This window comes from Gossypium hirsutum, chromosome D03 (assembly GCF_007990345.1).
Source record: "Gossypium hirsutum isolate 1008001.06 chromosome D03, Gossypium_hirsutum_v2.1, whole genome shotgun sequence".
Lineage (NCBI taxonomy): Eukaryota > Viridiplantae > Streptophyta > Magnoliopsida > Malvales > Malvaceae > Gossypium > Gossypium hirsutum.
Window position 1 is genome coordinate 53155191 of NC_053439.1, and position 72089 is coordinate 53227279.

General features: G+C 33.5%; 5 protein-coding genes and 1 pseudogene across 6 annotated transcripts; 2 read left to right on the plus strand and 4 right to left on the minus strand.

Annotated features, from left to right (window-relative positions):
- The first annotated feature begins 7739 nt into the window (after positions 1–7739).
- On the plus strand, positions 7740–12552 carry LOC107932312 (VAN3-binding protein). Its single transcript, XM_041090565.1, has 6 exons — positions 7740–8350; positions 8908–9295; positions 10182–10346; positions 11048–11097; positions 11533–11590; positions 12197–12552. Exons 1-6 carry the CDS (start codon positions 8099–8101, stop codon positions 12439–12441), a joined length of 1158 nt encoding a protein of 385 aa, XP_040946499.1. The 5' UTR covers positions 7740–8098; the 3' UTR covers positions 12442–12552.
- Positions 12553–13148: 596 nt separating this feature from the next.
- Positions 13149–16068, minus strand: LOC107932372 (formyltetrahydrofolate deformylase 2, mitochondrial). Its single transcript, XM_016864341.2, has 8 exons — positions 15860–16068; positions 15622–15734; positions 14647–14797; positions 14504–14577; positions 14251–14410; positions 13979–14077; positions 13811–13897; positions 13149–13431 (listed from the first exon to the last, which is right to left on the minus strand). Exons 1-8 carry the CDS (start codon positions 15998–16000, stop codon positions 13285–13287), a joined length of 972 nt encoding a protein of 323 aa, XP_016719830.1. The 5' UTR covers positions 16001–16068; the 3' UTR covers positions 13149–13284.
- A 528-nt stretch (positions 16069–16596) lies between these two features.
- LOC107932289 (phosphatidylserine decarboxylase proenzyme 1, mitochondrial) lies at positions 16597–26501 on the minus strand. Of its 2 annotated transcripts, none has more exons than XM_016864258.2 (12): positions 26315–26501; positions 19943–20031; positions 19775–19828; positions 19604–19669; positions 19297–19357; positions 19058–19167; positions 18714–18973; positions 18376–18482; positions 18212–18279; positions 17831–17908; positions 17573–17695; positions 16597–17045 (listed from the first exon to the last, which is right to left on the minus strand). In XM_016864258.2, the coding sequence occupies exons 1-12, from the start codon at positions 26484–26486 to the stop codon at positions 16890–16892; spliced, it is 1344 nt and encodes a 447-aa protein (XP_016719747.1). In that variant the 5' UTR covers positions 26487–26501; the 3' UTR covers positions 16597–16889. The 2 variants fall into 2 exon arrangements, with proteins under 2 accessions (XP_016719747.1, XP_016719746.1); XM_016864257.2 differs by lacking the exon at positions 26315–26501 and adding an exon at positions 20363–20665.
- A 5065-nt stretch (positions 26502–31566) lies between these two features.
- On the plus strand, positions 31567–37848 carry LOC107932311 (disease resistance protein RPV1). Its single transcript, XM_041090566.1, has 7 exons — positions 31567–32088; positions 33390–34533; positions 34639–34989; positions 35071–35949; positions 36033–36480; positions 37014–37144; positions 37225–37848. Exons 1-7 carry the CDS (start codon positions 31613–31615, stop codon positions 37768–37770), a joined length of 3975 nt encoding a protein of 1324 aa, XP_040946500.1. The 5' UTR covers positions 31567–31612; the 3' UTR covers positions 37771–37848.
- Positions 37849–45256: 7408 nt separating this feature from the next.
- LOC107932314 (uncharacterized) lies at positions 45257–45682 on the minus strand. Its single transcript, XM_016864286.1, has one exon. It carries the CDS (start codon positions 45680–45682, stop codon positions 45257–45259), a length of 426 nt encoding a protein of 141 aa, XP_016719775.1.
- An 8101-nt stretch (positions 45683–53783) lies between these two features.
- Positions 53784–58318, minus strand: LOC107932365 (disease resistance protein RPV1-like; annotated as a pseudogene).
- Positions 58319–72089: the final 13771 nt, after the last annotated feature.

Here is a 72089-nt window from a genome sequence, read left to right on the forward strand (position 1 = left end):
AACCGACTAACTGTACCAACGGCATAAGCCAAGTCTAGTCTCGTGCAAACCATTGCGTACATCAAACTACCCACGGCTGAAGAGTAAGGAATTTTCTGCATCTCTTCCTTCTCCTTTTCTGTGGAAGGACTATGCTTAACACTCAATCTAAAGTGCATAGCAAAGGGAGTATTCACCGCTTTAGCTTTGTCCATACTAAACCTTTGAAGTACTTTCTCAATGTACCTCTCTTGTGATAACCATAATTTCTTGGCCTTTCTATCACGTGTCAGTCTTATGCCAAGAATTTGCTTTGCTGGCCCCAAATCCTTCATTGCAAAGGATTTACTCAACTCTTGTTTCAACTTCTCAATTCTAGAAGCATTCTGACCAACAATAAGCATATCATCAACATAGAGCAAAAGAATAATAAAATCATCACCAGAGAATCTTTTAACAAACACACAATGATCAGAAGTAGTCTTCTTGTAGCCTTGCTCCCCCATAACAGACTCAAACTTCTTGTACCATTGCCTTGGAGCTTGCTTCAAACCATACAAGCTCTTCTTCAATCTGCACACATAGTCCTCTTTCCCTTGTGCAACAAAACCCTCTGGCTGCTCCATGTAAAGCTCTTCTTCCAAGTCACCATGAAGAAAAGCAGTTTTCACATCCATTTGTTCAACCTCTAGGTCATAACAAGCTGCCAAACTCAGTATAGTTCTGATAGAGGACATCTTCACAACCGGAGAAAATATTTCTTCAAAATCAACCCCCTTTTTCTGAGTATAACCCTTGACGACCAATCTAGCTTTGTATCGTGGAGATGAAGACTTCTCTTCTTGCTTCAACCTGTAAACCCACCGATTCTTCAAAGCTCTTTTGCCCTTAGGCAGTTTCACCAATTCAAAAGTATGGTTCTCATGCAATGATTGAAGTTCGCCTTTCATCGCTTCAACCCACTGATCTTTGCATTCACTCTCCATAGCCTCTTCATAACATTCAGGTTCTCCCCCGTCAGTCAAAAGAACATATTCATCAGGAGAATACCTGACAGAAGATCGTCGATCTCTAGAAGACCTTCGAAGTGGAACTGCTGGTGGAGCTATAGGTGCTTGTTGTTGATCATTCACAACATCATCCATGGGAGTATCAAAGTCACCTATAGTCTGATGGTCACCACTAACATCACCATGCACATCATCCTGGATAGGATCTGGTGAAGAGTCTAGGGGAACCGGATTCACATCGATCAAGTCACTACCTTGTGAATCCACTTTCTTCGTCTTATCAACGTCATCAATGGTCTGATCCTCAATGAAGACAACATCTCTGCTTCTCACGAGTTTCTTCTGAACTGGATCATAGAGTCTATAACCAAACTCACCATCTAGACCATAACCAATAAAAATGCATTGTCGAGCCTTGGCATCCAACTTGGATCTTTCATCCTTTGGAACATGAACAAATGCTTTACAACCGAACACACGTAGGTGATCATATGACACGTCTTTACCAAACCAAACTCTATCTGGCACATCACCTTTCAAAGGAACACTAGGAGACAGATTTATCACATGTGTCACTGTATTCAAAGCTTCAGCCCAAAACGATCTTGGTAACTTTGCATCTGACAACAAACATCTGACTCTCTCAATCAATGTTCGGTTCATTCTTTCAGCTAACCCATTTAACTGTGGAGTCTTTGGTGGTGTTCTCTGATGTCTGATTCCCTGTCGCAGACAATACTCATGAAACGACCCTATGTACTCGCCACCATTATCAGTACGAATGCACTTCAACTTTTTCCCAGTTTCCCTTTCAACTGATGCTTGAAACTGTTTAAACACCTCAAAGACTTGATTTTTAGACTTCAAAGTGTAAACCCATAGCTTTCTTGAACAATCATCAATGAAAGTCACAAAGTAAAGTGCACCACCATGTGATCTTACTTTTATCGGACCACAAACATCTGAATGGACCAACTCTAGCAACTCTGATTTCCTATGAGGAGGATGGCTTCTAAATGAAACTCTTTTCTGCTTTCCTGCTAGACAATGAGCACAATTCTTCAGTGTAGCATTCTTTAAACCCGAAAGTTGATTCTTCTTCGCTAAACAGCTAAGCCCCTTCTCACTCATGTGACTGAGTCGTTTATGCCACAACTCAGTTGAGTTGTCATTCAGTGTCACATTCACCGTCTCTCGAGAAGTCAAAGCTTGCATCAAGTACAAATTTGAGCTCTTCTTTCCTCGAGCCACAACCAAGGAGCCTTTAGTCAGCTTCCACTGCCCTTCACTGAAAGTGTTACAGAATCCCTCATCATCAAGTTTTCCTACAGAAATCAAATTCAAACGGACATCCGGTGCATGTCTGACATCCTTGAGAGTTAACTTTGTTCCATTGTTACTTACCAAGCTAACATCTCCCATACCAATAACCGAAACCAAACCATCATTACCCATCTTCAATACCCCAAAATCACCAGGAGTATAAGATGTGAAGAATTCCTTCCTCGACGTGACATGAAGTGATGCACCAGTATCAATCACCCAACTAGTCTCGTCGCATGCTAGGTTGACCAAATTCTGATCACAAATAACTAACAAATCTTCACGAGTAACAGTAGTAACACGCTCGGATTTTTCATCGTCATTCCGGTCGTGTTTATCACCACCACCTTTGTTCTCTTTCTTCCACTTGAAGCAATATTTCTTGATATGGCCTTTCTTACCACAATGATGACACTCAAGATTCTTGTATCTCGATCTTGACTTGCTTCGGCTTTTATCTCTACCCTTTCCATCTTTGTCTCTGTTTCTCCCCCTGTTCTCGATAACCAACACCTCGGACTGTGATGTAGAACCCTGAGATCTTCTTCTAACCTCTTCATTCAACACACCACTCTTAGCCAAATCCAAAGTAATAATACCCTGTGGGGCAGAATTAATGAGTGAGACTCGAAAGGTCTCCCAAGAGTCTGGTAGAGTAGCAAGCAACCAAAGTCCTAAAATCTCGTCATCAAATTTGACACCCATACCAAGCAACTGATTCATCATACTCTGAAATTCACTAACATGGTCAGCTATAGACATTCCTTCTTTATATTTCAGCGCCATCATTTTCTTCAGCAAAAATAACTTGTTATTGCCCGACCTCGAAGCATACAAGCTTTCAAGCTTCTCCCACAATGTTCGAGCATGTGTCTCCTGATCAATGTGATTGTAAACATTTTCTTCAACAAATTGCCGAATAAAGCCACACACTTGTTGATGCTCAAATTCCCATTCTTCATCACTTTTCGAATCGGGTTTTTGAGTAGTAAAGACCGGAAGATGCAAAGCCTTCACAAACAACAAGTCCTTCATTTTATTCCGCCAAAGTTGATAATTTGTGCCATTCAACATAATCATCTTGCTCGTATTAATTTCCATAATTATCTGACACAATAACCAAGCTCTGGTACCAGTTTGTTGGGAAGAAACCGAACAACCGAAACAAAGCGAAAGCACAACCGGTGTTCTTTCTCTCCTTATAACTCCTGTAAAAATTATGGCAAGCACAATAGCACAAGATATGTTCTCTAGCAACCTTAATCAACCACAAATCAACTAATGCAACCACAACAAAAATAAATAGAGACACCGATATTTTTACGTGGAAAACCCCTCTAAATTAAGGGTAAAAACCACGGGACTTTAGAGTCCGATAAAGAGCTCCACTATCATCAAATGTTCAACTACAAGATCACAATATCAAGCCTACAACAAGCATTCAACTCCGACAAGGCTAACAACATGTAATCTTTAGCAAAAGAGAGAAAAATGAGAGAACATCACCAAAAATGTAGCTGCTGAAAATGGGTATTTCCGACGCTACAAGACTCGGATGAAAAATCCGACCGTACAAAGTCAAGAACACCTTATCGCCTAGCTGCTGTCCAAAAATCAGCTCAATCGAACCACGGATGAACCTTCGATCGAAGAGTTGATCACTGCTGCACCAAACTTGAAAAACTGAAATTTTCTTCTCTCTTTCTCTCTGTTTTAATTTGAGATTTTTTTTTTTTTGCTCTCTTTAGCTCTCTGCAGAAAAATTTCTGTCCACTCTCACGTTAATAAGCCAAAAAATTGGCTTTTGACAAAAAACAAAAGAAAAAAGGAAGGCAAAACATTTGTGCCAGAAAATATGGGTTTCCCACATAGTGGGACCCATACCCAACAAATAAGTAACAAATGTGATTTCGTTATCATTAATTTGGTTAAAGGTAGCTTTCAAGTGGTCAAAAACCACCTAAGAAATTCCCTCCTCTCAGTCATATTGATACATCCGTATCTTAGGGCTCTCGAAGTGAAAGGATATATGATAACAACGGGCCATATCCAACTATGTTCATTGAAATCTAATCACATGACCTTTGCTATGGATTAATTGACCCACCTTTTTTTCAAATAAAAAATTGGGGTCCCTAAAAATCCTTATAATAATACACATATTTCTTATACTAGTAGGTATTTCTCACCATAATGTGAGCTATACATAGAAGGCCGAAATCTATCCCAAAACATTGTTAAAAATTTCAGAAATAACCCAAAATCCAATTTTATTACCTCTTTCGCTTCTCGTTTTCTAATTTTTTTACCAATTTAGTTAGTTTTTTCTAATCCAATTATATAATTAAACCGTCAGACCAATACTTTTTTAATTCAACAGGATGGATTGATGGATCCAATTTCACGACATATGATACATACAACAGGAGGCACTTGTTTCATGCAACCACACATATATATATTCTATGAATTATCCAAAGGACTTAATTTTAATGATAATTTAAAGAGGGAAAACGAGTACAGCTATGCATGTATATGGACTACAATTAATATGGAGCTTCAAAAAAAGTTGCTGAATTTGACTTTATTTAATTTGTTAGGTAGCCTTACGAAGTTGATTGATGATTTTGGGTCATCATCGGAAATAGCTTCGAAATTGACATTACACCGACGTTTAACTTATTAGTCTCTAAATCAATCATCATGTCACATTCCATATTAGCCAAATAAAAACGTAAGATTTTTAAGCATAGTAGTGTATCTTTTGTGTATGTTTTAAAGTTCATAAAATTTAATCCGTTTAAAGTTGTAATATCGTTTTCAGAATTTGAATTCGAGTATTTTTTTTAGGGGTGAGAGCTTGACCCTCAAAAATGATATATTTGCCATTTAGTCTCTTAATATTTTATGAAATTACATGTTAGTATAATGATAAAGTTCCATTTTGACTCCTCAAAAAATTTATAATTCATTCTTAATTCTCTTAAAATAATTTTCTGACTTTGTCTCTACTTCGCTTAAAAATATAATATACATTATTAATATACCAAATACTTGGTAGGAGGCTACTAATAATCATTGTATTTGTTTGTTAAATTCAACTTAATTTAACACAGCTTATCAAAAGGCAGAAGAGTCAACTACAAAGACAAAAGTTTGAGACCCGACCCGACCGACCAGACCAGAGCAGAGCCTTAAGGTTTTAAATAATTGGGAGGCGGTTTTAGAAAGAGAAACAGACGTGAACCTAACCATGCAAAAACCACGTGAACATCGTTTACTTGTCTGGCCAAGAACACTACCAGATAAGGCTCTTGGGGGATGGCAATTATCAACTTCACACGCTATTCATTTTAATTTGATGAATCAACTTCCATAATTCCAAAACCCCAGTTTACAGTAGTTTTGTTTTGTCAAATTATGGTTTTCGTCTTGTACTAAACTTAGTGATCCATTTAGCTTTTATACCTGTCGAGGTTTAATAGATTTTTTCTGAAGAAATTCTCGATTTGATGTTTTTTGGGAAGTCGACCAAACCCCCAATAATGTTGAAGTATTGTCTTCGTATCAGTATTTTTCTTCCTTCTTTATTTAAAGTCCTGTAAAGTTTATGAAAGAGGAGTACCTTAGTTAATGAAGATACGAAGATAATAACTATCATTGTTGGGTGTACATCAGTTTAAAGACTTTCTCGAAAATAATTACTTTGTTAGGTGTAAGCTAACTGTGGGATAATTCTGACAAAAAAAATGCTAGCGTTCATTATGAGATTTTGTGAAGAGTGTTATGGCTTCAACCACACATATAGAGCTAATGGAGATAACCATATACATTAAAGTCTCATAATGACAATATATTGAGAAATAATTATACAAATAAAGTGTTATTTCTCATTCAATGAGAGGCTGACAAGCTTAATATTGACTTCACTCTAGCCAAACTATTTTCAAGCACATAATTATAAGCAACTTTTTGTTGCAATGTATAAAATTCCAATTCCAATTAGATTGAATTTATTACATCCATTTAATTGATTGATTAATTATAATCCGAATAAATATAAATTTAAAGGAAAATTCATATATTTAAGATTCGATTTAAAATTTTAAAATTCTCAAAATTTTTTAATATTGTTTTTAAATATTGAGTCAAGACTTCATTGGTAGCGAATTAATTAAACTGACTTTTGTTTTGTTTTTTTTAATGTTATTATTCGTATCGGGTTAAACTTATCAATTTTGACATTAAATGAAAAATTCACCTCGATTAATCCGAATCTAAGGTTGACCCAGTCTGAGTTTATCATAAAAAGTTAGTAATTCAAACCCATCCAAACCTGCATAAAAAATTATTTGAATTGAGAATTACTTAAACTCTGAATAATTAATTTGGACATGAACTGATCAAATCCAAATGATCTAATTGGAAAATTTGAATGATTTGAACTCAAAGCTTAAGCTCAAATTGATCAGATAATCTAGATTAAACCCAAAATAATCTGAATTTAAGATGATCATGAACTAATCCAAATCCAAGATGATGTGATTGAAAAACTTGAATAACCTAAATCCAAAATGAATAGATATCCTAGATAAGTTAGCTTGCATTAATAGCCGACAGTATGGACTCCTAGATAAGCAAAAGGACAGTAGATTCAATCCATAGGATTTAACTATTACAATGAAAATGAAAATGAGAATGAAAATGTAGATTTGTGGTTATTAGAAGATTGCAACTATATATCTTGACCATTAGATTAACCCCAAAAAGACCCAATGTGGCAAACATCCATTATTGGGAACACATTTCAAAGGAACCCACCGTCCATTCAAAGCTTCATGCATGGCCATTGCCATTGGTTGGTACAATTTCTGCTCACATACATTATCAAACAATCCAACAACCGAAAGCGAAATGGCTCTAAACCCACCAAAAAAATAAATAATTAAATCTTTATTGTTTTTATTAGTTCTAAAGCAAGATTTAGAGATACTCTTAATTACAACATTTATGTTTATGGATATAGGAGCTTAATTGCATGTATATTGAGAAACAATCACCCCTTTTTTCAAGGGCAAATGCTTCCTCTTTATAATGTATATTTAATTTTGCTTTTGGTACTTGTATTCTTCACATATTTGAAATTTAATCTATTTACTTTTAATTTAATCTATTTTAGTAATTGAAGTACAATTGATAATACCATAACCCTGTCAAGTCGAGTCAGAACTTTATCTCCCAACTTTGTAAAAGATCTGAGCTTGAGGTTGGGTTCACGAAGATGGAGCGCCTCAACATTGTTGGACTTAAAAGGGGCTAAATTCCTATATTAAAAATAGAAGGATCAAATTTCAAATATACAAAAAAACAGGGACTGATAGCAGATTTAAACCTATATAAACATACAACAAAATTTTGGGTTTTCGTGGACTACGACTCACCGAGTCCACATCAGTAAAAACAATACCTGAATTCGTGAACGGTTCAAAGCACTAGATCTTAATATCTGTTCCCATGTTTAATTATATTTTTGTGTTACTCACTCACTCACTGAGTCACTGTTCCAACATATATTTCTTTACAACACCATCTCTATACTCTATATAATTACCAACTTCTCTTCCAACAAGACAATAACTTTTGTTCTTCCATAACCCAATAATTTTCTCTCTTTTTTTCCTCCAAAAACTTGGGTTTTCTTTCATTTACATCCAAGTCCTAAAATACCCCAAAAATTTCATAAAAAAAGTGTTCCTAAAAGCTCAAAAGAATTCATAAAAATAGAAATGGAAACTGGGTTTTATTCAGCATGGGAGAATGGTTCTTTATTAGAAGAAGATGGTGATGATGAACTGATCCCTCAGCCATTAACACCAACGGAGCCAATGGAGTTTTTATCAAGATCATGGAGTTTATCTACATCAGAAATCTCTAAAGCTCTTGCCCAGAAACACAATCACTTTGAATTTGATCATCATAATAATGATAATAAGAATCAAAGTTCATTGTTTTCAGAATCCTTTGATGCACCACAAATTGTAAGTAAATTTTCAATCTTTATTTGTTAAAACATCATTAACTAATTAATTAATTACCCCTTTTTTTATATACAATTTGTTTCATCTTTTGTGCTTCCATGGATCAAAAACTAAAATTTTGATCCTTTCTTGATAGATATCATTGCAAATCCTGGTTTTCTGGTTCTAGTATTTTTTGGTCTAATTTAGGTTTTAGTCCTTCTACTATGTTAAAATTATTTTTAAAGAAAAGTTTTTAAATTTTTTAGATTGATTAAACTTTGACGTGAATGGTAACAATTAACAATGTTATCTGTTTTTAGTCCGAATTAGTCGGTTTTGTATAGATTTTTTTATTTCTTTATCTACTTGTGTCATAATAATTTGATTTTACTTTTTCGATTCTACCGGTTCGAGATTTGTATTTATATTTATACTTTAATTTATCGTTATTGTAAACTTAAAAGGAAATAAACATTATAAAAGTAGATAGTTTAAATTATGCCAAATTGAAAATAGGACTAGATATAAAATTTTATCATAGTACAAGGACTAAAAATTAATTAAACCTTTTTTAGGCAGGGAAAGTGATGAACTCCATTAATGGTCGAAGAACAGGCACAATCAGCAAATGGTTTAATCATCACAAAGAAATAGGAACCAACACAGTGAAGAAGAAAGACAAAATACGTGCAGAAAACGCTCGGCTTCACTCCGCCGCTTCCATCGCCGGATTAGCTGCAGGTTTGGCCGCAGTAGCCGCCGCAGGGAACTCCAACGGCGGCGGCGCAGGCTCGAAAATGAGCATGGCATTGGCATCCGCTACTGAACTTCTAGCATCCCATTGCATCGAGTTAGCTGAGCTAGCTGGGGCTGATCACGACCGAGTTGCCTCAGTTGTGAAATCAGCAGTGGATATTCAAAGTGCAGGTGATTTGATTACACTCACTGCAGCAGCTGCAACAGGTGATTTAGCTTATCTCTAACTGTATATTTTATCTGTTTACGGTTCAAGTTAATCGTTTAAGCCTGAAGATCCATTTGAAATATGAGTTGAATCCGAGTTCAAATATTTAAAATTTAATTTTTTTTCGGTCGATTTTTGAGTTTATAATATATTATAGATTAAAATATATCATTAGTCTTCGTATTTTTTATAAATTTTAAATTTAATCTTTATGTTTTTATTTTTAAGAATTTAGTCCTTTCAGATTTTAAAATTTAGATCTATTATTACTGTTAAAATTATTTTGTTAAATTTAAGTTTATTACAATGTCAGTTTTTTTGTTACACCAACAAATTTAACAAAAAAATTAACAGCGTTACTAAACTTGAATTTTGAAATTTGAAAAGTATAAAGACTAAATTATAAGAAATAAAATTATATAGACTAAAGTCTAAATTTATGAAAAATACAAGAATTTATGGCATATTTTAATCTACATTATATTATGTTAATTTTACTATTATGTATCTTATAACATATTAATTAAATTTATAGTTATATATAATATTATAATATATTCATTCAATAATATTATAATTTTAAATTACTTATATATAAAATTTTAATAAATAAAATTAATATAAAATTTAAAAAAATAGTATCCACATACTTAAAATGAGTTTGGATTATCTATTTAAAAATATGAATGGACATAAGTAAAATTTTAAGTTTACATTTCGAGTCGGGCTTGAACAAGCATAAAATATATTAATATTATAATTAAAATCGTCTCGATTTTAGTCTAGTTCAACTCATGAACATTTATATTGTATATGAATTTTTGCAGTACTTTTTATGAATTATAATTTTGTAATTTTTTCAATTTTTTATTGAAATTATTATAGCATTGAGAGGAGAAGCAGCTTTGAAGGCAAGGATACCAAAAGAAGCAAAGAAAAATTCAGCAATAAGTCCATATGCAGAAACTCAATGGTCTGATGCTTTGCATACTCAAATGAAAGACCAAAATCCTCCTTGTCAAGGTGAACTATTGCAACATACAAGAAAAGGTAATTTCTAGTTGAGTGAGTTGGATTGAATTTGGATCGGTTCAATTTGAGTTTAAAATTTTCATGTTAATTAGTTTTTAGATTATTTTGGGTTCGAATGATTTTGATTGGAGCTCATTTTAAATTTTAGGGTTTATCAATCAAAACTTTTTTATTGATCATTTCGAGTTTGACATTCTATTTTGGATCATTTAAGGTAAAAGATGAAGTCAAAATTTTTTAAGAGGCTAGAATTTTATTGTAAACTTTGCGGAGCTAAAATGTAAATTTATCATTGTATTAATTTATAATTTTACTATTGCAACACACACGAGAAGGTAATTCCTATATCGGTCAATCAATTTGAGTTTTGGTTTTAAAACTTTTGGAACATTCTATGGTCGACTCATTTCAGATTTAATTGTTGTTAGGTTCATTTTGGGTTCAAGTCACTTTGAGTTATCGTCTTTCGAGTTTGTCAGTCAAGTTTTTTGAATTTGATCATTTTGGATTTGACACTCAGATTCAATTTTTTTTGAGTTTAGATAATTTCTTATTCAAATTATTTTCAAGTTTGAGTTGTGAGGGTTGATGTTGTTTAACTTCTAACTATTAAATCAGATTAGACTGAATTCGAATTATGATTAACCTATTCGGATTTTTTGATTAATTGAGCTACTTTAGAGAATTACATCTAAGTCACTTGTTACTGCTATTCTCAGGTGTGTTGAGATGGAAACGGGTCAATGTGTACATCAACAAGAAATCTCAGGTACTCAAATACAAATGCACCAAGAAACCATATTCAAATTTCCCCTTTTTTTTCTCATGATAAAGAAGGTAAAAATATCATGAAGGTCCTTGGATTAGGAGTCAGATTATATTTTGCTCCACTTATTAAAAAATTGGGCAAATTAGTCTATATATTATAGATTAAAAAGCAAACATGTATTTCCGTTAAAAATTCTATCTATTTCTATACTAAAAATTGGTCTTTCTCCATCCGTATGATGTATCAAGTGACGTGTCATTACTGATTGTTTTATTTGTCATATTAGTTTTTAACAATAAAAACGTATATAAATTAAATTATCCATTTTTAAATCTAACTACCTATGGTAATTTTACCAATAAAGAAATCATATTCAAAATACAAAGTAACGCAGTACATATTGCAAGCTCTTATAAAGAAAGCTGCCATTGTCAGGTAATAATTAAGCTCAAAAGCAAACACGTTGGGGGAGCATTCTCCAACAACAATAAATGTAAGCATCTCTCTTATTTTATTAAGTTAAATTTTGCTATTAGTCCTTGTATTTTATGAAAGTTGTGTATTTAGTCCTTGTACTTCAATTGATCAAATTTAGTCTTTATACTTTTCAAATTTTGAAAATTTAAAGCTTAACCCAAATAGTAGCAGTTAAATTCGTTTGGTTAAATTCAACTACCAATCTTATATTATGTGTACAGTTTTAGATTTAGTCCATGTTATATATTTGGATAATTCTAAGTTCCTATACTTTTCGAATTTTATAATTCTAGTATTGATGTAAACCATAGTCGTTAAACCATTAAATGAGTTTGTAATGAGTGATATGTTGAAATAATATGCTGATGTAGCATTATACATATGATAATATGTTTGTCGTATCATATCTTGAAAATAGCATAACTTAATAAATTTAACAGTGACCATTTGGTGAGGACTGAAATTTTAAAGCTCGAAACGTACAAGGACTGAAAATGATCAAATAAAAGTACAAAGACTAGTAGCACAATTTAATATTTTTTTACCATTTTACAAAAGAGTACAGGGACTAAAACAACAATTAAACCGTTTTATTTTTCTCTAACATTTATCCTGTTTGCAGGTATTGTTTATGGAGTGTGTGATGAGACATCAGCATGGCCATATAGAAAAGAAAGGGAAACTTCAGATTCAGAGGAACTCTATTTTGGTCTCAAAACAGGGCAGGGGCTGTTAGAATTCAAGTGTAAAAACAAAATTGACAAGCAAAAATGGGTGGATGGGATTCAAAATCTACTACGACAAGTCTGCCATGGTCAACCACCTGAGCTTTCTCTTGAATCTTTGAGTATTAACGATGGTATATAGTTTTTGTAGTATATAGTTCATCTTTGTTTGTGCATACACAGTGAATTTGGGGTTGTTGAAATTATGAACTTTTATACATGAAGAATGAAATAGGTTGAATTCAGGTTGAAATCATTTCGAGTTTGAAATATTTCAAATTTATTATTGTGAAAATAGATAGGATTCGAACTCAAATTAATCGTGTCCAACTTGATGAGTCTAAGCCAAATCTAAACTATGAGTTTTATAATATGAGTTGACCTAATTAGAATCGTAATCATATTGTTTAAGTTGTTAAATAGAACATGTGTTAATTTACTTAAAGGTTCGATACATAATAATAAAGTAAAATATTTTGGAGACCTTTGTACTAAAATGAATATGCAAACGTTAGCAAGTGAGTAAAATGGATCAAGAGGGGATTATGGGCTTGAGCATGGAGTATTAAAAGCACATTTACCTCCATTGTCGTCAGGGCAAAGGTAAGGGGGAAGCAATGGCTTGGCCCCAAACATAGTAAAGGGGTAGAGGAGGATGGGGGCAGGCAATGACCTAGGCCCAACATGGTAAATTTGTCTCTTTTAATCTTTTTAAAAAATATGAAATTACAAAAGATAAAATTATACATTAACCCCTCAATGCATCCCTTAAACAATATTCTAACTTTCCCAGTACTGTTGTTTTGTTGGGGTCACAATCATTGCACCTTAACTTAGAGCAATGGTGTATACCTTGATAGTTTTCATTTTCTTATATCCAAAGAAACCATGAAAAAATGTCTGCAATTACAGTTAATGTGGTATATAGTGCCATATATATATAAATGCAAATTATAGATGTGTTTTTATCTTCTAATTTCTCTCATCAGAATACAACAGTCCTGTTTTCCTCATATGGTAACACTCGCAATTCACAGTACCATCTCAAAGCCTTTGCAAGGCATTGCTTCTCAAGGTTCTCGGATTTTTGCACAAAGCTCTGCAAATTGTCTCTGTGAGAAACTCTTTCAACCTGTCAAAAAACGAAGGCATTAAGGATTGCATGTTAAGAATGGTCGTAAATCGAGAACCATACCAACTTCAAAAGCAAATCATTATGAATTCAGTAAGCATAGTTGATAGTAAGCAAATTTCAACGGAAAATACTAATAGCATGAACGATGAGAAATTTGGATGTTGCAGCCAAATAACTTGAAGAATTTGTAGAAACTACAACCATGAAAGGACCCTTTCATCTCAGTCGAGAGAAGTTAACTTCATGGTCCAAAAACCGGGAATTTTTGAAGAGTGATTATATACATGTTGAGACAACAAGAAACTGCAGTTTCAGCTATTACTTAAAGATCAAGAAACAATGTTTAGAGTAGCAGTAAGAAAAGATAGAATAATACCATCTGTTCGATAATAGGCCCCGAATCGAGTTCTTCGGTTACAAAGTGACTTGTTGCACCGATTAACTTCACACCTGCATCAAAAGCCTGCCAACATAATCTAGAAAAATTTAACATGCATCTATAGTTTTTCAATTACTAAAGGATATAAGCAAAAAAATACCCCACCTGCTTACATGGATTCCCACCTTTAAATGATGGCAAAAGGCCATGGTGTATGTTAATTACATCCTTCCCATATGTCCTCAAAAATTGACCAGATAAAACCTGCAATAATAACACTAGTTTGATTCATTGAAATGCATATATGGTTTAAGACCTCGTATTTACTCTCGTTCGCGTGTGTATCGCATTATGGTGATGCATACACACACACACACACACATACATACATACATACATATACACACACACACATATATATATATAGCCTCAGTTACCTGCATGTACCTGGCAAGTACCAAAAAATCAGTATTTAGAACCAACTCTAGGATCTCCCTTTCTCTTTTATTCCCTTCAGTTGTGTGCAAATAATGATATGGGATACCATTCCTTTCAAGAAAGTGCATCACATTATTGTTTGGACCTCTATGATGATTACTGCCATACAATTGATAAACACTGAAATCAGAATTTTCGAAAACGGAACTTGAATAGGACTCAAAAGACAAAGAACTACGGTTTATGTAGTACCTTATCACACAAGTAATATCAACTGGAAGTCTTCCTTCTTGCCAACCATAAAGCAAATCTACCAGGCAATGGTCCTAGAGCAAGATAAACATGGTTCAATCATGCAAAAACATGAAATTAGGGGAAAAGAAACAATGGTATACCTGTTTCGAAGCAAGGACCGCAATTTTAAACTTCGGGTCTAGGGCAGGGACTCTAGCAACAGATCTTATGGCACTAAACATGTTTGAAAGCTTTAGGAAATATTCATCCATTTGCTTTCGAGGCCATCGAACGGGGTCAAAAACGAACTCACTGCAAATTTGTATACACAACAAGAAGATCCATGTCTAATTATGGTTGAATCAATCACCTGTTGTCACAAAGTACAGTTACCATTGGACATATTAACCGTTTTTTCAGACTAAAACAATATTCATTCTTGGAAATTCACAAACAAGCAAAAAGATGTAATTGAGAAAACAATTAAGATAATGGTATCTCTTCTTTATTCTTATAACTTATGTTCTCAGCCAAAACAAGAAGTATTCAACATCAACAACACATATCATCCAATAATTCTTTGATTGCAAGTCACAACCCTACTCGACTTGTTGGACCGTATTATGAATGCATAATCCGAAATTGTTAAATACCACGAGTTCTCAAGGTTTTGTCACTACTTCCGACTAGTACTCATACTCCAAAGTACATTCACTCGAAGGTGACAAAACCTTGAAGATCTTGGTCAAGGTTTTGTCTCCATACTCTACTAAGAGTGCTAACGGATTTATTGAACAAAAACGCCTCGGAGTATCTGAACAAGTAGAACCATGGCAAATTGAAAAGTTTTTGCAAGGATAGACTCGAAGCTATAATCTACGGCATATAGGTCATTTATGGGGAACATGCTACCACTTGAGGCAACAAAGCTCCAACCAAAGACAATACTAGGACTGTCCGCAGAGCCGAGTCACATCAACAATGAGGATAAACTGAGTTATATATGACATTGGCATAAAATAATGGCTACCCAAACTCAAACTTTGTATCTTGCATTCATCAATGGAAAACAACTAGCATTAAATTAGAAAATCTTTAAACCATTAAATTTAAAAAATAAATAAATAAAATCTTACCTTCTGGAATAGAAAACATTCTTGTTTTGAGGAACAAAAACATCAGCCCCAAGTATGTTTCCTCCTCTTGAAGCTATACGTTCGGATAGTTTTGCAACTATTCCAACTTCATCCTATAAAAAAAAACAGATTTCAATTAAAATACAATTAGATAAAATCATCCATTATTAAATAGGAAAAAGAACTGGAAATGGGTGAAGAGCAAAGTAAAAGAGAGAGGAGGGACGGGGGGACATACAGGGCAGTGGAAGATATGGATGCCATAGGTAAGAGAAGGAGAAGAAGAGGGATCTCCGGGTAATTTATAAGAATTGAAGGACCTGTTTGCAAATCCCAGAAACTGGGAGAAGCAGGATGATACTCGTCTTGTGAAAGTCATATCTTTAGAACTTCACTTCCCAGTGCCTCCCCGCCACCAAATACTTGGCTATTGAATCTCTCGGATAGACGGTAATACGACAACGTATCAGGCTCTTTTTTATTTTATTTTATAACTTTTATAATTTTTTAATAACTATTTGATATGTTTAACTGACTAAAATTCTTTTAACGATAATAATAATTTAAACTAAAATATAGCATCTACGGGTTAAAATACAGCAGAAGTCCCTCTACTATGTTGAGAAGTTCAAATTAATCCTTTTTACTTTAAAAAGACATTTTAATCCTTGTAGATTAAAAAAACATAGTAAATTGGTTAAAAATGTTAGATGTACTAGGTGGCTTAAATGTAAATAACATGTGAATAAACTTAATTAGTGAGTTAGATTAAGAATCTGACATAGAAAGGACTCCCTCAACTCATAAATCTTAAGGTTAAAGTACTTGAAAGATCCTCTATTATATGTACCGGATTTCATTTACAAAAACATAAAAACTTTAAAAATATTAATTTTGTTATACGGTAAATGATATTATATTGATTCTATTCTAATTTGGAACTATTTGATTCTTTTTAATAATACAACTAAAATCTATTTAATAGTAGATGGACTAATTTGATCAAATTCCTAAAATAGAGGAACTTTTCAAGTACATTCATCTATATTGACAGTCATTCCATGTCTTGAAGTATAAACTACAGAATTTAAGGATAAAATTCAAAACCTCCTATTGCTTTGTAATCAACCGATGATATAGATTGAAGCATTAATTAGGGTGGTGGCACCACATTTGCTTAAATGACCATTTACACGGTCAGTGCTGCTCCAATGCCAACAATGGCAATCCATCCCATAGTTAACACTACAAATCGCGCTTCGCCATCGCTATGCATGCCATACACCTAATGCTTCTCCAACACGGATTTTATCTCCCCGTCTAATAGAAAACTCAAACTCTGAAGCATCATTGTTCTTTGGTGAATTTGATGTTGGGGCTTGGAAAACAAGGACAACCGTTGATCCCATATTGAAAGCCGCGACCTAGAATGAAGTGCATGGAATTATATATATCTTGATACTACTTCCAAATATGAAACAAATTTTACACGATATGCATAAGAAGACCAAAAGTACAACTCTAGTCAGTAAAAGTACTATAAAAGCCCCTATACTAAGAGTCAAATTGTATTTTATTCTCTATACTCAAAAAATGAAAAATTAATTCCTATACGATAAATCAAAGAGCAAATTAATCGTTTTTACTAAAAATCTCATCCATTTGTATTCTTAAAAATTGATGTGACTCATGGAATAACCAAACAGCGACATGTGGTATGTCACCTCATGTTAAGGTACAGGGACCAGTTCTTAATGGCAAAAATGGATGAAATTTTTAGTAGAAAAAACAGATTGCACTTTGATCTAATGTACAAGGACTAATTTGCCTATTTTTAGAGTAGAAGGACAAAACACAATCTGACTCCTAGTCCATGGGTCTCCATTGTACTTTTACCAATTTTAGTTGTCTGTGAGGCATCTGGTTTTGAAAGAAAAGTTGTGTATCGAACCTCATCTCCCTTTTTAAGCATCACACCGACTCCTTTAGGTGCATATAAATGTTCTTCCGGAGGCACTGATGGTATCAACTTTTTTCTTGGCCTGTTCGTCCGAAGTTCTGGTTCGATGAAAAGCTGTGAAGTACAAATTATGGTGTCAAAAGATAGATTCCAATTGAAGAAAATATTCGTGTCTATGCATGTATCTGCTGTCTAAATAAGATTCGATTTTTTTAAGGTTCAGGGTAGAAAGGGGCATTGGCACTGAACCTCAATTGAACCAATATTCGTTGCGCCAACTGCTGCAATTGCCATAAAACCTTGTTGCCATAGACCTTCAAGGACAACCTGATGATAGGAAAATTGCAACAGCAATTCAGAGAAATTTAAATATAACTAACCAAAACAATTTAGCACTTGAATGTAAGCTCAAAAATCTCCAAATATCATGATTCTCAGGAAATTTAAATAATGTTCTAAATACACCACTCTATCTTCATCTTTCAGATATCATGTCATCGGCTTGTTTTATCCTTTCCCAACTTGCATCTTTTAATCCAACAATTTGCACGCATCAAGACCATAGAATCATATAAGACAATTGACAAAGTACATAGAGGGCATTTTAAGTTGTTGACACATTAGATTTACCCTTTCATTCTCGACATAAAGGTTCCTGATTGTTCTTGTAGCACGTTCATTCACAGGAAACAAGCGGCCTGCGAAATATGCAACAGATCAAATGATATCATTTGATACTATCACTGTATAAAGAAACTCCTTGGCGTAGTATGCAACTATAAAATCAAAGTTACCTGAAAAATGCCGTCGAACAAGAACATTCCAATCAACTGGTGAATGTATGCGATGATAGTCTCCTGGTTTCAAATATATTACACAGTAATAGAGGCCTTTCATTGGACTGCAAAAAAGATTTTATGTATAAACTTACTTTTACTCATAGATGGTTCATAGCAGCTAAATCATGTAAATTACTTCCAGAGATAAAACTGCTTAACAAATTCGAAAGCAAGTTTAAGGAAAACATCAAAAGACTTACTATCGAATCTAAACAAAAACAAATTACTGTTATAAACAAAAAAAAGGGCGAATATTGCACAAACCGAATAGGCGAATATTTTTACAAGATTACCACTCCGAAATTGTTTCCCGGACTTTAGGAGAAGCCAATGAAACGCGCCACCATGACTTCTTACTCTGTTCTCTCTGAGTGCTTTCCTGCTCAATAGTACTACCGTCATCTTCAGTATTTTTCTCAGCTAGCATCGAGAGCAAAGGACTAGCACCAAGAAGAGATGAAACAGAATAGGAGAATCCTTTGACTTGGTCAATCATAGCCCCTGCACCGTTCAACTTCCCAAATCTAAGAATAGTACCATCCACAGGACTGACCTGTTATTTAACAGAACACTCTTAGCAATGCTGAGTGACACAAATGAAAATATTAACATGTCCAAGATGCTCGTTACCAGTTACCAGACTATAGGGATTAGGATTGATAGGCCTGCAACCTTCTTTCAATGTGCGAACAAAGAAATCCCTTAAAGATGCATATTCTTCAAGAGGGAGAGCTGCTTCTTCTAGGTCTTAAATGCAAACCAAAATACTACATCATAAGTTATTCTTCATTCTCAGTTGACTGTGCATTTATCTCATCAATCGACAAAAGCGATCTAAAGGAAAATGAGAAGGGAAAAGATATGAGGTAAACATACTTGAGTGGAAAGCACGAGCCCATGCTCTATAAACATGCGGCCGCAGCCAAACTGGAATGTCCTAAAAAACAATCTTTAAGCAGGTAAAAGGATAACAAAACAATACAACAAAATAAAATAAAATAAAAAGCAAGAACAGGAGCATGGGAACTGTCATCAATCAAACTTTAAGAGTAATTTTACACTCAAGTCAAGTGAGTTTAACTTGAAAAACAAAAAGGAATTTCAAAAATCCAATTAAAATAAGAAAAAAAGAAATCTTAAAAGAGCCAATGATCTTATCTTCAAAATTAAGAAAATTACTCACCACACTCATCAAGAAGCCCCAAGCTCTAGAAATAGATCGCAATGGTAGTATCCTTAGAAATGTAGCCTAAAAGTTGGTAAGGTTCAAAAGATATATGAAAATCATATAAAAAACGAAAATAAGAAAAACACATGAGAAATTAAAATGGAGAAATTAATATAAATATACTACTTTTACATCCGGTCGGAACTCGAATTCAATCCCTTTCTCCCGTGCTTCTTCAACCTACTACCAAAAATACATATATCAATAATAGCCAGAAACTAGCACTGCCCTGACATATAAGAATCAATAGCATGCAATGCATCAAACGGTTTATACAATAAGCAAATTTAATACCTTCTTGTCATCGTAGAGTCGTCGAGCATGAAGAACACCAAGCATGAGTAAAGTAGCTACTGTGGCACCCGGCACCAGAAAAGCGTTACCTATAGAAACCAGAGCAAGTAAAACATAACTAATTTATACACGGTACTGAATTTGCTGTATTTTAAATTTATATTTGCATTAATTAGAAAACATTATTGTTTATTATCAATGGTTTTCTCGCCAATTTTCTCAGAATACAAACAAAAACTACTAATTTGAATTCTTTTTAAAGAAAAAACAAGCCAATGAAAAAAAAAAACGAACTTCATATGCTTCTCCGTGAAGTAAAACAGAACAAACTTATGCACAAGAATTCGCCGTATCTAAATGTGTTTTTGCCTAAATCGGTGAGAAAATAAGGAAGAAAGTTTGTTACAACAATGATTTCACCTTGAGAATTGCTGCTGCTGCTGCCGCCGCCACTGAGAGAAGCGCGAGCTTGCGACGTCGTACGGAAGTGCTTGACGTACCAAGAGAACAACCGGCGACGGTTGTGGACATTGGCGAAATGTAGATAGGGAGGGAATACGGCGACGTCTCGCGGGAACCGGGAATTCATCGTTGCCTTTGTTGTTGGTTTAACAAAGCTTTTTGCTTTCCGTCGTCACCCGTTTAGGGTTAGTTTCTATGTGAGAATTTGCAGGGATTATTAAGCTATAAAACGGTGTTTGTTTACGTCGTTTAGGCAACTTTGCTTTACTGCGCTGAAGCGGAAAACTTGTAATTATTAAGGCTAAAATTCTAACCTTCTTCCGTACCGTAACGTGGAAACCATTGATCTTGTGCCTCTGCTACGCATAGATAATTTTTTTGGTAAATTTTCGTTATTAGTCCCTATACTATGTACAAATTATGAACTTAGTCCGTTAGGCTGTTTTTGTTTCTTTCAAAACAATTTCAAAAAGTTTATTTTTAAAGAATGATAATTTTGCTAATTTTCTAAAACAAAAGATATTCCAAATGATAATCTATAAAGTTTTTATTACATTAACAAAATTATAAAAAAAATAATTTCCTCAACCAATCCATTATCGGTAATTGACTTTTATCTTTTGGCAACTTGTTCTCGTAAAGAAAACATGATAAATTTTCCAGAGTCTCTGTTTGGCTTTCTGAAAAGCTATTAAACTGGTCAAATCATCCCACTTGACCACTTTGTCATTTTCATACAAATTCTACTTTTGCTTCAACAAATCTTTCCCATAGCATTGCACCCACTTCTAATGCATAATTTTTTTCTCCCATGCAGGCAATGGTTCAAGTTTGGAATGAGTAATCCTTAAGTAAAATTGTGACAAGTAGAATTGTGAAAATGACATCAAATTCCAAGTAGAATCGTGAAAATGTCGAGTAGAAAAATCCTTTATATAAATACCAAATAGATGTATCTTTCCATAAAATATAATGCATCTTTTAACGAGATACCCTTGTATTGTTTTATAAATTTAACTTTGTACAAGATTATGTCTTTATATGATAATTTTATGTACAAAGTTACATCTCTACAATATTATTATTCATTAATCAATAATTATAATATACTTTTCACATTATAATTTTTTGTTCATTAAGACATATTTACATCATATATCATATGATATAATCATATTCGCCGTCGCATTGGTAAATAAATAAAATTTGTTTTTCAATATTTTGGTCATTATATTTAAATTTGAAGTTTAATTTTTTTTGACCGTCGCTAGGTAAATAAATAAATTTTTTTAATTAAATTATTATTTTAATCATTATTTTCAAATTTGAAGTTCAACACAAGAATATGTTAATTTATGTTTAAGTGAAAACTCCTTAAATTAGCATTTTCGATTCATTATGCTTGTTTGATTTTGTTTTTATTTTAAGGGGATAACTCAAATTAATTTCTATAAACAAAACAAATGATAAATCATATTTACAAATAAATATCTATTAACTACTACTATTAAACTAATTACGAAGTTCTCTGCCTTTTTTTGTATTTATCATTCTATGATCCAACTATGGTAGGCAAGCATGGTGTAAACTCATCGTACTCTCATCTAGCAACTTTAAATTGTTCTAGCGGAATAATTCAATCCCTTTCTCTCGTGCTTCTTCAACCTACAATTAAAAAGGACATATATATCAATAATAGTTAGAAACTAGCACTGCCCTGACATATAAGAATTAACAACATGCAATGCACCAAACAATTGATATAATAAGCAGATTTATACCTCCTCGTCATCGTAGAGCCGTAGAGCATGAGTAAAGTAGCTACTATGGCACTCGGCACCAAAACTGTGTTACTTATCGAAACCAGAGCAAGTAAAACATATACATGGTAATGATCATTAGTGTTCAAACTAGAAATCGTAAAAATAATATACATTGATTTACCATGCATAATATTATTCAATCACTTGATAATGGTCATTAGTGTTCAAACATATTGGTATTTGATTCAAAAATAACAATAAGTCCTTATGAATATGAGGAAAATATTGAATACTAATAATAAAGTTTTTAGCAGATGTTGCCAATTTTATTGTGATTTTATTCTTCCATGATCCAACTATGGTGATCCCACTATGCTTGGCAAGTGGGGTGCAGGTTCTTCAAATTCCTCTAACAAAATTGAAAACCAATCCATCTCTTTAGCATTTTCTTTCTCCTCATCTTCATTGTCAGTAAGTGATTTTATTTCTGAGAAAAGTTCTAGATCTATTTTGGTATTAATCTAGTCAATATCATCATTATACAAATCTGCTGCATTACTTGGCAACTTGTTCTCGCAAGGAAAACTATGATAAATTTCTCAAAATCTCTGTTTTGCTTCTTGGAAAGCTGTTAAACCAGTCGAATCATCCCACTCGTATGCTTTGTCATATTCATACAAGTTCTTCTTTGCTTCAACAAATCTTTCCCATCACATTGCACCCACTTCGATGCAGAATTTTTTTCTCCTATGCAGGCAACGATTTAGGATAATTTGGAATGAGTAGTCCTTTGTCTGTAGTAACTTGGTTGACGATTATTCCCTCTTTGACCATATGGCATTCCTATATGATGACATGACATTATAATTAAAATAAGAAAGATGAATATAATGTTAGTAAAATATGATTGCCTTTGAAACATGCCTCCAAGATGCAACAAATTCCAAGTAGTATTGTGAAAATAATGAATAGAAAAATCCTTTATATAAATACCAAATAGATATATCTTACCGTAAAATGTAGTGTATCTTTTAATGAGATACCTTTTCATAGGGCTGTATTGTTTTATACAATATATCTTACCGTAAGATTATGTCTTTATATGATAATCTTACGTACAAAGTTACGTCTATACAATATTATTATTCATTAATTAATAAGTATAATATATTTTATTTTTCTAGATAAGTAAAATCCAAAATTATAAACATTTTTTTTTATTTTCTTTTCATCATATTTATACTTTTGGATGTCACATTATATAATCATTGGCCGTTGCATAGGTAAATAAATAAAATTTATTTTTTTAATCAAAATTTTGTTTTAATCATTATATTCAAATTTGAAGTTTAATTTTTTTTAATTTCATTATGGTGGTATGATTTTGTTTTTATTTTAAATGAGAAGTTAGTATAAAATCCCATTAAACCTTTAAAAAATAAACAATTTAGTACATTGTTTATCATGAAGTTGCATTAAAATTTAAGCACAAAGATAAGCATGCATTTATTATAGATGCGAACAAAATATGTTTAACATGCATTAAAATAGATTCAAATTTTAAAGACTACATCATTGAAAAGAGTAACTATACTTACAATTATATATTCTATTAGCTTCTACTAAACTAATTACAAAGTTCTTTGCCAATTTTCTTTGTATTTGTTCTACGATTCAACTATGGTAGGCAAGCGAGGTGTAGGATCATCAATCATCGTACTCCCATCCAGTGACTTTAATTTGCTCTAATGAAATCGAAAACGAATCAATTTTTTTAACTTCTTCCTTCTCCTCAGTTGATTTCAAGATTCCAGTCAATATCATTGATATATAAATCAATTGCATTACTTGATAATTTGTTATTACAAGAAAAGCTATGATAAATTTCCAAGAATCTCTATTTAGTTTATTGGAAAACTTTTAAAGCAGCTGAATCATCCCACTCGAATACTTTATCAGTTTTAAACAAATTATTCTTTGCATCAACAAATCTTTTCCATTTATCAGTCTTAAACAACTTATTCTTCGCATCAAATACTTTATCAGTCTTAAACAAATTATTTTTCGCATCAACAAATCTTTTCCATGACATTGCACCCACTTTCATGCATATCTTTTCCTCCCTTGCAGGTAATAATTTCCATGAATTACTGGTCTTTAGGTTTAAGATGAATAAATTAACTTCTGCTTATAGTAATTTTCTTGACTATTATAATACGATATGGTTTCTTGTGATCCAAGAATCTCTCAAAAACAATCAATGACTTGAAATTGAAAGAAGAAAATGATAGCCAATGATATTAGTGTAGTGAAATATGGATTTAGCCAATGATATAGTGTAGTGAAATATGAATTTAAAGTGAGGGGACTTTCCTTGTTGTGAAAGGAATTTCAGTAACTATTTGTATAATAAAATTGGACCATGATTTTAAAGGACTTGGGTTTATGTAAGATTATATAGGTGGTAATTCAATTTCCTTTTCCTGGTTGGAAAAGGAATTCCATTTTGACTTTAACTGTGATTTTTAAGTTGTTGTTTTCTTATTGTTAATTATTTAAAAAAATAATCGCATTTTAACTTGCAAACTTAAATCTTAAACTATTATCTTTATGTTTACTTTTTGATGATAAAATTTTAATACAATCAATGAAACACAATTCACATATATGAATAATGATGAAATTTGACGTGATTAAATAAATATTAAAATTTGTTATATTTTTAATAATGAATATAGGTAAAATAGTAATAAACCGGCATTTTAATGTCATTTAAAACGTGTCAAATAAATATCAGATTAGATATACAATATTAATAATTAATATATATTAATTGAATTAGACATTATAATTAGTCATGACTGTCGAAATTCAAAATTGTAAAAATTAATATATATTGAATTAAATGACTACCATACATAATTTTATTCAAAAAATAATAATGAAAAAAAGAGGGTGTTTAAGACAATTTCGTTGTATTTGTTTGTTCTATGATCCAACTATGGTAGGTAAGCGTGATGTAGCCTCATCGTACTCCCATCCAGTGGCTTTAATTTGCTCTAATGGAATTGAAAATGAATCAATCCTTTTAACTTCTTCTTCTTCTTCCTCCTCTTCGTCATTGGAAATCGATTTTATTTCCAAAAAAAGTTTTGGGTCGATTTTGGAGTTCCAATCAATATCATCAATATACATATCTGCTGCATTACTTGGTAACTTATTTGTGCAAGGAAAACGATGATAATATTCTCAGAATCTCTGTTTGGCTTCGTGAAAAGCTTTTAAACCAGCTGAATCATCCCATTCGAATACGTTATCTGTTTTGAGCAAATTATTCTTTGATTCAACAAATTTTTTCCACGGCATTGCACCCACTTTTATGCAGAATTTTTTCTCCCATGCAGGTAATGGTTCCCAAGACTTATCACTATCATTCAATTTGGGACGAGTATATTTCGGACTGTAGTACCTTTCTGGGCGATTATGATATCTTCTTCGATAGTATGACATGATTTCTTGTAATCCAAACAAATAAATGAATTGAAATCACTAATGATATGAATTCATAGTGAAGAGATTTGTTGGGTTTATATAATATTATTAGAGTCGGTGGTGACTCAATCCTTTTCCTTGTTGGAAAAGGAATTCTAATTTCAGTTTGACTATGATTTCTATTTTCTAAATATTTGTATAATAAAATTATTAAAAAATAACTATATCTGTATTGCCTGCATGGGAGAAAAAAAAAGAGAAGAACACCAAGCATGAGTAAAGTAGCTACTGTGGCACCCGGCACCAGAAAAGCGTTACCTATAGAAACCAGAGCAAGTAAAACATAACTAATTTATACACGGTACTGAATTTGCTGTATTTTAAATTTATATTTGCATTAATTAGAAAACATTATTGTTTATTATCAATGGTTTTCTCGCCAATTTTCTCAGAATACAAACAAAAACTACTAATTTGAATTCTTTTTAAAGAAAAAAACAAGCCAATGAAAAAAAAAAGGAACTTCATATGCTTCTCCGAGAAGTAAAACAGAACAAACTTATGCACAAGAATTCGCCGTATCTAAATGTGTTTTTGCCTAAACCGGTGAGAAAATAAAGACGAAAGTTTGTTATAACAATGATTTCGATTTCACCTCGAGAATTGCTGCTGCTGCTGCCGCCGCCGCCACTGAGAGAAGCGCGAGCTTGCGACGTCGTACGGAAGTGCTTGACGTACCAAGAGAACAACCGGCGACGGTTGTGGACATTAGCGAAATGTAGATAGGGAGGGAATACGGCGACGTTTCGCGGGAACCGGAAATTCATCGTTGCCTTTGTTGTTGGTTTAGCAAAGCTTTTTTGCTTTCCGTCGTCACCCGTTTAGGGTTAGTTTCTGTGTGAGAATTTTCAGGGATTATTAAGCTATAAAACGGTGTTTGTTTACGTCGTTTAGGCAACTTTGCTTTACTGCGCTGAAGCGAAAACTTGTAATTATTAAGGCTAAAATTCTAACCTTCTTCCGTACCGTAACGTGGAAACCATTGATCTTGTGCCTCGGCTACCCATAGATAATTTTTTGGTAAATTTTCGTTATTAGTCCCTATACGATGTATAAATTATGAAGTCAGTCCGTTAGGCTGTGTTTGTTTCTTTCAAAACAATTTCAAAAAGTTTATTTTTAAAGGATGCTAGTTTTGCTAATTTTCTAAAACAACAGATATTCCAAATGATAATCTATAAATTTTTTATTACATTAAAAAAATAATCTAGTGTAGTTATAGTGTTGTTACCCTCTTGTTTGCACGGAATTTCATATAAGCCTCCCTGAGGGAGGTATGGAGGGGTAACGTTCCTATGATAAGCCTCCCCGAGGGAGGTATGGAGGGGTAACGTACCTTCTTGCCTTGCGCTTGCGCAAGGGAAAAACCAATAAAAAAATTTAGAAATTTTTGATTTGAGTCTATAACGTATCATTTGTTGTATCCCGTATGGAGCCATCTTCTTCGCCCGACATGCGCTACAAGTATCCCTACTTGGTCGGCCACCGGTGGGACCGACGCGCGCCCAGGAAAGTGTGGTGGCGCTACACCAGTTTCCTGAGCAGTACCCGCCTTCTCGTACTGAGAGCTGTTCCCTTTCCTCCTCCATTTCAGCTGGAGTTTTTTTAAATTGTGACAAGTAGAATTGTGAAAACGAAAAAAAATAATGAAATTAATATTTGATGCTTTGATGCAACAAATTCCAAGCAGGAATAAATATTTCAAGTAGAATTGTGAAAATGTCGAATAGAAAAATCCTTTATATAAATTCCAAATAGATGTATCTTTCCGTATAATATAATGTATCTTTTAACGAGATACCCTTGTATTGTTTTATAAATTTAACTTTGTACAAGATTATGTCTTTATATGATAATTTTATGTACAAAGTTATATCTCTACAATATTATTATTCATTAATCAATAATTATAATATACTTTTCACATTATAATTTTTTGTTCATTAAGACATATTTACATCATATATCATATGATATAATCATATTCGCCGTCGCATTGGTAAATAAATAAAATTTGTTTTTCAATATTTTGGTCATTATATTTAAATTTGAAGTTTATTTTTTTTTTGACCGTCGCATAGGTAAATAAATAAAATTTGTTTTTTAATTAAATTATTATTTTAATCGTTATTTTCAAATTTGAAGTTCAACACAAGAATATGTTAATTTATGTTTAAGTGAAAACTCCTTAAATTAGCATTTTCGATTCATTATGCTTGTTTGATTTTGTTTTTATTTTAAGGGGAGAACTCAAATTAATTTCTATAAACAGAACAAATAATAAATCATAATTATGAGGTAAACATACTTGAGTGGAAAGCAGAAGCCCATGCTTTATGAAATTTGTTTTCACAAGGAAAATCATGATAAATTTCCTAGAGTTTCTGTTTGGCTTCTTGGAAAGCTGTGAAACCGGCCAAATCATCCCACTTGAACACTTTGTCAATTTCATATAAATTCTTGTTTGCTTCAACAAATTTTTCCCATGGTTTTCTATGTAGAATTTTTTTTCTCCCATGCAAGCAATGGTTTGGGTTTGGGATGAGTAGTCCTTTGTTGTGAAAATAACGAATAGAAAAATCCTTTATAGAAATACCAAATAGATATATTTTTCCGTAAAATATAATGCATCTTTTAATGAAATATTCTTTAATAGGGTTATATTGTTTTATAAAACAACTTTATATAAAGTTATGTATTTATATGAAAATTTTATGTACATCTACACAACATTATTATTCACTAATCAATAATTATAATATACTTGATTTTTCTAGATAATAAAAAGCGACCGCCAAATGATTTTTTTTTTCAATCAAATTTTTGTTTTAGTCATTTTATTCAAATTTGAAGTTTAATTTTTTTTTTTAAATTTGATATAAATTAACATAGTTAAATATTCTTGTGCTAATGTCAAAACTCTTTAAACTATTATTTTCGATTCATTATGCTAGTATGGTTTTGTTTTTATTTTAAATAAGAAATTGATATAAAATCTCATTAAATCTTATCAGTGGACTGATTTTTTAAAAAAATAAAAAAGTTAAATTATATCTAAAAATACATTGATACAATAAGAATGCATTGGTTATAGATGTGAACAAAAAATGTTTAACATGCATTAAAAGGCATCATGGTTCATTGGTTCTAGATGCGAACAAATTATGTGGCTTTATAACTTTTGAGAAAAGTTTTGAGTCGATTTCAAGATTTCTATCATTATCATTGATATATAAATCAACTGCATTACTTCTTACAAGGAAAGCCATGATAATTTTTAGAGAATCTCTATTTGACTGATTGCCACTGAATACTTTATCAGTTTTAAATAAATTATTCTTCGCATCAACAAACTTTTTCAATATAAAGTAATTTTAAAAATAATGATTATAGAATAAAGAATTATTTTTTTTATAAAAATTTTGAAATAATTAGATAAACATAAAGATGCATTAATTTTTATATATATATATAATTAAAGATAAAGATAAACATGATTAATTTTACCTTTATTTTTAAGTATAACTTTTATTATCCATTAAATTAAATATAAAATTAATTTTACCTTTACATTAAATATTTAATTAAATAAACATAAATTATAGAAGTCCTTTTTGTCATAGACCTTCTTGATAACAGGATAATTGTAAAAACAATTCAGTGAAATTTGACTAAAAATTGCGAAATTGACTAAAAATTGCATCTATAGATACAAATAATCTCCAATTCAACATTTACCATTCATTAATTAATAAGTATAATGTACTTGATTTTTTTATAGATAATAAAAAACGTTTGAAATTATTTCATATTATAAATTTTGTTCATTAAGATTTTATTTTGTTTTTTCATCTTTTCAGATGTCATATGATATAATCATTTTAGCCATAGGTAAATAAATAAAAATTATTTTTTTTATCAAATTATTATTTTAGTCATTATATTCAAATTTGAAGTTTAATTTTTTTAATTTGACATAAATTAACATAGTTAAATATTTTTGTGTTGAAATGAAAACTCCTTAAAGTAGTATTTTCGATTCATTATACTGGTATGGTTTTGTTTTTATTTTAAATGAGAAATGAACATAAAATAGACTTATTCATTTGTTGGGCCACCCAACCCACCCAAAAAATGAGAGGGTTTGGGCAAAAATATAAGTTCGAAAAATAGGCTTAGGCAAAAAAAAGGTCCATTTTAATAACGGGTTGGGCATCAGGTAAGGTTTTTTAGCAAAAAGACAAATAAAAATTGTTATTTTTTATTGTTTTTCCACTATTTCGCTATCAGTTCACTATTATGTTATTACTATTTTTTTGTTATTATTTAGATATTGTATAACTCTTGTTTTATATTTAATTTTGCTATTATTTTAGAGATATTTACCTGTTAAGTTGCATTTATCTTAATGCTATTTAAGTATAAATATTTTTTTAATTTATTTTCAATTTATTAAGAAACATTTATTTTAATATTTTTAGTGTATTTGGTGTATTATTTTTAAAAATTTTTTATATAAAAAATAAAATTTAAAAAATTAAAAGAGCCGATGTAATATTTTTATCTGAGTCGAACTTAAATAAAAATTTAAACTTTTTTTAAGTCAAACCAAACTCAAGCATATCAATCGAACTTAAAATTTTGTTAGGATTTGACGTGGAGAATGACCTAGTCTTATCCCATCGTCTTCACTACTTTTATTGCCCCGAAATTGGTTAGCCCATGAATTTATTATGTTGAGGCCCCTCTTTAATTGCAAATTAATTTGAGGTTGATAAATCATTATTTAATGTCTGAATTTGATAATAGTTTTTTTGTATTGTACAACTTTGACCTTTAACTTCCTTATTACCACTTGTGTTTACCACCAATTTTTGGTCGCAACATTAAAAGAAAAAAAAAAAAAACCCTCTATTCAAATAATATTTTTAATAAAAATAATGAGCACCAAATGGACCGTTTTCTAGGACCATTAATTTTCACACCAAATACTTTGGAATTATTCTCCTTCTCTTGCGTCCCTCTCAATTCTCATTTTCAAATTTACTTTAGTGTATTTTTTTTAATTTTAAAAAATTATTTACTTTAAATAAGATAAAAAATCGACGATCTGATCAATTTAATCACTAATTTTTTTTTGAAAAACAATTGGTTAATAATACTTCATTCATGCATAGGTATTAAAATTGTATTTTTATTATACTGAATTGAGATGTTTAATGTGACATCTCTATTTGATCTGTTGTGGTCGTAATTTAATTATTGAGAGTTATTCACTAAGGTATTAGCTGATAAAAGTATTATGGAGGCTCTAATATTGAGAGTCAAATTGTTTTTAATCCTTTTAATTTAAAAAAACGTAAATTAGTCTATGTACATTAGATAAAAGAGTAAATTGATTATTTCTATTAAAATGATTCATCATTTTTTTTGGTTAAAAACTAATATGGTTGGCGAAATAACCAGATAATTTACCTCATATTAATTACATGGATTAATTTTTTTAACAAAAGAACTAATTTACTTTTTAATCTGACTTATAAAGATTAATATACTATTTTTTAGAAAACACAAAGTACAGTCTGACTTATAATACTTTTACTGATATTAGGTTGAAGATGCTGCTTACGTGTTGTTTATATTACGTGTTGAATACATTGTATTTGTCAAGCAAAATTAATAATATAAAATAAGTCTCCCAAGTTGGTAGATTTGGAAAAAAGGAACATGGTCGACATGAATTTCTTCGGTGGAAGGATTGACCCACCATAGATTGGGAACTGCCACTTGACTGCTACTAATATCTGCTTTTCCATCCGTATATGTATATATATATATATGCCGGAACCTTGTTATTACACAAAAATACAGGACGACTTCATTTTCTTCTTCAATGGCAGTGTCAGAAATCTCGCGATGTAGTTATCATGTATTCTTGAGTTTTAGAGGTGAAGATACGCGCAAAAGTTTCACGGATCATCTTTATACAGCTTTGGTGCACTTAGGAATTCAAACATTTAGAGATGATGAGGAAATCGAGAGAGGGAATAACATAAAAGATGAAATTGAAAAAGCAATACTACACCACTCCAAAATTTCTATCGTTGTTTTCTCAAAGAATTATGCTGCATCCACATGGTGTCTTAACGAACTTGTAATGATATTGGAGCACAAGAAATCCTCTAAACACATTGTGTTGCCAGTTTTCTATGATATGGATCCGAGTCAAGTCAAGAACCAGACGGGAAGTTATGCAGAAGCATTTACCCAACATGAACAAAACTTGGAGTCCGAAACCATCATGGTACAAAGATGGAGGAATGCTTTAAAAGAAGTTGCGGATATAGGAGGCATGGTTCTACAAGACAGGTACGTTATACACATAATCAAGTTCCATATGATTACTTCAATCCATTTCATTAAGACTTGATAGAATAGAAAATATTGTTAGGTAGCGTTTGGAAATTAAAATGGTTACTTCAATCTATTTTAAAGGGTTAATTATAACTCAGATTTTAAATTATTTCTCAAATATTAACATGTTTTAATTGAGTCATTAAAATATTAGTATTGTATGAATAAGGTCTTTCTATCAAACAAGTCATCAGTTTAAGCATTAAATGTTAGCTCGAATCCGATGTGGGATGTTTTTAAAACACATAGATCAAATTTTAAATACGTTAATTTGCACCTATCACATGAACAACTTGGATTTGACGAGTTGAAAACAAAAAGAAATAGCCTCTTGAATTTAATGACACTATCTGTGGTTTTCAAAGATGTCATTGTTGGTAATGCAAAAAAATATTTTGAATTGTGAAAAATCCTCTAACTGTTGCAGAAAATATTTTTAGAATATTTTCAGTTAGGAAAACCCATTGCTATTTTTGGAAACTAAAATTGTTATTTTATCATTTTGCCCATCAAAAAAATAGTATAAATAGGAGGCCATTCTCCCACCTAACACAATAAGAGAAAAACAACTTCTCTATGTTCTCTAAATTCTAGTGTTCTGCAAAATTACATGAGAGAGAAATTCTGTCTAAGAGATTAGGTTTTAAGCGGGACTGTTTGTGACTCCTTTAATCTTTCTTGGGAACTGAACTTTTTTGTTGGGAATAGTAATGTCAATCGTGTTCCACCTTCTTTATTCGGGTGTACGAATATTGGAGTATTGTGTTGGGGGGTAAAGTCCACTACACGATTACACTGGTCAGGGCAAATTTACCTCTAATGTAGTGGTTCTTCCACGGCACAGTGATTCTTATTTTATTTACATTTAGTTTGGTCTCTTGTAACAATTCTAATATCCAAGATATTCGTGTAATAGGTCTACACATATTCAAAATATTACAATGAATAAAAAATAAATATATAAATTCATATAAATAACATGAATTTATTAAACTTTCGCAAAGAGAAAGTTGAATAAAAAATATAAATTTATGTAAATAACATTAATTTTTATGTTGCTTTATTTGATTTGTTTTGATTTTAAATGTAATAATTCTACCATATATGTTGAAATGTTGCATTAGTTTCTTATTTTTACTTGAACATATAATCTCATAAAAACAATCAAAATATATGCAAGAAAAGAGAAAATACATTAGTAACTTTTACTTAATTTCCAAGATTTTACCATTGAGTTGTATTTTTTAAATTTGCAGGCATGAATCACAATTCATTCAAGATATTGTTAAAGAAGTTCAAAATAAACTTCATCTTATTTCTTTGTATGTCCCTCCTTATTTAGTTGGAATAGATCCTCTCATGACACAAATTAATCAATGGTTAGAACATGATGAAGCAAATAAAGTTGGCATTGCAACGATTTGTGGCATTGGAGGCATTGGGAAGACAACCATTGCCAAAGTTGTTTACAATCAAAACATCCCGAGGTTTGAAAGTTATAGTTTCCTTGCTGATGTTAGAGAAACAAGTCAAGATTGCAATGGTTTAGTTCGTTTGCAAAGACAACTTATTTCAGATATCCTTAAAGGAAAATCACATAAAATATACAATATTGATAATGGAATTAACAAGATCAAAGAAATTGTATGTTGTAGAAGAGTTCTTCTTGTTCTTGATGATGTTGATGAATTGGAAAAAATAAGAAAATTAATGGGAACTCAAATTCCTTTTCATCCGGGAAGTAAAATCATCATAACTAGTAGAAACCGATGCCTATTGAATGCACATTTTATAAGCCAAATGTTTGATTTGGAAGCATCAACTAGTTGTGGAGGCTTAAGCAAGCTATTTGAAGTAAAAGAATTAACTTCAAATGAATCGATGCAACTTTTTAATTGGTATGCTTTTGGTCATAATTCTGTGCCTGAAAGTTCAATGGCATATGCAAGAAGTTTAGTGAAACACTGTGGTGGGCTTCCGTTAGCTCTTCAAGTTTTGGGCTCTTCATTATCTAGCAAAAGTGTGAGTTCTTGGAAAAGTGCATTGGAGAAATTGGAAGAAATCCCTGACAGCAAAATTCAAGAGATTCTAAGAATAAGCTATGATTCTTTGGAAGACGATCATGACAAAAATTTATTCCTCGACATAGTTTGCTTATTCATTGGCAAGGATAGAGATTACACGACTACAATTCTAGATGGTTGTGATTACTATACAACAATTGGAATTGAAAATCTAGTAGGCAGGTCTCTCTTAATCATTAATGAAAAAAACAAGCTAATGATGCACCAAATGATTAGAGATATGGGACGAGAAATTATTCGTCAAGAATCTTCTGATATTGGGAGACGAAGCAGATTGTGGCATAAGAACGCGTTTGATGTAATAAGAGAAAAAATTGTAAGAAACATCATTTGACTCAACTTTTTTCTTGTGTGCATGTAAACTACTTTTTTTTTTTATCAAATTTCTTTTTATTGTTTACAAAAAAATTTTCTGATGCAGGGTTCCAGAACAGTTAAGTGCCTCACAATTGACCTAAAAGGATTGCTGGAAGACAAGGCTAAAAGGACAAATACAACTCTACATTTTCCAAAGCATTCCAAAAGTCAGTTTCTCATGGCAAATGATGTTGATATGGAAACTCAAGCATTTGCAAAGATGAAGAGACTTAAACTGCTTCAACTGGATTATGTAAGACTTAAAGGAGACTTCAAAGACTTTCCCAAAAGATTAAGATGGTTACGTTGGCATGGGTTTTGTATGCAATCTTTTCCGGTGGATTTTGATATCAATGAACTAGTTGTTCTCGACATGCGCAACAGTAAACTTAAACAAGTTTGGAAGGATACAGAGGTATGATATATACTAATATTCCTTCTTTTTGTGTGTGTGAGAAACAATGATATATAAATGAAGGGTTTTCCTTTTTTGCAGTGCCTCCCAAATTTAAAGATCCTTAATCTCAACCATTCACATAGCCTTCTTAAAACCCCAAGCTTTTCAGGACTCCCTAGCCTTGAGAAGTTGATGCTCAAAGATTGCATAAATTTGGTGGAAGTTGATCAATCCATTGGTGAGCTAAAGATGCTTACTTTCTTGAACCTTAAAGATTGCACAAGTCTTAGGAAACTTCCAAGGACAATTGGTTCATTAATATCACTTGCAGAGCTTATTTTATCTGGTTGTTCAAGACTTGATGATGTCCCCAGGGAGTTGCATAATATGAAATCATTGAAGGTGCTTAATTTAGATGAAACTTCCATATGTCAAACAAGATTGGGATTGCATTGGCTCTTACCGAAAAGAAGTAAAGAATTGGGTTTCTCTTGGGCATCTCTACCGTGCTCTTTGGTAAAGTTAAACCTTGAAAGTTGCAAATTATCTGATGATGTTATGCCCAATGATCTTTATAACTTAGCTTCATTGAAATCCTTAAATTTAAGTAGAAACCCAATTCGTTACCTTCCCGAAAGCATAAAAAAACTTACAAAACTTGATGAACTTCTACTGACTTCTTGCACTGAACTCCAAAAGATTCCAAAGCTTCCAGTCTTGCCCAATGTTTTTGAGTTCTTGACAGTATCTCCATTTAAAGGATATTGGGCAATTCTTCCATGCTTCTTTTCTTCCACACGATGTGTTATTTTTGGATGTGAAAAATTGACTGAGGTTGAAGATCTATTCAAGTTGGAACCAATTGAAAACTTTGAAGCAGAAGAGATTAGAAGATTATTCAACGTAGATTCCATTAAAAGAAATCGACTGCAACTTTATAGCTACCTAACAGACAGCATAATGCTAGCTACCCCACAGGTCCAGTAGTTCTCCAACTTAAATTTTAAATCTATTTTTTCTCTTATACTACTTAATCATCTAACTTGTTTTTTTTGGATCAGGTCTTGCAGGAATGTGGTATAACAAGCACATTTGTTATAGGAAGTGAAGTTCCGATTGTGTTTAAGCATCGCACTAACGAGCACCGAATCTCTTTTTCTTTGCCAACACCATCTCATCCAGATGAAAAGATCCATCGGTTCAGCTTATGCATTGTTTTCTCTTTAGCTAGTGATCAAATATTGGAGTTTCTACCAAGTGTCCACATTTTCAATGAGACCAAAAGGATCATGCAGAGATATCGCTCAAGTTTCATGGGAATCCCTGAGACTAACGATAACACAATGTTGTGGTTGATCCATTGGCCAGTAACGGATTGTGAGTTTGAAGGTGGTGACCTTGTGAGTTGCATGGTAGTGCCTATTCATCTCAGCATAAGAAAATTTGGCGTTACTTATGAATCACAACACAACGTTAGAAATAAATATGGCTTTTCACACTTATCTACAGGTATGACTATGACTTGAAGTGATTATGTTGATGGAATATTACCCCATGCACTATTAACACTTATCTAAACTAAAGATATATCCTTATTGAAATAATAAATTTTTTTTGACAAAGGAAATAATAAATTATATGAATATTTAATGTGTTTTCAATGACAAGATTATATATTAGTGAATACATCCTATTATTTTTTTTAATGTTTCATTTTAGATGTCAATAACAAAGGATTAAGAAATGATAAATGTTGCAATTGGGATCTAATTAAAATAATTTAATTGTTTGATAAATGATTCATCCTATTATTTGTTTACAAGTCTTATAATACATTTTAGTGATAATAATATTAGTATTTTGATTTTTTTTTCATATAATATTGAGGGTCACACGGTTTGAATTTGTATCAAATAAGTATATGACAAAAGTTTTAATCAGTAACCTATTCAAGTTAAGACTACTATTTTAATATTCTAATAGGTATATCATGTTGATGATCACTAGAATTGATAAATAACACATTATTGTACATATTTTAGGAGATGAAGTTGCCACAAGAAATATGATGATGGACCTAACTAAAGACTTACTCAGTTTGGAATCTTATGGAAATGTTAAAGTGCAACTTTGCAGTTATATAGAAGAATCAAAAGTGGTTGCTTCCCCACAGGTTCCCTTTACAAGTTTCAACTTTTAAAAAATATTTATATACTATTCTTTAAAATCTTATTCTATAACCCAATGCTACATGTATTATACGATTACGGCATAATTACAACATTTGATCCATTGCCATTTGATTACAATGGCCACTATTTTGGCCATCAAGCTGGCAAGACTGAGGTTTCTATATCAGTCCCCCCAAACTCTAGTCGAAAGATAAGTTGCTTCTTAAATTCGATTATCATTTTTTCTGCCAAGAATGATAAAACGTATGGATTTTTACCATGCCTTGAAATTGTGAACGAGACTAAAGGTACACAGTGGACCTACTCCAAACATTTCATGGGAATTCCTGAAACCAAGAATACCTTATACTGGACGACTTGTTGGAACTTTAGGGGTGATGAACTAGAAGCTGGTGATCGTATTAGTCTGCGGGTTCTTTCAAATTTATCTGTACTAGAATTTGGGATTGACCTTGTATATGATTATGAGCTAGATGGCAACCCAAATTTTTTCAGTCAGTTGCCATGGATGAGTAAATGTTTTACGTATCTTTTCGGGACTTTTGTTCTTATTTCATCACAATCCCAAAAAAACTTGTATAGGTTGCAAAGTTTAGTCAAATGCTGATTATTGTAGGAAATTGAATGGAGCAAATGAATATTTTGGTTTAGTCATTGCCGCCTTGGCTTGGCTGATTTCATCTTATATTTAATCTCTAATTCTTTTATGTATGCTATCGATATTGATTTTTGCTCAAGTTCTCCAATGAAGCACCTTGTTCTTGGTAATTTAACTTGTGCTTTTAACCAGATGTCGTGGAGTTATTTTTAACTATTATTAGGCTAAATCGTTAGAGAAAATGGTGATTTCTATTTATGTTTCTAATATTCACGCTTGTTTTCATTGGAAGGGACTCTGGAAAATCTCTAAGTACCATGGCAAAGTGTTGGACGTGTTTATTCCTAACAATAGGTATTGAAAAGGTCTATCTTTTGGTTTTGTAAGATTTGCAAGAATTATGGATGCTAAGAGGGCGACTAGTACTAGACTTAATTGATTTTGTATATATGGAAGTAAAGTGAATGTGAACTTAGCTCGCTTTCAGGGAAGAGTGGTGTACTAAAAGAAAGTTGAAAATGGTAAGCTAGGAGGTGATGATCGTAGAGATGAATTAGGAGGAGAAAACGAGAACAAGCATTTTTGGGAGATGAATTGATTACTATTTGTGGAACACTAATTCCTATAACTACACATGCTTGTTCATAATAGTTATCTTAAACTATCGAACAAATATCAAGTGGATGTTCTGGTTTAAATATATAATTTGTTGGAACAATGACAGCAGCAAACATCAAAACAAAGTTGCAACTCAGTGTTTGCAAGACTGAAGCAAGAAGAATCGAGGCAAAGCAAAGCAAAAATTTGGTCAAAAATCAAAATACTCAGCAATGTTGTGACTGAACATACATAATTTTTCATTCAACTTGAAATATATAAAAGAGTTACATTGTACATTGACAGTTACCTAATGTATTTAACTGCCCCAACTAATACAAACCTAATCACTAGCCAAAAAATAATCAAACATAGCTGACCAATCAGCCATTACATCAAAAGATCTTGTCACTAACTTAAGTTTAACTAGCATTACAAACAAACTAAAGTTGAACTGAACCAAATTACATCAAAACAAAGCAGCAAAGTTGGTTGCTTCATTCGGTTCAAAAACCATTCGTGCGCACCAAGCAAAACGAGCTGAGCTCGATAGCTGCTGGTCTCGACAGTAGCAAGCTTTTGGCTCCATGTTGCATTGCAGTCCAGCTTTCAACACTTCTTCTTGGACTGTATGCAACACATTCCAATTGCACTTCTCAAAGATTCAAATCGAGCAGCCCCTAAGGGCTTGGTCATTATTTCAGCCAATTGTGCTCCTGAGCTGCAATGCACAAGGCTGACTTCCTTTGCTTGTTCAGCCTCTCTAACAAAATGCAATTTGATCTTAAAATGCTTAGTCTTGCCATGGAACACAGGGTTCTTGGCTATTGCAATTGCAGACTGATTGTCCACCCAGATTTCAGTTGCTTCATCTTGAGTTTCATTAAGGTCATAAAGCAGCTTTCTTAGCCAAATGGCCTGATTAACTGCTCCTGCTGCAGCAATGTACTCTGCTTCAGCTGTGGACTGAGCAACAGTTTGTTGCTTCTTAGAACTCCAGCAAAACATGCCCGATCCAAGTGTGAAGAAGTATCCAGAGGTACTCTTCATGTCATCGAGAGATCCTGCCCAGTCGCTGTCAGAGTAGCCTTCTAGTTTCAGTTGGTTCTGACTTTCAAACATTACACCAAAACTAGCAGTGCCCTTGATGTATCTAAGGATCCTCTTTGCTGCCTTCAAATGTGCCTCATTGCAACAATGCATAAATCTCGATAACAGGCTGACACCAAACATGATATCTGGCCTGGTTGCTGTTAGATACAACAGACAACCAACTAGGCTTCGATAGTGCCTCTCATCAACCCTCTGCTGATCACCACTGCTAGTCAGCTTTTCTCCTTGAGCCATAGGTGTGCTGTCTGCTTTACAGTTATGCATGCAAAATTTGTCTAGAATCTTCAAAGCAAATGAGTGTTGGCTGATGAAGATACCTCGATCAGATTGGTGCACTTCCATGCCAAGGAAGTAAGTCATGATCCCCAAATCTGTCATCTCAAACACTTGCTGCATTTGGACCTTGAACTGATCAATGAGCTCGATTTTGCTCCCTGTCACAAGCAAATCATCCACATACAAGGAGACTATCAGCAAGGTTTCATGTTCTGACCTTTTAACATATAGAGTAGGCTCACTAAGGCTCTTTACAAATCCAAGTTTGGTCAGGTAGGCATCAACTCTGTCATACCAGGCCCTTGGTGCCTGTTTCAGGCCATAGAGGGCCTTTCTCAACTTATACACTTTGTCTTCATGTCCAACAACTTCAAAACCTTCAGGTTGCTCGATGAAGATCTCCTCCTTGAGAAAACCATTCAGGAATGCTGATTTGACATCCAATTGGTGAACTCTCCACTGCTTCTGAGCTGCTAAAGCAAACAGCAGCTTAATTGTATCCAGTCTTGCCACTGGAGCAAAAGTTTCTAGGTAGTCAACACCATACTGCTGACTGTAGCCCTTCACCACAAGCCTGGCCTTGTGCTTGTTCAATGAGCCATCAGCATTGTACTTGGCCCGATACACCCATTTAACTCCTATGACCCTCTTGTGTTCTGGTCTGCTCACCAACTCCCAAGTCTGATTTTTGTTGATCATTTCCAACTCAGCTTCCATAGCTTTCATCCAGCTTCTGTTTTTAGCAGCCTCTTCAAAGTCTGAGGGCTCAATCACAGCAACATTGCACCTCTGATAAACATCAACCAAAGTTCTGGTGCCCCTCACTGGTATATCATCGACAACATCATTACTTGGTCATTCTTCTGCAGGTTCAGCAACCAAGTCTAACTGGTCCAATTCAGGCAAGTCAGCCACAACACCATTCCAATTCCACACCTTTTCCTCATCAAACTTAACATCCCTGCTGATTAAAACCTTCTTTGCTGTAGGATCATACACTCTATAGCCCTTCTTGTTGCTGCTGTAGCCAACAAAGATTCCTGGAGTTGCTCTGCTCTCAAGCTTGGTCCTTTTCTCTACTGGAATAAGTGCATAACATACACAGCCAAACACTTTTAAGTGTGTTACCACAGGTTTGACTCCATGCCAAGCCTCAAAAGGAGTCTTATCCTTGACTGCTCTAGTTGGCAGTCTGTTGAGCAGATACACTGAGGTGTTGACTGCCTCAGCCCAAAACTGACTTGGAAGCTTGCCTTGAAACAAGAGGCACCTGGCCATGTTCAGTAGAGTCCTATTCTTTCTCTCACAGACTCCATTCTGTTGAGGAGTATAGACTGTTGTGAGCTGATGGTGAATCCCAGCACTGTCACAAAGCTTCTGAAATCTCTCAGACACATATTCAGATCCATTATCAGTCCTCAAGGCTCTAATTTTGCAGCCTGACTGATTTTCAGCATAAGCCTTGAATTTGCAGAAGGCTTCAAACACTTCTGACTTTTGCTTCAAGAAGTAGACCCAGCACAACCTTGTTAAATCATCTATAAACAAGGCAAAGTACCTGTTCTCACTGATTGAAGGTGTTCTCATAGGGCCACAAACATCAGAGTGCACCAATTCAAGCTTGTCTTGAGCTCTCCAAGCACTGTCAGTAGGAAAAGGCAGTCTAGCCTGCTTACCAAGCTGACAAACCTCACAAACATTCCCACTAGCTTCAATTTTTGAAATGTCATCAACCAGATTCAACCTATGTAACAGATCGATGGATCTAAAATTTGCATGGCCTAGTCTCCTATGCCACAAGTCAGTACTTTCAACAAGGCTGGTGTATGCCTTTCTTTCTATTTGGCTAACATCCAGCATGAAGCACCTATCAGTCATAGAGACTGTGACTAACTCCAGACCATTCATGTCTTGAACAATACATCAACCATCCTTAAAAACCAATGTATAGCCCTTTTCAACTAATTGGCCTACACTAAGCAAATTCTGGTCTAAGTCAGGTACAAAAAACACATCTGAGATCAGCTTGTTACCTGAACCAGTGCTAATCAACACACTGCCCTTGCCTTTAGCCTCAATCAGCCTACCATCTCCAATTCTAATCTTCGAGTGGAAGCTTCTGTCTAGGCTTTTGAACAGCTTCTCATCTGCTGCCATATGGTGTGAGCAGCCACTGTCTAGTAGCCAATCATTGCTGGCCTTGGTTGTGCCAACAAAACAAGTTGCTGTGAACACTTGCTCCTCCTGAGCTTGAATGTCCTCAGCAGGTCTAGCTTGTTGCAGAGTAGCCTCCCTTGGTTTGCCCTTGCACACCTTCTCCACATGGCCAAACTGTTTGCATTTTCTACACTGAATATCTGGCCTAAACCAACAATACTTTTCTGAATGTGTTGTCTTCTTGCAATGAACACATGGTGGGAACACCCTTTTTGCTTCATCTCTTCCTGACTTGACCCTTCTATTGTGCCAAGGCTTCTTGCCTTTTGCACTCACACTCGAGCCTTCACTGGCTTTAGCCTGGAAAGCAGCTTCAGGATTCTCCTCCTGCCTATTTGCCCTCCTTTGCTCAAGTGCATATAGGGAATTTATCAGCTCAGACAATGAAATGGCTGATAAGTCCCTCGAGTCCTCAAGTGAAGAGATTTTAGACTCAAATTTCTCAGGGAGAGTTGTAATAACCTTTTCAACAACTCTGCTCTCTGTGAAGTCCACTCCCAGGAGCCTAATGCTGTTGACAATGGCCATTATCCTGTCTGAGTACTGCTTGATGGTCTCAGACTCCTTCATCCTCAAATTTTCAAAGTCTCTCCTGAGGTTGATTACTTGCTGTTGCCTTGTCTTATCAGTCCCCATGAACTCCTCCTTCAGCTTCTCCCAAGCCTGCTTAGGTGAGTCACAGGCCATGATGCGAGTAAATATCACATCAGAGACTCCATTTTGCAAGCAGGCCATAGCCTTATGCTTCTTGGCTCACTCCTCAGTATGTTGCCTCATCTGTGCAATGGTGGGATTGGCTCTCAATGGAGGTGGTTCAGCATCATTCTCGATCACACTCCAAAGATCATGTGCCTGGAGATAAGTCTTCATTTTAACTATCCAAATGTGATAGTTTTCTCCAGTGAACACTGGTGGAGGTGGTGGAGTGAAACTCATTCTGCTAAACTGATTTTAAATGCTTCAATCTTACCAAATTTTGAACTTGCTGTTGGTTTTGATTCGAACACAACAGATTGCATACAAAGGCCCCTCAAAGACTCGGGCTCATGATACCATTTGTTGGAACAATGACAGCAGCAAACATCAAAACAAAGTTGCAACTCAGTGTTTGCAAGACTGAAGCAAGAAGAATCGAGGCAAAGCAAAGCAAAAATTTGGTCAAAAATCAAAATACTCAGCAATGTTGTGACTGAACATACATAATTTTTCATTCAACTTGAAATATATAAAAGAGTTACATTGTACATTGACAGTTACCTAATGTATTTAACTGCCCCAACTAATACAAACCTAATCACTAGCCAAAAAATAATCAAACATAGCTGACCAATCAGCCATTACATCAAAAGATCTTGTCACTAACTTAAGTTTAACTAGCATTACAAACAAACTAAAGTTGAACTGAACCAAATTACATCAAAACAAAGCAGCAAAGTTGGTTGCTTCATTCGGTTCAAAAACCATTCGTGCGCACCAAGCAAAACGAGCTGAGCTCGATAGCTGCTGGTCTCGACAGTAGCAAGCTTTTGGCTCCATATTGCATTGCAGTCCAGCTTTCAACATAATTTTCAAGAGAATGTATTCTTACCTCATTCTACCCGTTAGAAGATTTATGTCAAATCCAAATTGTTGTGAGTTGTTAGCCATGATGAAAATCAATTCTGTAATAGTTTAATGGGGTGGAGCTAGAAAATTTTTTGAAGGGAGGCCGAAATAAAATTATATATTTTTATAACAGTAAAAATAAAATTTTATTATTTTAATAGTTTACATATTTATAATTTTTAAAAAATTAAATTAAAAATTTCTCGTTTTCGCTCGAACTGTTTCACTCAACATAATAAATTCATGGGCTAATCGATTTCACGGCATTTAAAGTAGTGAAGACGATGGGATAAGGCTAAGATTGATATGGGATGTGAAAAAGCATGTAAGAGCAGTAGACTATGAAAAGTCGTAATATGTTATAAACATTTCTTACGTTACATTTCAACCACCTCTTTAATTCCACTAGAATACGGTACTACTCGCTCTTGAGTTTAATTATTCGAATAGGGATCATATCTCTTTTATAGTGGAATACTAATTCGTCTTATTACATGGCTTGTTCATAAGAGTTCTCTTAGAATATTGAACAAATATCAATTGGGTGTTTTGGTTTAAATAGTTAATTTTCAAGAGAATATATTCTTACCTCACTCTACCCTCTCGAAGATTTATGTCAAATCCAAACTGATGTGAGTTAATTTTCGAATTTAATTCTAAAGGCAACTGGCAAAGAGCTGTTTAATATTTTTCAACATTCATGAAGGGTTTTTATGTACTTTTATTGAATGGAATAGATTTTTTTTCCTAATAGAGGAACCACGATAAGCATAATGTTTTCCATGATCTATGTACTTCTCAACTAGTTCTTGCAAGGAAAATCATAATAATTTTCCTGTTTGAAATCTTGGAAATCTTTTAAATCAATCGAATTATCTCACTCGAATACTTTATTAATTTTATACTAATTGTTCTTCGCATCAACAAATATTATTCATGACATTGCACCCACTTTCATGCAGAATTATTTTTACCATGCAAGGAATTATCTCCATGAATTACTGTCATGTTTTAGTTTAAGATGAGTAAATTTCGACAAGTAATAACTTTGTTGATGAACATAATATCTATTTTGATGATATAACATGCTTTCTTTTGATTCAAGAAAGACTTTCAATGACTTGAAATTGAACTAGGCGGTAATTCAATTCCCTTTTCCTTCTTGGAAAAGGAATTCCATTTTGACTTTAACTGTGATTTTTAAGTTGTTGTTTTCTTATTGTTAAGTATTTAAAAAATAATCGCATTTTAACTTGCAAACTTAAATCTTAAACTATTATCTTTATGTTTACTTTCTGATGATAATTAACAAAAATATTTGGTTTTAAAATTTTAATACAATCAAATATGAAACACAATTCACATATATGAATAATGATGAAACTTGACGTGATTAAATAAATATTAAATTTTGTTATATTTTTAATAATGAATATAGGTAAAATGGTAATAAATCGGCATTTTAATGTCATTTAAAACGTGTCAAATAAATATTAGATTAGATATTCAATATTAAGAATCAATATATATTAATTGAATTAAACATTATAATTAGTCATGACTGTCGAAATTTAAAATTGTAAAAATTAATATATATTGAATTAAATGATTACCATACATAATCTTATTCAAACCATAATAATGAAAAAAAGAGAGTGTTTAGACAATTTCGATGTATTTGTTTGTTCTATGATCCAACTATGGTAGGTAAGCGTGATGTAGGCTCATCGTACTCCCATCCAGTGGCTTTAATTTGCTCTAATGGAATCGAAAATGAATCAATCCTTTTAACTTCTTCTTCTTCTTCCTCTTCATCATCGGAAATCGACTTTATTTCCAAAAGAAGTTTTGGGTCGATTTTTGAGTTCCAATCAATATCATTGATATACATATCTGCTGCATTACTTGGTAACTTATTTGTGCAAGGAAAATGATGATAATATTCCCAGAATCTATGTTTGGCTTCCTGGAAAGCTTTTAAACCAGCTGAATCATCCCATTCGAATACTTTATCTGTTTTGAACAAATTATTCTTTGATTCAACAAATCTTTTCCATGGCATTGCACCCACTTTTATGCAGAAAATTTTCTCCCATGCAGTAATGGTTCCCATGAATTACCGTTATCATTCAGTTTGGGACGAGTAAATTTCAGACTGTAGTACCTTTCTAGACGATTATGATATCTTCTTTGATAGTATGGCATGATTTCTTGTAATCCAAACAAATAAATGAATTGAAATCACTAATGATTTGAATTTACAGTGAAAAGACTTGTTGGGTTTATATAATCTTATTAGAGTCGGTGGTGACTCAATCCTTTTCCTTGTTGGAAAAGGAATTCTAATTTCAGTTTGACTATGATTTCTATTTTCTAAATATTTGTATAATAAAATTATTAAAAAATAACTATATCTGTATTGATTCGTTTCCCTCTGATTGATACGTTACATCCCTAGCTTCTCTAGAATCCTCATTGACTATCTGATCACTTCACCTATTGGTGTTCCCCCAAGAATGTTTTTTCTCGTTTTCTCCTCCTAATTCATCTCTACGATCATCACCTCCTAGCTTACCGTTTTCAACTTTCTTCCAGTACACCACTTTTCCCTTAAAGCGAGCTAAGTTCACATTTACTTTACTTCCATATATACAGAACCCATTAAGTTTACTAGTTGCCCTCTTATCATCCACAATGCTTGCAAATCTTACTAAACCAAAATGTAGACCTTTTCGATGCCTCTTGTTAGGAATAAACGCGTCCAACACTTTGCCATGGAACTCATAGATTTTCCATGGTCCCTTCCAATGAAAACAAGAAGGAAGATTAGAAACATAAACTGAAATCACCATTTTCTCTAAGGATTTAACCTAGTAATAGTTAACAATAACTCCACGGCATCTGATTAAAAGCACAAGTTAATTCAATTACCAAGAACAATGTTCTTCAATACTATTCCAAATTCAATTTTGGAACTTCTGTTATCATAGCTTTCAACTGTTTGAAACTCTGTTGGCATTATTCAATCGCACATAACTAACATTTTCTGTAGCAACTTCGTCATGTAGAGCTATCATCGACAAGCCCGAACAAATCATCTGTAGTATACAATAAATCCTAGAGAACTACACACTTCTATATCATTTACCAAAGATTCCCTAATTCACATTTATCAGGAGTTCATTCGAAATAACTCAAACATCTTCTGCTGTTAATAAAAGGTTTAGAAAACTTATTTCTTGAAATTAAAATTCACATTTATTGATCTTCACAAATAATTATTTCTCTCGTAATATCTGTAACACTATTTTTCCAATACTAATCGTGTTCAATTTTTTCTCTTCACATGAATTGAGTATCTTTAATTATATAGCAACAACTCTGATAAGATACAGCTAAAAACTTTTGTCTATTAAATATATAAAGTGACTATGCAATTGATAATCATATACAATAATCAGCATTTGACTAAACTTTGCAACCTATACAAGTTTTTTTTGGATTTCGACAAAATATAAACAAAAACCCCGAGAAGATACTTAAAACATTTACTCTTCCATGGCAACTGGCTGAAAAAAATTGGGTTGTCTTCTAGCTCATAATCATATACAAGGTCAATACTAAATTCTAGCACAGATAAATCTGAAAAAACCCGCAGAGTAATATGATCATCAGCTTCTAATTCATCACCCCTAAAGTTCCAACAAGTCGTCCAGTATAAGGTATTCTTAGTTTCAGGAATTCCCATGAAATGTTTGGAGTAGGTCCACTTTGTACCTTTAGTCTCGTTCACAATTTCAAGGCATGGTAAAAATCCATATGTTCTATCATTCTTGGCAGAAAAAATGATAATCGAATTTAAGAAGCAACTTATCTTTCGACTAGAGTTTGGGGGCACTGATATTGAAACCTCAGTCTTGCCAGCTTGATGGCCATAGTAATGACCATTGTAATCAAATGGAAATGGATCAAATGTTGTAATTATACTGTAATCATATAATACCTGTAGCATTGGGTTAGAGAATCAGTTATTAAAAAGTATATAGTATATAAATAATTTAAAAAACATGGAACTTGTAAAGGGAACCTGTGGGGAAGCAACCACTTTTGGTTCTTCTATATAATTGCAAAGTTGCACTTTAACATTTCCATAAGATTCCAAACTGGGCAAGTGTTCAGTTAGGTCCATCTTGATATTTCTTGTGGAAACTTCATCTCCTAAAATATGTACAATAATGTGTTATTTATTAGAAAGTAATAGTATTGACTTAAATGGAGTGATAATTAAAGCTTTTATCAGACACCCATTTGACACGAATTCAAATAGTGACCCATCTCCTATACTCAATATTGTATGAAAAAAAGACACTAAAATATATTTTATTTTTTATTTTTATATAATTTTATCCATTATTTTAATTTCCACTTCTATTAGTACTATTGGATTAATCATTTATCAAACAATTAACTTATTTTCATTAGACCCCAATTGCAGCATAACTTTATAATTATCATTTTATTATTAAGCTAAATTTCTCTCATAATCTATTAAATTGTCATATTTCTTGATAATAGTTTTATTGTATTAGAAAGTCTTTTAGAGAAACATTCATCATTTCTTGAACATTTGTTATTCACATATAAAATGAAACAATAAAATAAATATAATAGGATGTATTTACTAAAATATAATTGTTTGAAGTCTACTCATACCTGTAGATAAGTGCGAAAAGCCATATTCATATCCAATGTTGTGTTCTGATTCATAAGTAACGCCAAATTTTCTTATGCTGAGATGAATAGGCACTACCATGCAACTCACAAGGTCACCACCTTCAAACTGACAGTCCGTTACTGGCCAATGAATCAACCACAACATTGTGTTATCGTTAGTCTGAGGAATTCCAATGAAACTTGAGCGATATATCTGCATGATCGTTTTGGTCTCATTGAAAATGTAGACACTTGGTAGAAGCTCCAACATTTGGTCACTAGCTAAAGAGAAAACAACGCATAAGCTGAACCGATGGATCTTTTCATCTGGATGAGATGGTGTTGGCAAAAAAAAAGAGATTCGATGCTCGTTAGTGCCATGCTTAAACCCAATCGGAACTTCACTTCCTACAACAAATGTGCTTGTTATACCACATTCTTGCAAGACCTAATCCAAAAAAAAAACAAGTTAGATGATTAAGTAGTATAAGAGAAAAAATAGATTTAAAATTTAAGTTGGAGAACTATTGGACCTGTGGGGTAGCTAGCATTATGCTGTCTGTTAGGTAGCTATAAAGTTGCAGTCGATTTCTGTTAATGGAATCTACGTTGAATAATCTTCTAATCTCTTCTGCTTCAAAGTTTTCAATTGGTTCCAACTTGAATAGATTTTTAACCTCAGTCAATTTTTCACATCCAAAAATAACACATCGTGTGGAAGAAAAGATGCATGGAAGATTAATTATCCCAGATCCTTGAAATGGAGAATTGTCTCCAAAAATAAACTTGCACTCAAAAACGTTGAGCAAGACCGGAAGCTTTGGAATCATTTGGAGTTCAGTGCAAGAAGTCAATAGAAGTTCATCAAGTTTTGTAAGGTTTTTTGTTGGATCTAAGTGCAACAGCAGCAAGCTTCAACAGAATGCTTGTCGAGCAAGTCTCGTGACTTGCAGGAGAAACAAAGCAGAAAACTCAAATAGATTTTGAAGCAAAACTAAAAATGGAGAGCATATGGATGAAACTTGTTGAATTCATTCCTTAAACTAAATATGGCACAAAGCCAATACATAAACAAGTTTACAATCTTGACAAAACAGTAGGTTGACCTAAACTTCACCTACTACCACTAATACACATAGTAACTTGTGCTAATTAGCTTGAACAAATAAACAAAGCTGATTTATCAGCTCAATCAACATCAAAATTACATCAAACATAAACCTAACATAGTTATAAAGCAACTAAGTTACATTACTCTAACTTAAAATTACAAAATGAAACATAAACAGCTTGCTGACTAGAAGAACCAGCAGCTTCTGCATGTAGTGCCTTCGATTGTCTTGGTTGCTGCATGCTGACCATTACTTCAACACTCCTCCTTGGTTAGCATGTTGCAAACTCCCATATTAGCTCTCAGGTGTTGAAACTTGGAAACACTTAGTGCTTTTGTTAAAATATCAGCAGTTTGCTTTTCAGAACTGCAATGTATCAGCTTAACAACATGAGCTTGCTCCATTTCTCGAACTGCATGAAGTTTGATGTTGAAGTGCTTGGTCCTTCCATGAAAAACAGGATTCTTTGCAATAGAAACTGCTGATTGGTTGTCACACATTATCTCAGTTGCTTCCTTTTGCTCATGATTGATATCTTTCAAAATTTTTCTAAGCCATATGGCTTGATTGACTGCTGCAGCAGCAGCTATATATTCTGCTTCTGCAGTCGACTGAGCCACTACACCCTGCTTCTTTGAGCTCCAGCAAATCATAGCAGAGCCTATGTTGAATGCATAACCTGTAGTGCTCTTCATGTCATCCAAGGAACCAGCCCAATCACTGTCACAATATCCAACTAGCTTCAAGTTCTCAGCCTTGGTAAACTGCATTCCATAGGACAAAGTTCTTTTGATGTATCTTAGAACCCTTTTTGCGGCTCTAAAATGACTTTCATTTGAACAATGCATAAACCTCGAGAGTAGACTCACAGCATACATTATGTCAGGTCTAGTAGCAGTCAAATACAACAAACATCCAACTAGACTTCGATAGGTTGTTTCACAAACCTTTTCATGCTTGTCTTGGCTCGAGAGTTTTTCTCCAACAGCAACTGGTGTGCTGGTTGCTTTGCAATTCTCCATTGAGAATTTGTTGAGAACCTTCATAGCAAAGGTCTTTTGACTTAGCCAAATCCCATTCTTAGCTTGAGTTACTTCCATGCCTAAGAAGTAAGACATCAATCCCAAGTCTGACATTTCAAAGTGCTGTTGCATTTTGGCTTTAAAGCTGCTTAGCATCTTATGATCTCCTCCTGTCACCAGTAGGTCATCGACATATATTGAGACAATGAGCTGAGTTTCAGCACTAGTTGATTTAACATACAGAGTTGGCTCGCTAAGACTTCTTTCAAATCCTTGACTGGTCAGATAGCCATCTATTCTGCTATACCAGGCCCTTGGAGCCTGTTTCAAGCCATACAAGGCTTTGTTGAGCTTGTACACCATTTCTTCCTTGCCAGACACTTTGAAACCTTGAGGTTGCTCCACATAAATCTCCTCTTCAAGGAATCCATTCAGAAATGCTGATTTTACATCAAGTTGGTGTATCAGCCACTGTTTTTGTGCTGCTAAGGCAACTAGCAGTCTAATAGTGTCTAGCCTGGCCACTGGTGCAAAGGTCTCCAGGTAGTCTGATCCATACCTTTGACTGAAGCCTTTCACAACCAATCTAGCCTTTAACTTGTTTAGGCTACCATCAGCATTGTTCTTGACTCGATAAACCCATTTGACACCAATGATCTTCCTGCTTGTTGGTCTATCAACCAGACTCCAGGTCTGATTCTTTTCAATCATCCTGATTTCTTCAATCATTGCTTGCTTCCAGTCCTCCTGGCTTTCTGCTTCTTCAAAGCAACTTGGTTCAACAGTAGCCACTTGTGCTCTTTCATAAACATCAGCCAGTGATCGAGTGCCTCTGATTGGAACATCATCTACATCCATTTCAGGTGTGTTTTCATCATTTTCAACTTGGTCCAATGCCAGATCTTCAGCCACTCCCTCTGGTTCAGCCTTCTCCCAATTCCAGTGTCCTTTTTCATTGAAAAAAACATCCCTGCTAACCAATATCTTGTTTGTAGCAGGTTCTAGGATTCTGTAGCCCTTTTTAACCAAGCTATAGCCGATCAGGATCCCTGCTTGAGCTCTTTTATCTAGCTTGCTTCTCTTCTCAGCTGGAACTTGAGTGTAGCACAGACAACCAAAGGTTCTGAGATGAGCCAGTGATGGCTTAAACCCAAACCAGGCTTCAAATGGAGTTTTCTCAACCAGAGCCTTGGTTGGGAGCCTGTTTTGGAGATAAACTACTGTGTTAACAGCTTCAGCCCACAGAGTTTTGGGCAAATTCTTCTCAAACAGAAGACATCTTGCCATGTTCATCAAGCTTCTGTTTTTCCTTTCACTGACCCCATTCTGTTGGGGTGTATACACATTGGTCAACTGGTGTTTGATACCTGCTTCTTCACAGTAGGCTTGGAACTGAGCTGAGGTGTACTCAGTTCCATTATCTGACCTCATTGCTTTAAGTTTGCAACCAGACTCAGTTTCAACAGCAGCTTTATACTTCAGGAACACAGATGGAACTTCTGATTTCTGTTTTAGAAAATAAATCCAGTAGTATCTTGTAAAGTCATCAATAAATAGAACAAAGTACCTGCTTCCTTTGAGAGACTCAGTCTTCATTGGTCCACACACATCTGTATGCACAAGCTGGAGCTTCTCTGATGCTCTCCATGTTGTGCTTGTTGGAAATGGCAATCTTGCCAATTTTCCTTGCTGACATATCTCATAAAGCTCATCATTCTTCACTGAATCGATGAAATTTTCTGCCAGACCTTCATTGACCATGCGGGCTATGGATTTGTAGTTTGTATGTCCAATCCTCTGATGCCAGAGTCTTGAGTCATCAGTGGAGGCTATGCAGGCTGAATGTAAGTCATTTGGCCAGTCTACTTCAAAGCATTTATCAGTCATGGTGACTGTTATGAGGTTTGATCCACTTGGATAAAAAATTTGACATTATTTCTCCTTGAACACAACTGAGTAACCTTTCTCAAGTAGTTGAGTTATACTGAGAAGGTTCCTATCTATTTCAGGTACCAAAAGTACATTTGAAATGATTTTGCCACCTGTAGAGGTATAAATCAGCACATCTCCTCTTCCTTCAGCATTAATCAACTGACCATTTCCAATTTTTACTTTGGTTTTGCAGGTTCTATCCAGGATTTTGAAGATAGTTGCATCTGGTGACATGTGGTTTGTGCATCCACTGTCTAGAAGCCAGCCCTTTGAACCCTTCTTCTGATTTGCTGCACATGACACAGCAAAAACATGTTCTTCTTGATCACTGCTTTCTTCAGCTACTCGAGCTTCTACCTTTTGTTGCTGAAATTGATTCTGTCTTGGTTTGCTTCTATTCTTGCAAACTTTTTCAACATGGCCTTTCTTCTTGCAGTGTTGGCATACTGCATCTGGTCTAAACCAGCATCTATCTTCTGGATGACCTGCTCTTTTACAATGTCTGCAGAGTTGGTCACTGCTTCTAGCAGCATCAGGCTTAGACCTGTTTTTCCAGAACTTTTTGCCTTTGTGAGTTTTGATACTCGAGGCTTCTTTGGCTTGAAAAGCCCCTTCCTGGTGCTCCACTTGTCTGCTGGCTCTTCTTTGCTCTTGTGCATACAAGGCATTGATTAGCTCAGTTAAGGAGATAGTTGTCAAGTCCCTTGAGTCTTCGAGGGATGAAATCTTAGCTTCATACCTCTTTGGTAGAGTGGACATGACTTTCTCAACCATTCTAGCTTCACTGAATTGCTCTCCTAGGAGCCTTATGCTGTTTACAACAGCCATAATCCGATCTGAGTACTGCTTAACTGTTTTTTCCTCTTTCATTTTGAGATTTTCGAAATCTCTTCTCAAGTTGAGCAGCTGTTGTTGCCTTGTTTTCTCAGTCCCCTGAAATTCTTCTTTCAGCTTGTCCCAAGCCTCCTTTGGTGTTTCACAGGCCATGATCCTCATAAAGATCACATCTGTCACACAATTCTGTATGCATGACATGGCCTTGTGCCTTTTTGTTCTTTCATCAGTGTGTTGCCTTATTTGAGCAACTGTTGGATTAGCTCGAAGAGGTGCTGGCTCAGCATCTGAGTTAACAACTTCCCATAGGTTGAATGCCTGCAGGTAAGTCCTCATCTTAACTGCCCAAATGTTGAAGCCCTCTCCATTGAAGACAGGTGGTGAAGCTGGTGAAAAACCTGATGATGCCATCGTTTTGATACTGAACTACAACAGGTCCTCTAAGAATATGGCTCTGATACCAATTGTTGGATCTAAGTGCAACAGCAGCAAGCTCCAACAGAATGCTTGTCGAGCAAGTCTCGTGACTTGCAGGAGAAACAAAGCAGAAAACTCAAATAGATTTTGAAGCAAAACTAAAAATGGAGAGCATATGGATGAAAACTTGTTGAATTCATTCCTTAAACTGAATATGGCACAAATCCAATACATAAACAAGTTTACAATCTTGACAAAACAGTAGGTTGACCTAAACTTCACCTACTACCACTAATACATATAGTAACTTGTGCTAATTAGCTTGAACAAATAAACAAAGCTGATTTATCAGCTCAATCAACATCAAAATTACATCAAACATAAACCTAACATAGTTATAAAGCAACTAAATTACATTACTCTAACTTAAAATTACAAAATGAAACATAAACAGCTTGTTGACTAGAAGAACCAGCAGCTTCTGCATGTAGTGCCTTCGATTGTCTTGGTTGCTGCATGCTGACCATTACTTCAACATTTTTTAAGCTTTCGGTAGGTAATGAATTGGATTTCTACTTAAATTTAAGGATTTCAAGGAAGCCAAGTTACAAAGATCATTGGGCATGACATCATTAGATAATTTGCAACTTTCAAGGCTTAACTTTACCAAACAGCCCGGTAGAGATGCCCAAGAGAAACCCAATCCTCTGCTTCTTTTCAGTAAGAGCCAATGCAACCCCAATCTTGATTGATATATGGCAGTTTCATCTAAATTAAGCACCTTCAATGATTCCATATTATGCAACTCCCTAGGAACATCATCAAGTCTTGAACAACCAGATAAAATAAGCTCTTCAAGTGATATTAATGAACTAATTGTCCTTGGAAGATGCCTAAGCCTAGTGCAATCTTTAAGGTTCAAGAAAGTAAGCAGCTTTAGCTCACCAATGGATTGATCAACTTCCCCCAAATTTATGCAATCTTTGAGCATCAACTTCTCAAGGCTAGGGAGTCCTGAAAAGCTTGGGGTTTTAAGAAGGCTATGTGAATGGTTGAGATTAAGGATCTTTAAATTTGGGAGGCACTGCAAAAAAGGAAAACCCTTCATTTATATATCATTGTTTCTCACACACACAAAAAGAAGGAATATTAGTATATATCATACCTCTGTATCCTTCCAAACTTGTTTAAGTTTACTGTTGCGCATGTCGAGAACAACTAGTTCATTGATATCAAAATCCACCGGAAAAGATTGCATACAAAACCCATGCCAACGTAACCATCTTAATCTTTTGGGAAAGTCTTTGAAGTCTCCTTTAAGTCTTACATAATCCAGTTGAAGCAGTTTAAGTCTCTTCATCTTTGCAAATGCTTGAGTTTCCATATCAACATCATTTGACATAAGAAACTGACTTTTGGAATGCTTTGGAAAATGTAGAGTTGTATTTGTCCTTTTAGCCTTGTCTTCTAGCAATCCTTTTAGGTCAATTGTGAGGCACTTAACAGTTCTGGAACCCTGCATCAGAAAAACTTTTTTAAAAAATAAAAAGAAATTTGATAAAAAAAAGTAGTTTACATGCACACAAGAAAAAAAGTTGAGTAAAATGATCTTTCTTACAATTTTTTCTCTTATTACATCAAACGCGTTCTTATGCCACAATCTGCTTCGTTTCCCAATATCAGAAGATTCTTGACGAATAATTTCTCGTCCCATATCTCTAATCATTTGGTGCATCATTAGCTTGTTTTTTTCATTAATGATTAAGAGAGAGCTGCCTACTAGATTTTCAATTCCAATTGTTGTATAGAAATCACAACCATCTAGAATTGTAGTCGTGTAATATCTATCCTTCCCAATGAATAAACAAACTATGTCAAGGAATAAATTTTTGTCATGATCGTCTCCCAAAGAATCATAACTTATTCTTAGAATCTTTTGAATTTTGCTGTCAGGGATTTCTTCCAATTTCTCCAATGCACTTTTCCAAGAACTCACACTTTTACTAGATAATGAAGAGCCCAAAACTTGAAGAGCTAACGGAAGTCCACCACAGTGTTTCACTAAACTTCTTGCATATGCCATTGAACTTTCAGGCACAGAGTTATGACCAAAAGCATACCAATTAAAAAGTTGTAGCGATTCACTTGAAGCTAATTCTTTTACTTCAAATAGCTTGCTTAAGCCTCCACAAGTACTAGTTTATGCTTCCAAATCAAACATTTGGCTTATAAAATGTGCGTTCAATAGGCATCGGTTTCTACTAGTTATGATGATTTTACTTCCCGGATGAAAAGGAATTCGAGTTCCCATTAATTTTCTTATTTTTTCCAATTCATCAAATCATCAAGAACAAGAAGAACTCTTCTACAACATACAATTTCTTTGATCTTGTTAATTCCATTATCTATATTGTATAATTTATGTGATTTTCCTTTAAGGATATTTGAAATAAGTTGCCTTCGCAAACGGACTAAACCATTGCAATCTTGACTTGTTTCTCTAACATCAGCAAGGAAACTATAACCTTCAAACCTCGGGATGTTTTGATTGTAAACAACTTTGGCAATGGTTGTCTTCCCAATGCCTCCAATGCCACAAATAGTTGCAATGCCAACTTTATTTGCTCCATCTTGTTCTAACCATTGATTAATTTGTGTCACGAGAGAATCTATTCCAACTAAATAAGGAGGGACATACAACGAAATAAGATGAAGTTTATTTTGAACTTCTTTAACAATATCTTGGATGAATTGTGATTCATGCCTGCAAATTTAAAAAATACAACTCAATAGTAAAATCTTGGAAATTAGGTAAAAGTTACTAATGTATTTTCTCTTTTCTTGCATATATTTTGATTGTTTTTATGAGATTATATGTTCAAGTAAAAATAAGAAACTAATGCAACATTTCAGCATATATGATACATTCAAAATCAAATCAAATCAAATCAAATAAATTAAGCAACATAAAAATTAATGAAATTCATTGGAGAAACAACCTATACTCAAAATTTCAACTTTCTCTTTGTGAAAGTTTAATAAATTCATGTTATTTACAAGAATTTATATATTTATTTTTTATTTATTGTAATATTTTGAATATGTGTAGACCTATTATACGAATAACTTGGATATAATTGTTGCAAATATTTTACCGCAAAATAGAATTGTTAAGGAGACCAAACTGAATGTAAATAAAATAAGAATCATTGTGTTGTGGAAGAACCACTGTAATATTAGAGGCAAATTCGCCCTGATCGGTGTAATCGTGTAATGGATGTTACCCCCCAACACAATACTCCAATAGTCGTAAACCCAATAAAGAAGATGGAACACGATTGACAATACTCGAAACAGTCCTACTTAAAACCTAGTCTCTTATACAGAATTTCCCTCTCGTGTAATTTTGCTGAACACTATAATTTAGAGAACATAGAGAAGTTGTTTTTCTCTTGTTATGTTAGGTAGGAGAATGACCTCCTATTTATACTATTTTTTGATGAGCAAAATGGTAAAATAAAAGTTTTAGTTTATAAAAATAACAAAGGATTTTTCTAACTGAAAGTATTCTAAAAATATTTTTTGCAACAGTCTGAAGATTTTCCGCAATTCAAAATATTCTTTTGCATTACCAACAATGACATCTTAGAAAACCACAAATAGTGTCATTAAATTAAAGAGGCTATTTCTTTTTATTTTTAACTCGTCAAATCCAAGTTGTTCATGTGATAGGTGCAAACGTATTTAAAATTTGATCTATGTGTTTTAAAAACATCCCATATCAGATTCGAGCTAACATTTAATGCTTAAGTTGATGACTTATTTGATAGAAAGACCTCAATGATACAATACTAATATTTTAATGACTCAATTAAAACATGTTAATGTTTGAGAAATAATTTAAAATCTGTGTTATAATTAACCCTCTAAAATGGATTGAAGTAACCATTTTAATTTCCAAACGCTACCTAACAATATTTTCTATTAATTTTCTTTCTACGCTAGCAAGTCTTAATGAAAAGGATTGAAGTAACCATATGGAACTTGATTAAGTGTATAATGTACCTGTCTTGTAGAACCATGCCTCCTATAGCCGCAACTTCTTTTAAAGCATTCCTCCATCTTTGTATCATGTTGGTTTCGGACTTGAAGTTTTGTTCATGTTGGGTAAATGCTTCTGCATAACTTCCCGTCTGGTTCTTGACTAGACTCGGATCCACATCATAGAAAACTCGCAACACAATATGTTTAGAGGATTTCTTGTGCTCCAATATCATTACAAGTTCGTTAAGACACCATGTGGATGCAGCATAATTCTTTGAGAAAACAACGATAGAAATTTTGGAGTGGTGTAGTATTGCTTTTTCAATTTCATCTTTTATGTTATTCCCTCTCTCGATTTCCTCATCATCTCTAAATGTTTGAATTCCTAAGTGCACCAAAGCTGTGTAAAGATGATCCGTGAAACTTTTGCGCGTATCTTCACCTCTAAAACTCAAGAATACATGAAAAGTACATCGCGAGATTTCTGACATTGCCATGGAAGAAGAAAATGAAGTCGTCCTGTATTTTTTATGTAATAACAAGGTTCCAGCATATATATATATATATGAATGGCAAAGCAGATATTATTAGCAGTCAACTGGCAGCTCCCAATCCATGGTGGGTCAATCCTTCCACCAGTTCATACAACTGCGCGAAGAAATTCATGTCGGCCATGTTGTGTTTTTCCAAATCTACCAACTTGGGTTACGTATTCTATATTATTAATTTTGCTTGACAAATACAATGTATTGATTAACTTGATGGTTATAGCTAACACAACACGTATATAGACATCATCTTCAGGCTAATATTAGTAAAAATACTATGAAAGTTCATGTATTTTAAGTCATATTATAATTTGTTTCCTCTACTTAAAAAATATTAAATTAGTTTTTGTATATTATATTAAAAAGTAAATTAGTTCATTTGTTAAAAAAATTTATCTATTGTTATTGTTAAAAATTGATCCATGTAATTAACATGAGGTATATGTGACACGCCACATGCAAATATTTGGTTATTTCATCATTCACTTTAGTTTTTAACAACAAAAATAAATAAAATTTTTAATAGAAATGATAAATTTATTCTTTTATCTAATGTATATGGACTAATTTACTTGTTTTTAAATAAAATGGGTTAAGTACAATTTGACTCTCAATAGAATGATCTCCATGATACTTTTACCGGCTAATACCTTGGTGGATACACTCAATAATTAAACCACAACCACATATATCACATAGACATCACATTAAACATTCAAGCTCAGTATAGTAAAGAGACAATCTATGCATGAAGGAAGAATTAATTGTTTTTGGAAAAGAATTGGTGATTAAATTGATCAGATCATCAATTTTTTATTTAATTTGTTCGTGTTATCTAAAATAAATAAATTTTTAAAGACTAAAAAATAATAAAAAATAAAAATTCACTTATATTGCACATTAAAGTAAGTTGAAAATGTGAATTGAGAGGGACATAAGAGAAGAAGAATAATTCCGAAGTATTTGGTATGGAAAATATTGGTACTAGAAAACGCGTTTCAATCGCTTGTCATCTCGGAGTCATGCTTACGGTCCATTTGGTGCTCAACATTTGGTCCATTTGGTGTGGAAAATTCAACGAATATTCTTCCCATATCTATTTTAAAATTTTAATATAATTAATGAAAAACAATTCACATATATAAATCATCAAATTTGACGTGCTTAGAGAACTTCATGTGATGACCTGATGATTAAAGTTATTCATAAACCCAAATGTAGCTTAGATTTGAATCACGTTACTTGCGTTGGTTATTCGAGTTTTACCTGTTATTGTAATTAAAAAAATTAATATAATTAAATAAATATTAAATTTTGTCACATTTAATATAGAGGACGTAAGAGGAGGAGGATAATTCCCAAGTACTTGGTGCGGAAAATAGTGGTACTAGAAAACGCGTTTCAATTACGTTTCATTTTGGAGTCATGCTTACGTTCCAAGACTTTACACCATTAGCAATTAAAGAGGGGCTTCAACAAAATTACATAATAAATTCATGGGCTAACCAATTTCAGTGCAATAAAAGTAGTGAAGAGGATGGGATAAGGTTAAGGTTTACATTGTTGGTAATGCAAAGTGGAATCCCTCGTTACAGCCTTCAAATTTTTTGGTTCACGATATTTTAGGAAGAACTCGATTCAAATAATATTTTTTTCGTGATTATTTTTTTTAATAATATCATTTTTAAATTCAGATCTATATATTTTTTAAAGTATAATATGTCTTATCATTATATTTAACAATTGCTAATTATTCAAATAATAATGTTAACAAAAAGGTTGAGCACCAAATGGTTGATAAGTACTAACAAGCTCATGGTCTAAAGTCTAGATCGAGTAGCACTATTATCCAAAACGCAGTGAAACAAATTAATTCTTTCTCCGACGTTTAATTATCAATTTTATTGTTGTGACTCCATAACTAAAATTTAGCTGATCCCTTTATTCAAGAGTGTAATTATTCGAATAGGATCATGTCTCTTTTATGGTGGAACACTAATTCATTTTATTACATGGACTTGTTCATAAAAATTCTCTTAAAATATCGAACAAATATCAATTGGGTGTTCTGATTTAAATATTTAATTTTTAAGAGAACATATTCTTACCTCATTATGCCTTCTCGAAGATTTATGTCAAATCCAAACTGATGTGAGTTGGTAGCCGTGATGATAATCAATTCTCTAATATTTCAAGGAGTTTTGTCCATAAGTAAAAGTCTTTGGTAAAAGTATTCGATAAGTAATTGATAAAAAATTTCATTCTAAAGGCAACTAGCAAAGAACTATTTAATATTTTTAAACATTCATGAAGAATTTTATGTACTTTTATTGAAAAATTTCATTCTAAAGGCAACTAGCAAAGAACTATTTAATATTTTTAAACATTCATGAAGAATTTTATGTACTTTAATTGAATGGAATAGATTTTTTTTCCTAATAGAGGAACCACGAGAAGCAGGATGTTTTCCCTTGACCTATTCAAAATGTACTTGGCAACTTGTTCTTGTAAGGAAAACCATAATAATTTTTCCTGTTTGAAATCTTGGAAATCTTTTAAATTAATCGAATCATCTCACTCGAATACTTTATCAGCTTTATACAAATTATTCTTCACATCAATAAATATTGTTCATGATATTGCACCCACTTTCATGCAAAATTATTTCTCCCATGCAAGGAATAGTTTTCATGAATTACTGTCATCTTTTAGTTTAAGATGAATAAATTTCGATCAGTAATAACTTTCTTGATGAACACGATATCTATTTTGATGACATGATATGATTTCTTTTGATTCAAGAAAGACAATTGATGACTAGAAATTGAACGACTTGGGTTTATATACGATTATAACTATTTAAAGTTTAAAGTGTTCATGTCTTGCGGTATAATATTACAATTACAAGTACAAGAGAAGAGAACCATTTTAGTAATACACAATACATTTACAATATGGCACACATTTACCTTACTACATTTTTCTTCTTTACAATTACCTTATTTATAAAGTTTAGGGGTTGTTAGATTATTAACACATGTAACCATCCTTACCATTTATTTTATAAATATCTAATAATTAGGATGTTCATCTAAAATATTTAATTTTCTAGATAATATCCTATATTCTAGAATCTTCCCAATAAAATATCTCTTAAAAGATAAGTATAGATATACAACATTTCTATCTTTTAAACATTGTACATACATTTTTTTTTATGATTGTGTAAAAATAAATATTGTACAACCTCTTTAATGTCTTCTAAAAATAATAAGAATATAAATACATATATTCACGTACAACCCACGCCATTTTGAACATTAGTTTTACTCAATGTTGTAACTGCCTTGCCTTATATTTTCTCTATGTCCTATAATTTTACATAAAACACCTAACAGAACACGTGTTACTACAATATTTTTGGGTGAATTTGTTATATTCTACTTTACCATCTTTCTTATTCATAGTTAATATTTATTTTTTATGTTTAAAATAATATTAAAAGTAAAAATTTAATTAAAATGGTTTACTGCATAAAATTAATATATAACTTAATATATATCAAGAAAATTACGAATTTTTAATTTATACAATTATTTTTTATATTTTATTTTTTCAATATATTCAAATTAATTTTTTAAGTAAATAAATGTAATTAAATTAAATTAATACACATAACCAACTCGGAATAAAAACCTAATTTTTTAATTTTTTTCTTATTCATATGATTTTAACTTTTGCCTTTTATATGTCATCTAAGTGCACGTATAGTATCATTCATAACCAAACTACTGTTAATGGATGAATCAACTTAAAAACCCTCATCCAACATAAAAGTTCCTCTTCAAATTTAAAAACTCTCATCCAATTTGGATTTGGAAATTTCTTATTTGAATAATTCTTACCTGAAAAATCTCATCTCATCAAAACATTTTCTCTAATCTGAATTTACTAGGGTAATCAATGTTCACAAAAAGTACCATGTATGCATCACTTGAACAATATAACGAGAAGCAGCAATAACTCCAGCTGTTGTTTCTTCTTTAACCTAGCCAACTTCAAATTGGCTTCTCGGATAGTTTCTCGCAGTTTCTTTATCTCTCACTACACCAAAACAGGCCTTTAGCGGCATTTTTAGTGGCGTTTGAATAAAAAAAGCCGCTAAAAATCGAGTATTAGCTTGATCCTCCAATGTTTGACGAGTCTTTGCCAAGTTATCCTTTAGCCATGAAAGTTCCAATCAGGGGATCTCCATGTCTTTCACCCTTACCAACATATCATCGTTATCAGTTAGCTCAAGCTTATTCAGATCGCTTTCTAATCTTTAATAAATTTCAGCAACTGCATTCATAATGTTGCTTTAAAACTCTTGATTGTTCAATCGAAATTGGTCAGCAAAGTGAGCATGGTTTTTGTTGCGCGGAAGCGTGTGAAAGAGTAAAATTATTGTACTGAAAAATCACACTAAGTTCAATTCCCAAGAAAGAGAGGTAGATCACGAAGATCACTTAAATACCAAGTCTTTCCTAGCCAGAATATCCCTCTATCGTAATTTAATAGCACAATAAATCACTACAATCACATTCACAATATATGCAAAACAAATAATAAAGAACACCAGAATTTTAACGAGCTTCAGCAAATTTTGCCTACGTCCTCGGGCACTACCAAATATATTTCACTCCAAAAATTACAAGTGAAATTTACAAATAGAGAGAGAGAATAATGCCTTAAGTAGAGAATGGCAATTATGGGATGAAGAAAGTAAGCAATGTTAGGCCTATTTATAGTTGAGGTTCAAGGATCAACTTGCAATGTCCCTATACAATTAGGGACCAAAATTGCAATTATCCCATGCCAACTTTTAACCCAACTTGCCAACCAATTTTACTTTCTACTTTCGGTGCCCACCCTTTTTGACTTTTCAAACAATGGGTGGGTTCCAATAATCTCCACCTTGAAGATTTGATTAGGATAATCTTATCTTCACACAATTCTTTCTGCCTTTGACAACAATACTTGATAGTGTCTTCTTCAACTGTTAAACTTGCAGGATATTAATCAAGTTCAAACAATGTTCGAACTTGGTTGATGTTACCACCTTGGTCATCATATCTGCGGGATTATCTGTAGTCTTGATCTTCTGAAGACAAATTTTCCCCTCTTCAATAATTTCCCGCACAAAATGGAATCGTACGTCGATATGTTTTGTACGTGCATGATAGACTTGATTCTTTGCTAAATGAATAGCACTTTGACTATCACAATACACGTTAATATGCTCCTGAACCAACCCCAAGGTTTTAGCCATACCTTGTAACCAAATAGCCTCCTTTACAGCCTCTGTTACAGCCATGTACTCGGCTTCTGTGGTTGACAATGCAACTGTAGACTGTAGTGTAGACTTCCAACTTATTGGTCCTCCAGCAAGTGTAAACACATAACCGGTGGTTGATCTTCGCTTGTCCAAATCACCGACATAGTCAGAATCAACGTACCCAATAACACCTTTACCAAGTGTATTATCCTGCTTGAACAGTAATCCAACATCCACGGTCTTCTGAATATACCGTAGAATCCATTTCACAGCTTGCCAATGTCCTTTTCCAGGATTATGCATATACCTGCTCACTATACTAACTGCCTGTGAAATGTCGGGTCTTGTACAAACCATTGCATACATCAAGCTACCCACTGCATTAGAATACGAAACTTGCAACATGTATTCTCGTTCCGTATTCGTCGAAGGAGATAGTTGTGTAGAAAGCTTGAAATGAGAAGCTAACGGGGTACTTACAGGTTTTGTTTGCTCGTTCATGCCAAACTGCTGTAGTACCTTCTTCAAATACTGCTTCTGAGACAAGCTAACTCTATCATGAGCTCTATCTCTCCATATTTCCATGCCGAGAATCTTTTTAGCTTCTCCTAGATCTTTCATCTCAAACTCGAGATTGAGTTGAGTCTTCAATCTTTCAATCTCAACTTTGCTCTTAGATGCTATTAGCATATCATCAACATATAAGAGCAAGTATATGAAAGTTCCTTCTTGTAGCTTCTGAAAATACACGCAATGATCAAATTTACTTCTTGTGTACCTTTGCCCTTTCATGAACTGATCAAATCACTTGTACCACTGCCTCGGAGATTGCTTCAATCCATAAAGCGACTTTGTTAGTTTGCAAACCCAATTTTCTTTTCCAGCAACCTTGAATCCATCTGGCTGAGTCATATAGATTTCCTCTTCCAAATCACCGTGTAAAAACGCGGTCTTCACATCAAGCTGAACTAGTTCAAGATCATATTGCGCAACCAAGGCTAGCAAAATCCGAATAGACGAATGCTTCACAACTGGAGAAAACACTTCATTGTAGTCTATTCCTTCTTTCTGAGCGTAACCCTTTGCTACTAATCTAGCCTTGTATCGAATTTCATTTTTATCAGGAAATCCTTCCTTCTTTGCATATACCCATTTGCATCCAATTGCCTTCTTTCCCTTGGGTAGTGTCACCAACTCCCAGGTCTTATTTTTATGAAGAGACTACATTTCTTCATTCATTGCTTGCTTCCACTTTACACCATCAGGGTTACTTATTACTTCTGTGTAAGTAGAAGGAACATCATCATCTGTAATTGGAAGTGCATAGGCCACTATATCATCAAAGCGAGCAGGCTTACGAATCTCTCTTCTTGGCCTTCTATATGCAATTGAATCTTGTTGCTGTAGAGGTTCTTGGGTAGGAACCTCTTTATCATTTGTCCCTTCAATATTAGCTGGATCATCGTTAACCTTTTCAAGCTCCACCTACTGCAAAGTACTACTGGTTTTGTCATCCTTTTGTGAATCCTTGTACTTCAACATGGTTGATTCATCAAAAGTCACATCTCTACTGAAAACAATCTTCCTTGTATCAGGACACCAGAGACGATATCCTTTTACTCCATCAGTTATACCCAAGAATAATGCTTTCTTTGCTTTTGGGTCTAACTTAGATTCTTTTACATGATAATATGCAGTGGAACCAAATACATGTAAAGAATCATAATCAGTAGCAGATTTACCAGTCCACATCTCCATAGGAGTTTTTCCATTTATTGCAGCTGATGGCAAACGGTTAATTAGATGGCACGCATATGTAACTGCCTCAGCCCAAAATTCTTTGCCCAATCCAGCATTGGACAACATACATCGAACTTTCTCCAGTATAGTTCGATTCATTCGTTCTGCCACCCCATTTTGCTGTGGTGTATCCCGAACAGTGAAGTGTCGCACGATGCCCTCATCTTGGCGTACTTGTAGAAATGGATCATTTTTGTACTCAGTACCATTATCTGATCGAAGTTGTTTGACCTTTCGACCAGTCTGAGTCTCCACCATCTTCTTCTATTTCAGAAATGCATCCAAAACTTCACTTTTTCTTTTCATTAGATACACCCATACTTTTCTTGAATAATCATCAACAAAAGTAACAAAATAGTGCATACCTCCCAAAGAAGCTACTTTGGTAGGTCCCCACACATCACTGTGAACGTAGTCCAGAATTCCTTTCGTATTGTGAATTGCTGGACCAAATTTTACCCTCTTCTGCTTGCCCAGAACACAATGTTCACAGAATTCCATTTTGCAAGAATTTGCACCTTTCAATAAGCCTTGCTTCACCAATGTCTGCAAAGCTTTTTCACCAGCATGTCCCAATCGCATATGCCATAATCTGGTAGCCTCTGAATCTATATCTTTTGTAGAAACTGTTGATGTTGATCCAATAACTGTACTTCCATTTAAAAAATACAAGTTATTTCTTCTTGTGCCTTTCATCACCGTCAGTTGCCCAGCTACTACTTTTAGTAATCCATCTCTCAAAGTGATTGTGAGCCCTTTAGATTCTAGGGCACCTAATGAGATGAGATTTTTCTTCAGGCTAGGTACGTAGCGAACATCTGTCAAGACTTGGATTGAGCCGTCGTGATTCTTCAATTGGACTGTACCCACTCCCATTGTCTTACAAGCACTATCATTGCCCATAAGAACAATTCCACATTCTAGCTCTTTAAGACTAGAAAACCAGTCCTTATTAGGACACATATGGTAAGTACATCTTGAATCCAAAATCCACTCATCCGTTTGACATGCCATTGCCATGCCAACCAAGCTAAAGTCTAACTCCTCATCATGCTCCGCTACACATGCATTAGAAATAGCCTTGCCCTTTTGTAGCTTAGGACAATTCTTTTTCCAATGCCCTTTTTCACGGCAAAAGGCACATTCATCTTTGGCGGGTCTCCCTTTAGACTTTCCCCTTCTACCAGATTTGCTGCTGTGTGAACGACCTCTTACTGTTAAGACTTCTGCGGTTGTATCTCTGTGATCTCTTTTATCTTTCTTTCGAGTCTCAGATCTATACAACGCACTACAGACTGCATCAAATGTGATCGTGTCCTTCCCATGAAGCAATGTGGTGGTAAGATGATCATATTCATCAGGAAGGGAATTCAACAACAATAATGCCTTGTCTTCATCTTCAAATTTCTCATCCAAATTTAGCAAGTCTGCTAAAATTTTATTGAATGAGTTCACATGGTCATTCATCGACATACCGGGTGCATACGTGAATCGATAAAGTTTCTTTTTCATATAAAGCCTATTTTCAAGACTTTTCGTTAGAAACTTTTCTTCCAGTGTATCCCATAACTTCTTCGCTGATGTCTCCCTCATGACAAAGTACTTCTGCTCTTTGGCCAAACATAGGCGGATTGTACCACACGCCTGTCTATTGATCTTGGCCCACTCCTTGTCATCCATCTTGTCAGGTTTTTCTTCAAGGGCTATATCTAGCTCTTGCTGACATAAGACATCCAGAATCTCACATTGCCACATACCAAAATTATTGGTACTGTCAAATTTCTCTACTTCAAATTTTGCATTTGTCACAGTAGTCCTTGCTGATGACGATGCTGCTGCCATTTTTCTCCTCAATCCCAACTACTGTATACGTGAACAGTACCGTATACGTGAATAGTGCCGTATACGTAAATAGTGCTGTATATGTGAATAGTGCCGTATACGTGAATAGTACCGTAAACGGTCGTATTCCCCAAGTACGAACCTGGCTCTGGTACCAATTGTTGCGCGGAAGCGTGTGAAAGAGTAAAATTATTGTACTGAAAAATCACACTAAGTTCAATTCCCAGGAAAGAGAGGTAGATCACGAAGATCACTTAAATACCAAGTCTTTCCTAGCCAGAATATCCCTCTATCGTAATTTAATAGCACAATAAATCACTACAATCACATTCACAATATATGCAAAACAAATAATAAAGAACACCAGAATTTTAACGAGCTTCAGCAAATTTTGCCTACGTCCTCGGGCACTACCAAATATATTTCACTCCAAAAATTACAAGTGAAATTTACAAATAGAGAGAGAATAATGCCTTAAGTAGAGAATGGCAATTATGGGATGAAGAAAGTAAGCAATGGTTAGGCCTATTTATAGTTGAGGTTCAAGGATCAACTTGCAATGTCCCTATACAATTAGGGACCAAAATTGTAATTATCCCATGCCAACTTTTAACCCAACTTGCCAAACAATTTTACTTTCTACTTTCGGTGCCCACCCTTTTTGACTTTTCAAACAATGGGTGGGTTCCAATAGTTTTGAAATATTTTATTGAGCACGTCAGCATTGAATTGAGAAACCTCGTATCTGTTGATGATGACAGCTGTGACATCAAAGGTTGAGAATAAATGAAATAATTATCTTCAATATAACTCAAAGAAACAATAAATTCATGAAATAGTAGCTTGCAGCCATTACTTTGGAGCAAATCATCTAACCAACTTTTCTAGGCCACAAAATCTCCACGTCTCCCAAAGCACCCATATGATTAGAAGATTCAGGATTCAAATGTGCTGGAGGAACCTATAAGCAAAACAGAATCAGATATTGGTCCAAAAATAAGCAGATAAAATTAAAAACTTTGCAACATGATAACACAATAAATAAGGAGAAGAGTAAACAGCATTACGCAGAGAATTAGAAACTGACAGCCTTCCCACTCAGGATTTCTCTTTTTTTTGTGTGTTTCTAGTTGATATTTCTTGTTTGATTTGGGATCAATCAGACAGTCCTGAAATAACTATTTAAAGTTTAAGTGTTCATGTCGTATCTCTCTTACACTATAATATTAAAGTTTTGGATTCAAACTTCAACCTGGTACATAAACTTGAATGGACAATAGCAGGATAGCATTCTCTCTACAACTACATGTAAACAAGAGAATGAATGAAGAAATTAAAGAAAAAATGAATAGTGATGATCCGATCAGTTTATAGTTTGCAAAAGATAAAATAGACAGCTCGTTAAAGAAATTAAAGGAATGACAAGTTCTACATACATGCCAGTAGGAGTAAGTGAGATGAGTTAAAAACTTAATTGGTGATAACTGAATATTGAACTTCATTTTTGCATCATTCATTAAAATAATAGAAAAGAAGTTAGTGGACGATACATGCTTGCATTTTCAGGTCATAATTTGCTCTGTGAAACTCAAAATTCAGTCCTTAACATCTTTTGGTCGCTTGTTTCCATTTTCAATGTTAATTTCTCTACTCTTCCTCCCACATGTATTAGGGTAAAATTCACTTTCTCAGCTAGTTTCTCTTGATCAATCATCTTCATTCGAAATATATAAAGATGAGTAGCAAAGCAAAACAGAGAACAGAGCAATAGAGGCAGACAAGTTACTAAATGCTCACCTCTTTAAGATTGTTCAAACAAATTACTAAGAAATGTTATGGCAACGTTAAAAAGCCTACTCCTTAATTAACTTGATGATAAGCTATTTTGCAAGACTCATGTTTGCTACAATTACATTTTTTTTCTACAAAAGGGTTTTCAAGATAAATGTAAAACCTTATACTCCATTGATTAAAAGAGGACATCCTAACACTCCTTTTGCTATATAAAAACCTTATATATAATCCCTGCATGTAAACTTCAAATCGTACAATAGACTCATAATTCATACCTGTAAATGTTCATGCTTGCAAATAATAGGTATATAAATAATGACAGGATCTTTAATCACCTTTGATGTCAGATGTCACAACAGCCACCGTCAACGGATACGAGATTCATCAACACAATGCTGACGCGCTCAATAAAATATTTCAAAACCATGCTCACTTTGCTGACCAATTTCAATTGAATAATCGAGAGTTTCAGAGCAACATTATGAATGCAGTCGCTGAAATTTACCAGAAATTAGAAAGCAATCTGAATAAGCTTGAGCTAACTGATATCAATGATATGTTAGTAAGGGTGAAAGACACGGAGGTCCCCGGTTTGGAGCTTTCATGGCTAAAGGATAAGTTGGCAAAGACTCGTCTAACATTGGAGGATCAAGCAGAGATAAAGAGATTGTAAGAAACTATCCGAGAAGCCAATCTGAAGTTGGCCAGGTTAGAGAAGAAACAACAGCTAGAGTAATTGCTGCTTCTCGTTATTCCGTTAAAGTTATAGCAGCCAAGGCTCTGTCTAGCCCTCGTACAAATTTCCGTGACACTAGGTGAATTTTGGTCCTTGGAATCCCAGGTCACATAGATGATTATTAGAGCAAAACGATTGGAAATGAGAACACCCCCTACCGCCTTTCCACTCATCCATACTTAGAATAGAGTTAAAATCACCGCTAAGAATCCATGGTTTTGTCATATTAGCTACAATCAAACTTAAACATTCCCATAAAATATTCCTTTTATTGCTTTGAGGACTAGCATAAATGATCGAGACAAAGAATTGTCATTGAAGAGCAGACTCTTTAATCTTAACAGTAGTTGAAATGCTTTCATCGCCCAATATAATTTTTAACATTTTGACCACTACAGCCCAGCAACCCTGCATGTCTTTTCCGAGGAATATTCTTACTTGATCTATTCAAAATGCACTTGGCAACTAGTTCTTGCAAGGAAAACCATAATAATTTTCCCTGTTTGAAATCTTGGAAATATTTTAAATCAACCGAATAATCTCACTCGAATACTTTATTAATTTTATACAAATTACTCTTCGCATCAACAAATATTATTCATGACATTGCACCCACTTTCATGCAGAATTATTTTTAGTTTAAGATGAGTAAATTTCGACTAGTAATAACTTTCTTGATGAACATCATATCTATTTTGATGATATGACATGCTTTCTTTTGATTCAAGAAAGACAATCAATGACTTGAAATTGAACCATGATTTTAAAGGACTTGGGTTTATATAAGATTATATAGGCGGTAATTCAATTTCCTTTTCCTGGTTGGAAAAGGAATTTCATTTTGACTTTAACTGTGATTTTTAAGTTGTTGTTTTCTTATTGTTAATTATTTAAAAATAATAATCGCATTTTAACTTGCAAACTTAAATCTTAAACTATTATCTTTATGTTTACTTTCTGATTATAATTAACAAAAATATTTGGTTTTAAAATTTTAAAACAATCAATGAAACACAATTTACATATATGAATGATGAAATTTGACGTGATTAAATAAAATGTTAAATTTTGATATATTTTTAGTAATGAATATAGGTAAAATGGTAATAAATTGGCATTTTAATGTCATTTAAAACGTGTCAAATAAATATTAGATTAGATATTCAATATTAATAATCAGTATATATTAATTGAATTAGACATTATAATTAGTCATGACTATCGAAATTCAAAATTGTAAAAATTAATATATATTGAATTAAATGACTACCATACATAATCTTATTCAAATAATAATAATGAAAAAAAGAGAGTGTTTAAGATAATTTCATTGTATTTGCTTGTTCTATAATCCAACTATGGTAGGTAAGCGTGATGTAGGCTCATCGTACTCCTATCCGGTGGCTTTAATTTGCTCTAATGGAATTGAAAATGAATCAATCCTTTTAACTTCTTCTTCTTCCTCTTCATCATCGGAAATCGACTTTATTTCCAAAAAAAGTTTTGGGTCGATTTTGGAGTTCCAATCAATATCATCGATATACATATCTGCTACATTACTTGGCAACTTATTTGTGCAAGGAAAACGATGATAATATTCCTAGAATCTCTGTTTGGCTTCTTGGAAAGCTTTTAAACCAGCTGAATCGTCCCATTCGAATACTTTATCTGTTTTGAACAAATTATTTTTTGATTCAACAAATCTTTTCCGTGGCATTGCACCCACTTTTATGCAGAATTTTTTCTCCCATGCAGTAATGGTTCCCATGAATTACCGTTATCATTCAGTTTGGAACGAGTAAATTTCGGACTGTAATACCATTCTGGGCTATTATGATATCTTCTTTGATAGTATAGCATGATTTCTTGTAATCCAAACAAATAAATGAATTGAAATCGCTAATGATATGAATTTAGAGTGAGGAGACTTGTTGGGTTTATATAATCTTATTAGAGTCGGTGGTGACTCAATCCTTTTCCTCGTTGGAAAAGGAATTCTAATTTCAGTTTGACTATGATTTCTATTTTCTAAATATTTATATAATGAAATTATTAAAAAATAACTATATCTGTATTGATTCGTTTCCCTCTTATTGATAGCTTACATCCCTAGCTTCTCTAGAATCCTCATTGACTATCTGATCTCTTCACCTATTGGTGTTCCCCCAAGAATGTTTTTTCTCGTTTTCTCCTCCTAATTCATCTCTACGATCATCACCTCCTAGCTTACCGTTTTCAACTTTCTTCCAGTACACCACTTTTCCCTTAAAGCGAGCTAAGTTCACATTTACTTTACTTCCATATATACAGAATCCATTAAGTTTACTAACTGCCCTCTTATCATCCACAATGCTTGCAAATTTTACTAAACCAGAACGTAGACCTTTTCGATGCCTCTTCTTAGGAATA

What these genes read in the sequence shown, in the direction of transcription:
- LOC107932312 (XM_041090565.1), top strand. Translation starts at nt 8,099, where the DNA reads ATGGAAACTGGGTTTTATTCAGCATGGGAGAATGGTTCTTTATTAGAA. An exon ending in CCTTTGATGCACCACAAATT is followed by an intron (nt 8,351 to 8,907) that starts GTAAGTAAATTT and finishes AACCTTTTTTAG; the next exon opens with GCAGGGAAAGTGATGAACTC. An exon ending in CACTGCAGCAGCTGCAACAG is followed by an intron (nt 9,296 to 10,181) that starts GTGATTTAGCTT and finishes AAATTATTATAG; the next exon opens with CATTGAGAGGAGAAGCAGCT.
- LOC107932372 (XM_016864341.2), bottom strand. Translation starts at nt 16,000, where the DNA reads ATGACTTTCACAAGACGAGTATCATCCTGCTTCTCCCAGTTTCTGGGA. An exon ending in TCCATATCTTCCACTGCCCT is followed by an intron (nt 15,735 to 15,859) that starts GTATGTCCCCCC and finishes TTTTTTTTATAG; the next exon opens with GATGAAGTTGGAATAGTTGC. An exon ending in AATGTTTTCTATTCCAGAAG is followed by an intron (nt 14,798 to 15,621) that starts GTAAGATTTTAT and finishes ACAAATTTGCAG; the next exon opens with TGAGTTCGTTTTTGACCCCG.
- LOC107932289 (XM_016864258.2), bottom strand. Translation starts at nt 26,486, where the DNA reads ATGAATTTCCGGTTCCCGCGAAACGTCGCCGTATTCCCTCCCTATCTA. An exon ending in ATCCTAATCCCTATAGTCTG is followed by an intron (nt 18,974 to 19,057) that starts GTAACTGGTAAC and finishes GTTAAATAACAG; the next exon opens with GTCAGTCCTGTGGATGGTAC. An exon ending in TGTTCGACGGCATTTTTCAG is followed by an intron (nt 18,280 to 18,375) that starts GTAACTTTGATT and finishes CATATTTCGCAG; the next exon opens with GCCGCTTGTTTCCTGTGAAT.
- LOC107932314 (XM_016864286.1), bottom strand. Translation starts at nt 45,682, where the DNA reads ATGGGAACCATTACTGCATGGGAGAAAATTTTCTGCATAAAAGTGGGT.
- LOC107932311 (XM_041090566.1), top strand. Translation starts at nt 31,613, where the DNA reads ATGGCAGTGTCAGAAATCTCGCGATGTAGTTATCATGTATTCTTGAGT. An exon ending in GGCATGGTTCTACAAGACAG is followed by an intron (nt 32,089 to 33,389) that starts GTACGTTATACA and finishes TTAAATTTGCAG; the next exon opens with GCATGAATCACAATTCATTC. An exon ending in CTTTTCACACTTATCTACAG is followed by an intron (nt 36,481 to 37,013) that starts GTATGACTATGA and finishes TACATATTTTAG; the next exon opens with GAGATGAAGTTGCCACAAGA.